This window comes from Phragmites australis, chromosome 5 (assembly GCF_958298935.1).
Source record: "Phragmites australis chromosome 5, lpPhrAust1.1, whole genome shotgun sequence".
In the NCBI taxonomy this organism is placed as follows: domain Eukaryota; kingdom Viridiplantae; phylum Streptophyta; class Magnoliopsida; order Poales; family Poaceae; genus Phragmites; species Phragmites australis.
In genome coordinates this window covers 7,431,894-7,497,516 of record NC_084925.1, presented here as the reverse complement: position 1 = coordinate 7,497,516, position 65,623 = coordinate 7,431,894, and the positions used below count along the sequence as shown (strand labels likewise).

Genomic DNA, 65,623 nt, shown 5'->3' with positions numbered 1-65,623 from the left:
GACCAAGGATTTTATCTAGAGTCTAGTCTCATTAGGAAACAAGGAAGGATTTGGATCAGTGCCAATTCAGCTTTATAGACTAAGATAATTGTAGCCTTTCATGCTTCAGCCTTTGGGGGGCCATTCTGGCACACAAGCCACATATCAAAGAATAAAAAAATTGTTCATTTGGACTGGTTTGAAATCCGCAGTGGAAAATTTTGTGAAGTAATGTAAAGTATGTCAACATGCCAGGCAAGAACATTGCAAGACTCCTAGTCTGCTACAGCCCTTGCTTGTTCTAGACAGCGCATGGAAGGATTTATCTATGTATTTTATTCAAGGGTTGCCACAATCTGAAGGATATTCTGTCATTCTTGTTGTGGTGGATAGATTTACAAAGTATGCCTACTTCTTGCCTTTACAACACCCTTACACAGCACAGCATGTTGTTCTAGACAACTCATGGAAGGATTTATCTATGTATTTTATTCAAGGGTTGCCACAATCTGAAGGATATTCTGTCATTCTTGTTGTGGTAGATAGATTTACAAAGTACGCCTATTTCTTGCCTTTACAACACCCTTACACAGCACAACAAGTTGCTAAGCATTTCCTGAATAATATCGTTAAACTACATGGGGTTCTTCACACTATTGTGCCGAACAAGATCTTTACAAGCCAATTTTGGCAAGAACTATTTAGACTGTTGGATACTAAGCTTCAATTAAGCATAGTGTACCTGTAACATACTAAGTTTAAGCATTTTAGAAAATAGCAAAAATCACTCTAAATTATTTTTTCTAATTATTTAAACAAATATAAAATCAAGAAAATATATATTTGATGTATATATACTTATATGTATATTTTTAAATATATTATTTTGGCTAAGTATTCCAGAGAGCACCAAATTAATTTCTTAATTAATCCCTATAATAAATTGAGCATATGCATTTTTGGCTTAATGGTTCTTATTGTTCTTTGAGTGGAGATTTGAATTTGAACCTCTCTCAAATTCAATTCTATTTCTTAGATTCAACCCAACGGAAATCTAAATTGGATTCAACTCTTCTGAATTCAAATCCCGAGGTTTCTAGTTCAAATTCAAATCCTAAATTCGAATACTCTTATTGGATTGATGCCAGATCCAAATTCAAATACTTCTATTTGAATTTAATCCCAAATACTTCAAATCCCGACTCTTCCAAATCATTGTCGATTTCATATTCGAATGCAATACTTTCCAGCTTGATCTTTTTGCAAAGTCATTTCAATACAGTCCAATTCAATTCAAATTCAATTGAACCATCCAATTTGATTTAATTCAAATTATTCAATTTGAATATTTACAAATCCATTTCATTAAAATCCTTACAATTGGTTTACTCTCTCTCTACCCTCTCTCTGATCTCCCTCTGCTCCCTCTCACACAGGCAACAAAAGATCAACTCCCTGCCATCATGCTTCCCCCACGTTCACACCCGCCATTACTCCCTTCTCTGATCTTTTCTCTGTGCAGCAGCACCGGCCACCTCCTCCCCCATGTTGGCCTCTAATCTTTCCACTGGGAGCTCCAAACCAAATTCTCCTCCTCCTCTACCTTACTTCACCTACAAGCCAACCAGCACACCACCGAGTAGCCATACTTACACACAGGCATCCACAAATGAGCACAAACACAGCAGCAGCTCCTCTGGAGCCCTCGTGCATGCTCATGTTCCGGGTCGCTATTCCCGCACGCGCAACCGCTCGGGAGTGCCATCGCGCCGCGCTTCTCCACCCTAGCACCGTTGTTGCCAAGCCTCCACCGTGCTGCGTTGTCTCCATGCACGTTGAACTGTCGTGCCACCCAGCTACGTGCAGCCACCACCCTTCCTCTGCGTCGTGCTTGCACCGTCACTCGATCGCGCCATCACACAGCACCTCCGCGCATTGTCCTCCCACGCCGTGTCCGTCCTCCGCTGGTCTGCTCCGCGTCGCAGTCCCCTCTCTTCCATCGCCCAACATCATGCCGTGTTGTGCATCCCTCTCGTGCCGCGGTGCTAGGCCTCAAGACATTGCATTGTGCCATCCCAAGCAAGCCACTTCGGCCTTCTCCGCTGGCTCGGCCTTGCCCGCTCGTGTGCATCGCCGAACTCCCTCCTCCCGGCGCCTTCCTCTCTCCCGGCCACCCCTCACTCTGGCGCCTCTCTCTCTCTCTCTCTCTCTCTCTCTCTCTCTCTCTCTCTCTCTCTCTCTCTCTCTCTCTCTCTCTCTCTCTCTGTGAGCAACACGGGCAAAGGCCGGCTAGCCTTATCCTCTCCCTCCCTCTCTAACACATGGGCCCTACAAGTCCATGGTCACCAGCCTATGGTGCACCATCCACCCGAGCCCACTCTCCGGTCCACACCCATGAGCCAAGTTCACCGAGCCCGGTCCACCGTGCACCGCTCAGAACTCCCTCTGGTCCACAAGCTTCATGGACCCAATCTACAGCATAGTACCCTTTTCTAATTTTCAGGATTTCATTTCTAGCATATCTTCCTAACACTATAACTCCTCCGTTTTAACTCCGATTTTAGCGGTTCTTTTGCTGATATTCCTCTAAAATCATAATCTATCTCTCCACCAAATATTTTGATTTTTGGAGTTTGTATATTTTCTTGTCTGATATTTAATTCGTGTCGCGGTGTTTAAAACTAGAATTAGGGTTCACCTTTTGTTAAATAGAGATGAGTTAGTTAATTTTGTATCCATGTTTAGGATATAATCATAGATTAGTTGCTTATGTTAACCTAGCTTAAGCATAGATTAATCCTTTTGTTAATTAGAATAACTACAGGTTGCTTTATTTAATGTCTAGATATAGATTATTAATTCATGCTTTAATCCGTAAGATTTAATCTGAGCATAATTAATGTAATAATTTAACCAATGTAGCTGCTAAATAAATAATTATCAGTCATTGGAATATGATAGAGTAATTTAACTTTGGTACTTAATTAATTGAATACCCTTTTAATAATTAATTAATTAATTAGATTTACATAATAGTTTAACCTAGTTAATTAATTACCTGCATGCTTTTACCATAGCTATAGTTTATAGCTTAATTAGAGCGACATTTAAGTAACACTAGGTAATAAAGGTTAATTATTAGATTAACTTAGTTTAGTGCTATAGATTAGAATATTAATCTTGAACACTTATAATTGTAATCACCTAGAGTTCTACTTACATATATATGTATACACGCTCACATACATATAGACGTAAGTATCACACATATGTATATGTCGATACACGTGCACTCACCTATACGTAGAAACCCTAACTGTCACCCTTCGACAGTTAAACTAATAAACACTCACCTAGTCGTTAATATCTTGATTATGCTTTCTCTTAAATTAATAAAGCAATAGGTTAAACAACTTAACCTAGCTTCACCAGATAACCTCACTAGACTCGGTGTGTTAGTTTCACATAGCTAAATATTATTGATCGTCTTCCCGCTAGGTTAGTTTTCATCATTTTTCCAGTCGTTCTTCTTTCGCTTTGGTGTTCCTTTGGTTTTGCTCTAGTATTCATTTGCTTAGTCACTTTGTGCTTTTCGTCGTTAATCTGCGTAAGCTCGAAGTTAAGGTTTCAAGCAAGGACGCGAGGAAGGAACTGAAGACGAGTCCCGATGATGAAGAAACTAGAAGGCTCGAGTAACAAGACCACTTGTGAATTGACCTTTGTGAAGATAAGTCATATCTCCTTGATCATACTAAACCAATGTTTCTAAATAATATAAATGATCAACTAAAACTGAAGTTATTATCGCATGTGCTATGTATTGCACTTTTACAAACCGCTTATAGTAGTTAAATCCTATCAAACACATGTCATGCTTTGAATATCATCATTCAGAATACATATCACCTTAGGATTACCTGTTGTTATCTATATTAATGACGGACGATGTCTTGATATCTAGCATATTTAGGATTGAATACGTCTCTTTGGGGACATCGCTTTGGAATGCATCTCTTTAGAGATGACGATTTACTTTTATCAATGTTAAACTTATATACGATGAATCATTGATGGATGCGAATTCTATGATGGTTGTGGAATCCTTGATATCATGTGGCATATGGTGGAAGATGTGTAAAAATAGGTGAAAAATGTTTTGGTAGGGTGGGTGGAGTAGTACTCTGGATGAAGATGCTCCTAGGGGCTTGAGTCACCTCTGTAATGTTCATTGCCAGAAGATACCTACCCTAGCCGTTTAAGGACCGAGTCAACTGCCTCGACATGCTTAACCACCCCTGTGTAACCATGCGTCTTGAATGAGCAGGACTTGATTTTTCTTTCACCAAATTGGGTTAGGCATAGTACTAGGAGGCTGAGAGCAACGAGAGGTCAAGTAACCATATGTCCCTCTATTTGAAGGTTTCTAGAATCGGCCTAGGTTTAAAAGAGGGAGCTGACCTTCAGTACATGGACTCTGGTACTTAGGGTGTCTTGTAGAAAAGCCCAGCAGAAAAGATGGTTGATGGGTCTTGGTATGATTCGCTCCTTCGCTTGCAACAATTGGAGGCTAAGCATATCACATGAGTAAAGTGGTACAACCTCTGCAGAGTGTAAATCTATTCTAATAGCTATATCCACGGTCATGGATATGCAAAGCATGACCCCATTTGATTAGGCTCAGGGTGCGTGTGCCTTGATAAGTGAGTGTGTGGACTAGGTGTCTGTATGATGAGGTTCCTGGCTCAATCCGCCATAAGCTGTGTGGTACTAGAGGTACACCAGATGTGATGATAGGGACTAATGAGTGAGGTGTAGCCCTCCCAAGACCGAAAAACCCTAGATATAGCTTGTTAACTGATTTTGAACTATTTAAAACTGTTTCAAAAGCTTTATTATAATGTTACCTTGTTTTAAATTGTTTCAAAAGCTTTGTTATCAGGTTACCTTGTTTTAAACTATTTTAAAAGCTTTGCTACCAGTTACCTTATTTTAAACTGTTTCAAAAGCTTTGTTACCAGGTTACCTTGTCTTTGTTTTAAAAGATTAACAGTGGAGAATATAACTAGATACCTGCATAAAACCTACTTTATGTTTAAAATTATACCGTAAAACCTTATTTTTGAAATATTCATTATGCATTTATCAATCCCTTGAAGTAGTATAGGACTTGTTGAGTACTTTCCATACTCAGACTTGTTGCTTTCAGATTGTTGCGATAAAGATCAAACTCAACCCAGATGAAGTTAAAGAGAAGAAGTCTAAGGCCACGTCCACACCTGAGTTGCTTGTGGCTTTGGGTTGCATCGTTCGTTTCGCTCCGCTATGTTGTAGCCTCTTCTGCTTGGCTGGTCAGTTGTGGATTCTTGTCCATCAGATTATCTTTGCGTTGTTCAAGTAATTATTTTATTTGAAGTATGTATTTGATATCACTTTGTTGAATTCTGTACGTATTGGCTACTTGATCTAGGGACTGATACAAGAGGCACAGGAGAACCCGAGGTCGGGTTCCTAACAGTACCACCCTCAAACGAATGGTCAAACTGAATGCATAAATCAATGTGTGGAGATGTTCTTGAGGTATGATGTCCATGACCGTCCCACAAAATGGATCAAATGGATTGCTCTGGTAGAGTTATGGTATAATACCAATTTCCACACATCTCTTGGTTGTTCAACCTTCAAAGCACTATATGGTGTTGATCCCAACTATGGTACAATCCCTCCTCTAGCAAGTTCAGAGAATTTAGATGCCAGTTCCTTGTTGTAGGAAAGACACATCTTTTCTGAATTGCTGAAAACTCACTTGCACCGTGCCCAGAACAAGATGAAACAACAAGCTGACAAGGGTCGTTCTGCTAGAACCTTTCAAGTGGGCAACAAAGTCTTACTAAAGCTCCAACCATATGCTCAGTCTTCGGTGGTCAATCAGCCATGCCCCCAAGTTATAATTCAAGTTCTTTGGTCCATTTGAAATATTATAGTGTGTTGGATCGACGGCCTATCGTCTTAATCTACCGGAGAGTTGTAAGATCCATCCAGTCTTTCATGTACCGCAATTGAAGCCCTTTGTTGAGGATTATTCTCCAACATTCACTGCGATATTGAATCCGTTTGATTTTTGTGCCACTGATCTACAACCTAAAGCTATATTAGACAAGCGACTGGTTAAAAAAAGGAAATGCTGCCACTACTCAAGTGCTGATCAAGTGGAGTTCCTTGCCCGAATCACTTGCGACTTGGGACGACTTTTATGTGGTCTGTAATTGCTATCCGCAGGCTTCATCTTGGGGACAACCTGCTACTCAAGGGAAGAGTATTGTCATAGTCGGAGAACCAGATGTCTGAAGGTGGCTCCGACACACACATTCAGTTATTGTATTCATCTGGCGAGTGCGGTTGTGCGGGCTGTGTGATATCTGTGATCACTCGACTTGTTGGTGTGCGTGTTCTAACTGTATGCCAGCGTGTCTAGGATCCATAGGTCGGTTGGCCTGAGTGTGGGCCTAGGTGGCCAGCGTTGGAGTCTGTTATAAACTCTTGTAACGAATGGCTGCTTGACAATGAAGAAAGAAATGATCTGATTCCCCAATTCTACCTCCTCTCTGCCTCTTCCTCGCCTCCGACAGTTCTAGCACCTCGCCAGAGTTACACTGAGGAAGGATGTGTCTATTATGATAGAGAATTAATGGTGCGAGGAGAGGAGGAGAAAACCCTAAAAAGCGATGTGGCGTGCACAAGGGCAAGGAGGATGGGGGCGGCAGGGCCGAGTGGCTGGGGAGGGTAAGGAGGACGAACAGATAAGTCAGTCTAGGTTTCTCTTGCTTCTTAGTTTTGCATGGGTTTTCGTCTAGTTTTTCTGGTTTTTTATTAGGTGGAATGGGAACGAGAGGTGGGAATAGGTGACGCATGAACCAATTTGTGCTTTATATAGTAGAGATATACTAGCTAAGTGCATGTGCGTTGTAATAAAAACACAAAGATTGGACGCATTAATATCAAGCACAAATTTAAGGTATGTAGACGTGGATATGTCATGAGAGCATCGCTGAACGAGTACATCCGGAACAATACCGTAATTTAATTTCAGATGGTATTCAAAAAAAAGAGAAGGAGATTGTCTGCTAATTTCGCCCCTAATTTATTTTTATGTTTATTAGTAAAAATTTTAGTCCCCCCAACCCCCCTTCCAAAAGATATTGGAATGATTTAAGCAATCCTTATTTCGAGTTTCTGTTGTTTGCTAAACCAACTACTTCCATCTAGTAGTAAAGTAGAGACAAAAACAATAGATTTGTTTAGGTCTCATATCCGTAGCCGGTAACGAGACGGGGAGGCTAAAGGACGAGGATGAATGGTAAACGTGGGTTAATTATTCAAATTTAGGGGCTTTTATTTTATAGGAGGTGAGTAAGATAAGAGGGGACGTAGCAACCAACTCGTGTTTTGTATAGTGTGTGTATATATACACACACACATATATATATATATATATATATATATCACCAAAAAATAGTAGAGTATATATTAAAAAAACAGTAGAGTATATATATAAATCTTAAAGTTTTTTCTGTGAAACATAATTTTTCAATTTCATAAGTATGTGATCCCAAAATTGGCACCAAATTCCCCTAAAAGATTGGTATCAAATAAGGGCATGTTTCTTTTTTATTATGACTCTAACAATCTAATTTTGATTCTCACATTCTAGAATCTAGATGGTTAGACTCTGAATTATATAATCTAAAACAAATAGTCTAGATTGTTATAATCTCCCTTCTCTCATATCTCCTTCCCTTCCGCTCCGGCCATTCTACCCTGGCGCGTTTGACACGTTGTCCCACCACTTTGAGCTCATGTTCAAGTGCCTAATGTGACGGTGCCCGGCGTGGAGGCTCCCGATGGGGCCCTCGACGCACTCGGCGTAGTAGCTCTCAACCGGGTAGCACTTGGATTGGTGAATCTGAAGCAGCAATGCCCACAGGGGCAATGCCCAGCGCAACGCAGTGACGACGCTTAGCGAGGGTGATGCGGTCGTCAATGGGGCGGCACACACAAAGACATGTGGTTGCTAGGGCAGTGCACAATGTGATCAGTCCAGCTCTGCCATAGAGGCGACAGCCTGCGCAACGACCGACGAGGCGACATCTAGTGCGGTGACTGACGATGTGGTCGACACGGCGGCCTATAGAGCAGAGAGATGCCGGGATGAGGGCACTTGCGACAGGGATGTCTAGCAGGGCAGTGTAGAGTAGCAGAGCCCGCGGTGGTGACACTCGTGGCAATTGCAGCGCCTGTCGGTGGCCACAACAGTGGCCAGATCCATCGTGTGAAGCCAAGGCGGAGGTGGACGGGACTCGAGGCCATGGCAACTAGGGCTGATGCCGATGTGGCCGGATCCGATGTAATCACACTCGACACGAAGCTCAGGAGAAAGAAGAGGAAATAGAGAGAAAGGAGAAATAAGCGAAACATTATGTTTGTAATGATAATAGTTGGTAAATATATATATGTCACAATCCAAAATCTATAATTTAGAAACAGTTTTTCCCTGAATTATTGATTATAACATAATCTATTTTCAGATTATGGGATCTGGATTGTAGAATCGGTCTGTTTATTTTTTATTATAATTTTAAAATCATAAGCATGAAATCATAATAAAAAAACAAATAGACTTAAGTCACTCGTTATTTCACCAAGTACTTTTCAAAAGAATTTTCCTGAGGAAACCAGGAACAACCAGAGATGTTTAGAAGAAAAAGAAAAGTTCCCTCGAATCTTTGACCTCAAATCAAACAGACTGCATGTCCAATCAATAGCGACCAATTTGGTGACAAAAGAAAGCTTCAACTCTCTCTCTCTCTCCTTTGAGAGTTGAGACCAATGGGTTGGTGTGACACATGAGGATGCCCCTCAGTCCGTGTATCCACTTGCATCTGCATGTGCGCGTTTGAACAGTAGGAAACCAACTAGGCTACTGGTTTTCATATACATTTCTTAATTATGAGTAACAAATTTGCATTGCCTGACTTTGACCGTGCCAAATTTGTAGTCTAATTCAGCAACCAAACAAGAGACAGCGCACCAGCTGAGGCGATCGAATCGATCGCGGTTCAGTTGTGTGCGTTTAGTTATATGTATATAATTTAGTCTGATTTGTAGAATACAGGTAATAGACATTTGGTTGTCTGCATGTTATTCTGAGTCTCGCTCTTGGATGAAAAATGACCTCTCAGTCTAGCTCCGCAGAAATATAAATTTTTGTACGTTTCTATAGAGCCATACTTGGATGCTGGTAGATGCCCAACTAATAATCTTATTCCCATGTTATTAGTGTATATTAAGTAATATTAAAGGTTAATAGTATATAATACTCCATCCGTTAATTAAATTATAAAAATATCTAATGTATAAAAATTATATAACTAACTTTACAATTTAAAATGATTTCACATTATAGATTTTGTAGCTATAAATAATATAATTTGTAAGAAAACTTAGTTAAAATTTAACTTTAAAGACCGAGCTTAAAAACTATGTCTATTATTTCTATACAAAGAGAGTAATTACTAGTATAAGCGTATAATTACACAGCATCCACGGCTGCCTTTGCTTCAATTACTTGCTAAATTTATAATTTAAAATAATTTTACATTATAGGTTTTATAGCTATAAATAATATATTTTGTAAATAAATCTTTAGTTAAAATTTAACTTTTTAGGTATTATTTCTAAACGGAAAGTGTACAGCATCCACAGCTGCGTTTGCTTCAATTACTTGCGCACCCGGAGGCCCCTATCCACCTTTGCCAAAGAAGTCAGACATCCGCAAAAGAGAGAGAGAGAGAGAGAGAGAGAGAGAGAGAGAGAGAGAGAGAGAGAGAGAGAGAGAGAGAGAGAGAGTTCCAACGCCATATGCTTGCTTCCTGCCCAGTACCGAACGGCTAAATTCTGCAAAAATATTATTCTCAATCATCAAAGTTACGTGACCCAATTTCAATGGTCGAAGGAGATTAATTAGAGACGAGAAGCCACTTTAGCCTTCCAAACTTTGATGATTGATGATTGTAAATGGTTTGATTAATTAGAGAACCTCTACGTGTCATCAACTCTTTGTTCCTGGCTGTCAATGTTTATGTTTTGACATGAAAATCGAGATTTGGCTCTTTTTTTACGGCGGCGTCCACGACAGGTGGAACAAAATATGTAATGCTTGGTCAATGACTAATTTGTTTCGTTTCAAATCTAGGTCCAACGTAGAACAAAAGAAAAACCATGCATTCGATGTACATCTTTCCCGGCTTCCTCGAGCAGTGAAACTTGGGGCTGATACCGATCGAGTCTGCAAATGAAGATCCGACGGCTGAACTCGATCCGGTCCTGACTAGGTAGATTGGTCAACTTCGATGACAATTGCTAGCTATCGTGGGCAACACGTTTGACAAGTAGGGCCTACCATCGCCTTTATTTCTTCATATTTTTCTATTTTTTATGATTAAGTATTGCAGTTCATATAATTGATAACATTTTTTTCTTAAGCCAACTCTATTTTGAATTCAAGAGGTGTTATTCGGGTTTAAAGGGATGCCTGAGGAGAAAGGACGGATTGACGGTGGTGGTGAGGAGATGGGCAAGATGAGTTTTATGTGAGAGCAACGTTCAACTTCGTCTTTGACCATTATATTTTATATTCATCAAACATCATTGAATATATAATCATTTGAAAGTGCTTTTTACAATAAATCTAACATTGCCATTTTTATGTGATAGAAAGAATACATATATGTATATTGATGGTTAAAGTCTCTATAGCGGCAAAAATCCAAAATTAGACAATATACACGACCGTATTTGTTGAAATAGACAACATGTTAGCGTATTTACAATTTTAGCATCCGTATTCGACACACCGTATACCGAATATAGCACTGTAGTTCATATTCGGCACATAGTGTGCCGAAAATGGTGTTGTAGCAACATGTGCCGAAAATGGACTGTAGCACCGTATTTCGGCACACCGTGTGCCAAAAATGAACTGTAGCACCGTATTTCGGCACACGATGTGCCGAAATACTGTGCTACGCGGCACACCACGCTCCGAAATGAACAGTACCGCGTGTGAACAGTAACAGCAGTGCATTTGAATTTTGCTTTTCCTCTTTTTCAAAACGGTAGTCTTCTGTTACTCCAAAAATATTAAAACTTTTTTTACATATTCCATAATCTATGTGCAACCTATTTTAATTGGATTCACCGAAAAATCCTTTGTATATTTAAAACTAAAATTCTTCAAAAAAGACTACTTTTATAACTTGTAATAATTTTAAGTGTCTCAAATAAATTCCCAAAAATCTATAAAAAATCACTAATATTCTTATTGTGTGTTGGAATAATTTCTAAAATTATTTTCAGCCCTAATTTATATGATGAAAAAATGAGTTACTTTGTAATGCTTCATTTACATGAAATGATAAAAATACATATAAATGAAGCATTACAAAAGAACTTACTTTTTCATCATATAAACTAGGGCTGAAAATAATTTTAGAAATTATTCCATCACATAATAAGAATATTAGTGAATTTTTCTAAATTTTTAGGAATTTATTTGAGACACTAAAAATTATTACAAGTTATAAAAGTAGTCTTTTTTGAAAAATTTTAGTTTTAAATATACAAAGGATTTTTCGGTGAATCCAATTAAAATGGGTTGCACATGGATTATGGAATATGTAAAAAAAGTTTTAATATTTTTGGAGTAATAGAAGACCACCGTTTTGAAAAAGAGGAAAAACGAAATTCAAACGCACTGCTGTTACTGTTCACGCGCGGTACTGTTCATTTTCGGAGTGTGGTGCGTAGAAATACGGTGCTACATTCTATTTTCGGCACACGGTATATCAAAAATGGTGCTACAGTATTATTTTCGACATACCGTGTGCCGAATATGAGCTACAGTGTCATATTCGGCACACGGTGTGCCGAATACGGATGCTAAAATTGTAAATACGCTAACATGTTGTCTATTTCGACAAATACGATCGCGTATATTATCTAATTTTGAATTTTTGCCCTCTATAGCACATATTCTAAAATGATATTTTTTTACACATCGTAATGATATTTATTTGAGAATGGAGGGAATATTATTTTTTACATCACACGCTATGTATGTTCTCGCTTCCTCCACGTGAAAAAATAAGTTAAAGCGATAACTGAGTTTACTAGGACAAGCCAGATAGAGTTAGAGGTGTGTTTGGTTTGGTAACGAAGTTGATAAATTTTGGCCACCATCCAAAATGCCCTCTCCTTTGGCCACCTAATTCATTTTGGTGGACAAACTTGCCAAAACAGGTGGCATGCCCAGGTTCGAAAATTCGTCGAAAACAACTCCATATTTGCGAAAATTGGTTAATTCAGCCCGCACTAAATACTGAATTTGACCGGTTTTCAAATTTGAATTAAAAAATAAAAAGCAGAAAAAAATTCTAAAAATACTAGAGATAATTCTAAGACCTTATGTGTTTTTTTTCAAAAATTATGTCTTTTGCATCATATATTATATGGAGGAAGTTTGAAAAAAAAATATTGAAATGGATCATATGAACATGATAATTTGGCCCATCACGTTAAGAAAAAACTTAACATGCAAACACATAATTTTTTGTGTATGGTGTATCTTAAGAGGATCTTTAAATTTTGTTTCACTTTATTTAGAGTTATATTAATTTCTCCATAATTTTTTACAAAGTTCACATGCATAAAGTGAACATGTTAAGAAACAATATTGTAATTAAACTTTTTCTATCTACTATTATTTTCTACATAAATCACAATATAAGTAAACTAATAAAAGTGATTTCACTATTTTTAAGGTGTCATGGATTATTTATAAATTAATTTAGTTGCAACACATTTACACAATCTTGAATGTTATAATAACTATTTCATGAGTTCATGTATTTATAAAAGAAATAAGATCATGTAAGAAGACTAAAAAATTGGTTTCATAATTTTTATATTAGCAAAGAATTAACTATGCATTTAAATAGGTTTAATAATACATTTTTCATAGTAAATATTTAACTTTTTTATGATGTAGATCATGTTACAGGAAAGCCAATGAAATTTGTTTCACTTGGTTTGAAGCTCGGATGAATTAGATATTGATTTTACAATGTAGAGCTATATTTTTGTTTTTCTTAAACTTTACTGAAATTCAATAAAATCGAACGGTTTTTGATGTAAATGGAGCAGTTTTCGTAGGAAACCAAGCGGTTTTTTAACACAAACAAAATGCAGGAAATACGGTCAGTTTTTAGTTGAATTCGATCAGTTACCAAATGGTCGATTTGATCAGATTTTGCCTCGGTCAAACTAGTGTGATCGGTTGAATTCGGTTGAATTCTCGCCGAATTTCGACCACATTACATGATATTCGTGAATTTTAGAAATTCATTTGGATCCGATTTTCGGATGTCAAATGAATTTATAAACTTAGACATGTCAAATTTTGGCTCAAACAACTAGGTGGCAATTTTAGATGGAAACCAAACAAGTCCTAGAAAATCTCCAAAACTGAAATTGGAAGGAAAAAATCTACACTTAACTACTGGTAGGCGATCGCAGCCCCACAATCGGAACGTCATGTCAACCGCGCTAATCCCATCCCATCAGCATTATGAACAAGCTAATAGTTTGATGGTTTAGATATTACAGTTTATACTCAAGTGTTTATAGATTAAAAAAACTCAGTTGGCATTCGGACCATTTTATTTTATTTACCATCTGTAGCAATACGCCACTACACGCATCACGGAGGGAAAAAAAAAAGGGATAAAAAAGAGCAGGTCCTCCGCAGGCTTCTTCAGCCGCGACGAGGCGAAGCATCCTGCATCCACCACGACGCTCGAATAGAATAGACTAGACTAGAGCAGAGCAGAAATGGATAGATAGATCGACGCAAATTGAACAGCGCACGCATACGCGGGCCGGTGATTCCTTTGGTCGCTGGGACGGATCGGATCGGAGCCGGAGAAGAGGGCTTTGGAATTTGGGATTCGTCAGGCCATCGCGTCGCATGCCGCCGGGCCGCCCATGACCCGCATGAAGCACCTGCTACGCAAGCTCCACCTCGCTGGTGCCGGCGGGGGCGGGGGCGGGGGCGCGGCGCCGGACCACCACCGCCCGCGGCACCGGCGCTCGGGGCACCCGCCGCCGACGGTCGTCGCGGCGGGGGCAACCGAGCCGCCGCAGCCGGCGCCTGCTCCTGCGGCGGTGGCGGAGCCGAGGGGGCTGGGGGCGGAGGCGGCGATGACGCGGCTGGAGGAGGACTACCACGTGCGGCTCGCGCTCGCGATCTCGGCGTCGGACCACGCGGGGCTCGTCGACGCGGACTCCGTCCAGATCCGCGCGGCCGAGCGCATCAGCCTCGGTGCCGCGGCTGCCACGGCGGCGGCCGGGGACCGGAGCCCCGTGGAGGCCCTCTCCGCGCGGTACTGGAACCACAGCGTCGTCAACTACGATGAGACGCTGTCGGACGGGTTCTACGACCTGTGTGGCGCGCAGCTGCATCCTGGCTTCCAGGTCAGGTTCCCCTCTCTGATCTACCTCAGGGCGGTTCCACCCGGAGGCGATGTTTCCTTCCTGGCAATTTTGGTGAATCGGGAGAGCGATCCTGCCCTAAAACGCCTGGAAGATAGGGCTGCGGCGATTACCGCGCAGAGCAGGGTACAACACGGTGGTGTTGCTTCCGCGGAGCTTGTGCAGAAGATTGCAGGTCTTGTGGTCGATGCGATGGGCGGTCCGGTGGGGGATGCTGATTTTATGGTCAGAGAATGGAGCGTGAAGAGCCGCCAGCTATCTCTTCAGCTAAACAGTGTTGTTCTTCCTCTTGGTTCGCTTCAGGTTGGGCTGTCGCGCCACAGGTCCCTGCTTTTTAAGGTTAGTGCCCCTGCAAAAGCTGTGTGTTTAATTGACCGTTAATCTATGATATTAGATTGCAAAAGAGTATAGGGCAGGATGTTATAGTTTGCATCCTGTCACCCCTGGATCATTAACATGTGATATTTCACATTTCTTGGGTGCTTGTAATACACACACTGCTAGTTCCCAATTTAGTGGATGGTTTCCTTTTATAGAATCCAACTGATTACTCACGTATATCCTTCCTGTCCCATTCACTACTCCTTCCAAGAACCGGAAAGAAGCTCAATTTGAATGTAAGAGCATCCATTTCATGAATTGAAAGAAAGAATTGAACCTTTACATGTGATTTTAAGAAACTTTTGATTGGGATTTAAGAACTTACTAGCGTACAATTTGAATGTTACCACTTTCATCGTGGATTCAAGCAAAAAAAAAAAAACTGTACATTCAGACTGCAGTTTATTTAAATATTGGAATTAGGACTTCCAATTGTTTATTCTTTTTTTTTGAGGGGGGGGGGGGTAGGGTTGTACAACTTTGAACTTCAACTGAATTTGATAATTTTTTACTTAAATCAAGGGGAATTCAAGGGAAGTTTCAAATTGTACGACCCAGGGTAGATAGCCGCAATCTGTGCCTGCTAGAGTTTACTGCAGCCACAAACACATGTAAGGTTTTATCATGAGGTGGTCGATTCAGCCGGTGAGCGTGGTCGGTGGTGGTGGAATGAGATGATAAGGCAGTGGCAGCTGTGCGAATTCGTAAACATTGTAAGCGTTGGGCTGTCGGCATTCGGGACTTGACATGAGCGTGAGAAGACGTACGGAAGAACACGAGAAAGAAGCGTGAGAATGGGAAAGAGGGAAGAACAGTTGGACACTCGTGTAGGGATCCTTCGCGTCATTCAATAGCTAGATCGTGGTGCTGGATCGTGTGTCGTGTGTAGAAAGTTAAGCATACCGTTTTGCATGTTTAGCATTTTCTCTAGAAACAACTCTAATAATATGATTTTGGATGGTTAACGGCTTAGCACTAACCTGTATCAGTTGAGATAATTTATTTAAGTGCTATACGGTTGTCAAATCTGGTAGTCAGCTTATTCTGTCAATCACGCAATATGCATCATTGAATTGTGCATTTGTGGCACCAGATACATAATTGAAGGTTTGCCTTAAAAGAGGTGCCTTTGATTGCTTAAAATTAGGGACTTCATTAGAGCTATTGAACAGACAAACTAACCAAATTGGTTTCAGGTGCTAGCTGACCGAGTTAATCTACCGTGTAAGCTTGTGAAGGGAATATATTATACTGGAACAGACGAAGGAGCTGTTAACTTGGTTAAAGTCGATTTTGACAGGTATCTGCATGTATCTTTACTCTGCTCTCTTTCAACTATCAATCTTAAGATATTTTTAAAGATACTACAACAATCAATCTTATGGACTGTAACTGTTGCAGCACTGAATATATAGTTGATCTGATGGGAGCTCCAGGCACCTTAATCCCTTCAGATATTTCCTGCAGTCAGTTTCAGGACTCCAACGATAGTCAACTGAACAGTAACGCCATTGAAGAGAGTGTCGCAGAATTATGCTTAGCTCTTGAGCAGATTAATGGTGGATATGGGAATAGAAATGACAGTGGAGAAAGCTCATCTGATTACTGTTCTGTTTTAGCGCTCACAACTTCACAGCTGGAAGATTTATCTCAGACAGAGAACTCATTTGAACAAAATGTTATCTCTGAAAAAGGCCAATCGAACGTGCTCAACATTGAAGGGTGTATTTCTGAGCATATGAAAGTCAATGATGTTTCCAACTATATTGTGTCTGAAGTAGTGGACCCACAGTTTGCACAAAATTTGCATGACTTACTTTTGGAGAGTAGTGCATTGCTACCCACTGATTTATTATCTGATCAAGATAGTTGTAACATTCATGGGAATATAGAAATAGGCATAAACACTTCTGAAGATAAAGAAAATGCAGAATGGTTGCTAGTTGCTCAAACAAGTCCAAATTTGCCAAATGATTTCGTAGATAAGGATTCTTCATCACAACTCGAAAGTGCCAGAGCACTAACATTATTGAGCTGTTACCACAATATTCCCTTGGCACCTTATGAAAATGTACAACACCCTGTGGAAAATACAAAAGAAATAATAAGAGATTTGGATTTGCATGACCATACAGCTAGTGCTATTTCCAATGAGGATCAAAGGGTTGCTGAAGATTCTTTGGTAAACATGTCAGGAGGTAGCAATGAAAATTTGAACAAGTTGAGCTGGTCTAGTACGAAAACAATCAGCTCTGTTATGGATGATGTTGCTGAATATGGAATACCATGGGAAGATCTTGATATTGGAGAACGTATTGGTCTAGGTATATGCCTGATTCCTAGCCCTTTACAAGTAAGGCAGTCTTGAAGGAGAAATACTCATTGAAACTTTTAAATGAAAATAAACTCACAGCAAAGTATATATGAGGCAAATAGAATGTAATTTGCTTTCTGCTAGTGTCAAGACAAGTATATTTTCTTATTTGATTGCAAAGCCAAGCTTTATAAATTATAATATTTTGATGTTTTCCAATCTGATTTCGACAAAATGGACTGTTCAAATTTTCCTTTTTTCTATTGTATTTTTTATTACAAATTGGCGCAACTGTTTCTTATGATTTCTACCATTATTTTATATTGTTGAAACTGAGTGATGGCAGCCTTTCTGCACATATTCTCGTGCAGCTTTAGTTTGCTAAATCTTTCTGATTTCACACGCATTGGTCCTTTTTTTTAAACTATTGTTTCTCTTGAGTTTGTACCTCCGATTTTGTAATTTGTGATATCCACTAATATATACAAATATATCTAGATGACACATGAAAATAGTATTGCTTTCTTTGCATTATTTTCTCTGCAACTTTTATTGATAATATTACATTAAACAACAAATTGTCAAAAGTTATCTTTGGGAACATGGAAAGCAAAAAAAGAAAAACTTATTATGGTCCGAGTAGTGAAACAATTAGGCAAACTTTACTATGAGGTTCCCCATATTAATTCCTCTCAAGTGCCTCTTCTTTTGGCATGTACTTCTGGCACTGTTGGATTAAGTTTTTTTTTTGTTATATTTTTGCAATTAATCGTACTGTTACTTTCATTGTACTATTTGTTTCTTCGCTATGGCTATCCGGTGCCATGAACTTGATATCTATATCTTCATAGGGTCATATGGGGAAGTCTATCGTGCAGATTGGAATGGCACTGTAAGTCAAATATTCTAATAGCAAATCTTTGCATGATATGTTGCTAGGGATTTAGCATATTGTGTGCAATATCGTTATGCATTTGACCAGTTCCTGTAGTTCTAAATCCTAATAACCTGTTTAAACAGAATCACCATTAATAGGATTATAGTATTGGGAATAACAACTTGTATTCAATAGTAGCTTCTGGGGGCAATATATAGAGTAATATATAGAGTATATGATAAAGACTCTAGTAATCTAACCTATACGTAATGGATAATGACTCTATTCCTAACACCCCCTCTAAAATGCAGGGCGTTTGTAATAGCGTTGCATTTGAAAGAGGTGACACTAAGTAATAAACTCAGACTAATATATAAAAAAATTGTCTCTTCAAAGTCGTTGTAGAGTGGAGCCTTGGTAATCCTGTTGAATCAAGCCGAAGAAGTACAAAGCGAAGCACAAAAGTAGAGTCGTGATGATGACAACAAAGAATGCCCATGATCAAGAATTGAGATAAAGCAATGACGTGTAGCAAGACAACAAAAGAAGTTGTCACTAAAGCTACGGAAAGACGTAGATGACACAGTTGCATTAATAGCGACGGGAAAAGGATTAGCTAAACAAAAACGAAATTTAGCTAACCAAAAATAAATTGACTAATTGACGAAGGAATATGTAGACTTTTGCGCAGCATATACGAACTCAAAGAGAAACCACGACTTGGACGTGGACACAACGGAATTGCAAAAGACTCTAATACGAGATTAAGACACTAGCAGGAGCAAGGATTCTAGCAGCAGTGAAAAAGGATGGAATTGTACTCAAAAGCAGCTAGCAGCAAAGGTAAAACACTTGAGCTACTGCTCTGTTATGATGGAAACAGAGCAGAGCAGCTACAACAGGCACCCAAACGCTGCAAGCTCCACTAAAGACCAACCACCTCAAGCCTCATCAAGCTCAAGAAGACTCCAAAGATCCTAGCACAAAATCCGAGAGATAGATCAAAGGAGGCAGCGACCATGGTGAGCTTCAAGGTGACTCAAATCCTGGAGGGCGCAATGAAGCCAGCATCGAAGACCCCCGACTCACTGAGCCTCCATGACAATGTTTGTGTAGACGATCGTTTGGCTCGTCTAAACGATGACTAGTCGCTAGTCGAACCTCAGCACCTAGTCTAGGGCCTAAATGCAACTCTAGACGCTTTGGTTAAAGACGGACTAGTCGATGAATCTAGATGGTGGCTATACGCAACTTGTCGGCTACGAGCTCGAATAGGCGCCTGTCTTGGCGATGCAGAGTTTGGCGCCTGGCGAGTCCGCACGGGACCAAATTTCAGCCCCGAAACTATTCCCCGCACCGCACAAAATCTAAAATCAATCCATCCATCCCTCATTCGTCTCTCGATTCTCCTTTCATCTGTGCCGGCGTCGCCAGTTGCAGTCACCCCGCACCTGCACCTGCGACATCACCCGCGCCCGCACCTGCGACATTGCCCGCGCCCGTGGCCTCGCCCTAGCCACCACCCTCTCTTGCGCCTACGCCTGCATCGTCGTTTGTGCTTGCGGTCTCGTCCGAGCCGTCGTACACGCCAACACCGTCATCCCTCCGCTCCGCAAATTCCCTGCCGTGGACAGGTACTAGCTCTAATCCCTGGATTTATATATGCTCACCGGATCTATGCTCTAGCTCTACTCCCCTCAGATGGCACGCTTCGAATCTATGTTTGCATTTTTGCTGCTACAGTACAAAATCGTCTAGACCTTCTAGTCAGCCTAGTCGCTAGTCACGGGGTGACCAACTGTCTATGTCTAGCGTATAGGTGAACATTGCTCCACGAAGGCAAATATTGGCTGGAAGATCGAAGCCTCGACGACATCTGACCGATGAGGATCCTAGGTTGTGCGGACAGGCATCCTGACAGCGGTGTGGCCCAACGAAGACAATGTCCTAGCAACACCAGACGAAGAAAACGTACCTACGGGGTAGAAGAAAACCGTCGGCGGAGATTGGCACCTAGAGCAGGGCAACGATGGCCTGAAGACATGACGACAAGATTCGGTGAAGCCTGCAACCGCACAGAAGAATCTGACGGGAGGCTGTCGCGCGGCGCGGGAGACCGGCGGGCGGCTGGCTACGCTCAGGAGGCAGGCACAAGGGCTCGCCGGGCGGAGCGGGCGCGGGGGGAGGCTGAGGCAGTGCGGGAGGCCGGCGGCCGGATCTCGCGGGTCTTGGGCGACGGCGGAGACTAAATCCGACGCGCGGGTGTGTGGAATTGGATTCAGCGGGTGGAACCGACGGCCAACAGATGGGGCCAGAGCGGCCTGGCATGGGAGGGGGTGCAAATCCGATCAAATCTGGCGCCCTAGGCGGTGGATCCATGGGTAGCGGGTCCTGGGCAGCTTGATTGGACGGTAGAAGGAGGTGGGGCCAACCAAATAGAGGGCCGACGAGATGGGTGGGTGGGAAGCCGACGAGTAGAGAGAGAGAGAGAGAGAGAGAACGCCGACGGGAAGAGAACTAGATATAAAAACAGGTAGATCTAGATGAGATGAGTTGCGGCGTCTCCGGGGGAGAAAAACCTAGCTATGATACTATGTTAAGAATAGCAACTTATATTCAATAGTAGTCATTGTGGGCAATATATAGAGTATATGAGGAGTACAGGATAAGAACTCTAGTAACCTAACTTATACGTAATGGATAATGACTCGATATTCCTAACATATAGCACACATGGAAAAGCTTTGATCAAGAACAAACAACCATTGTGTGTCAGGTTTTAGTCCTAGGAGAGGCGAGAACGAAAATTTGACAGCTCTGGTTTAACTTCGTATCTGTCTCTGCATATAGAAAAAAACTGAACTAGGACATGTGAGACACAAGTCAACAATTATGAGTCTATTCCGTGTATATCAAATTGAGCTGCCATCATGACTGGTAGTCCATATGCTTTGACATAACTAGGAAGCACCTTCGGACTAAACATTAGAAAGGTCTTGTCCAATCTCCAAGAGCACGTATTACAGTTCACCAGTTCTGTGGAGGAAAATATGCAGTCTACCTCTAGCTGCTGAATCTGTTCTTTGATAGTTTTCTGTTCTCATGATGTCTTGTCTTTGTATATTCCAGGAGGTTGCAGTGAAGAAATTTCTTGACCAGGATTTATCAGGTGTTTCACTAGAGCAATTTAAATGTGAAGTAAGTTCAATTTTAACATATTGCATCTCTCTTACAGCTTGAGTGTAGTGATTATTGATTTTTTTCCTTAACTAAGTATGTAATAGTTCCTTACCTTTTAGGTGAGAATCATGTCAAGACTAAGGCATCCCAATGTAGTTCTTTTCTTGGGATATGTAACACAACCACCAAATCTCTCTATATTAACTGAGTACCTTCCAAGGTTTGTACAGGTTCCTCTATTTTTTATTTATTTTTTGTAGTTAAAATACCTTTGCGGGCATCATATTATGAATACAAAGAGTAATTACAGCAAATACAATGGATTTTACTTTGTCAGGGGGAGCCTATATCGTCTGTTGCATCGGCCAAATAGTCAAATCGATGAAATCCGGAGGCTAAAAATGGCACTAGATGTGGTAAGCTTCGCTAATTTTTAGTTTCTTACATATTTTGTGGCTTGTTCTACGCAGTAGTTAATACTGTGTTCTTTCAGGCAAAAGGGATGAACTACCTGCACGCTGGCCATCCTACCATTGTTCATCGTGACCTTAAATCCCCAAACCTTTTAGTGGATAAAAATTGGGTTGTTAAGGTGACTTTCTTCCCTCAGTACCATATCATTCAATGTAACACACCTATTTTCTTTTTAGTGTGTTTCACCTTGGAGAGACATAATACTGCTCACCACCAATCATGCCAAGGCAGATACAATGTTTGCTTTGAAAGAGCGCACTTAGCTTATTTTTGCATTTGTGCTTTTACACGGAACCACTAGATTGCATGCCTTCTTTTATTGTTCAATAGACCTCTTGGTGACCATCGGTGCCAGTGATCAGCTTGTGTGATGCAGTCATTCAATCATTATGAAACACAGAACCACTGAATATATGAATTATGGTTTAGTTAGATTCATAAGGAGGAAAGTATCTGGCGTGAAGGGACTACTGTAGATTTCTCTGATTATATTTTGTTAGTCAAGTTTTAAATCTAAATTATGACTACTTGTGTGTTCTTAACTAAGAATAAAAAATGGGATGTTCTCTAAATGGCATAATACATTTTCAAAAGTTTACAAAATGTGGAGACCAGGATTCTAAATTTCTAATGATCAGGCAGTGGAAATCTTGGGTTTCGTGTACATTATATGAGGGGTATTACTGGTTAGCATTGCCTCAAATATGTAGGATAGTAGGGTTTATCAGCTTAGAACAAGAGATACATTGGCCAGTGTTGCTGTTTATTTACCTTATATTATTCTTAAGTCACAAATTACTGGTTCCATACTCCCCCATACTTGTTTAAAGTTGTTACAAGTGAGCTTAAGCACAAAATACTTAAAAAACTGTCGAGTAATTATCAGTACAAGATGTAAACCCCCATGATGGTTCTTTGGAAGAATCCATGTTCATTATGTCTTTGTTTCACATGTTTATCACTGAAACTTCATATTTGAGCAGACTAATAATATAACATACATATGTACCTTTTCCATGCAGGTGTCTGATTTTGGCATGTCAAGGTTGAAACATCATACTTTTCTTTCCTCTAAGTCAACTGCTGGAACAGTAATACACTTCATCCTTTATATTTTTCTCTGTTCACATTTGATTTTTACGATTTGAGATGCTATAAACCTAGAATATACTACAGCTAGAAACACAAATGCAACTCACTTCCTCGCAAAAAAAAAAAGCAACTCACTTAGGCAACTTAGAATAAAAGGTTGACGAAAACCCCCCACAACAGAGACATGGTAGTTGGCACTCTTAACATACTGAAAGAATTCTGACTTTAGTATCCTCTTGCTCTATTTCAAACTGAAACGTGACATATGTGTTATGTAAAATGCAGCATGCTTTGTAGAGCACTAGAGTATTCTCTGTAAGAGTAAGACCATTTAGGATGGCTTTGGGATAACTTTGGCTGGGAAAGGAAATACAGTGTGGGCGTACAATCCATAATACATCATTTGAGCCACTTGATATAGGGCATGCACAAATGCCTGGGCTAATACACACGACAACCGGATATGAGCATCATAGTTTTTTTTTCCAATAGCAAAGCTAGTCTTCAGAATGAAATTGCTTTCCAATTGCATAGGGACACAAACCTGCACAAGTGAAATATTTCCTGTATGTTAGGAAGCTGCATGATGCATTATTAAATCCTCAACATAATTTATTGCTTGCTCCCTTGTTTAAATCACTGCTTTGGTTCAATGGAGAAGCAAGCAAATTCTTGGACAATAGTTCTCTGATTTCGTTATTGATGGGTTATATTCCACAAACATATTGCTGTTCCCATAGTTTTGCTGTAAATAAACCATCATCCCATCTTTATGACTGTATTTCCTGTTGACCTGCAGCCGGAGTGGATGGCACCAGAGGTACTGCGTAATGAACCAGCTAACGAGAAGTGAGTTTGCTCCACAAGCATGTCGGTCTGTTCTATTGCTCCTGCCATCTTCTCCGAATTGAACATTTTCTGCTTGCGTCAGGTGTGATGTCTACAGTTTTGGAGTAATCCTGTGGGAACTAGCAACCATGCGGGTACCATGGAGTGGGTTGAATCCAATGCAAGTTGTAGGAGCAGTTGGGTTCCAGAACAGACGACTAGACATCCCCAAGGAAGTGGATCCGCAGGTGGCTAGCATAATATCTTCATGTTGGGAAAAGTAAGACTTCGAATTATTTTTTGGATAATATCCTACTTTGATAATTCTCTATTTCATCTGCTACTTGCCTACCGATGATGAATCCAACAATTTCTTTTTGGTGTAGCGATCCAAGCAAAAGGCCGTCGTTTTCCCAGCTCTTGTCACCTCTAAAGCAACTACAGCATTTGGTTGCTACAGAAAGCTGCTGACATACTGTTCCTGAAAAAAAAATCAGGACACGTTTATTCAAGTATTTATGCTCTACTACAGGGGCTAAAATTTTCATGTCGAAGCTCGTGGAGATGTATTCAGAATCTCTGCAGTGTAGATGTGTATGGACGAAGGTTCTGCGCATCACCTTGTGAAAATGTGAGAACTCTCTGAAGCTGCGCAAAGGCGCTGCCAGAGAAAGCGTAGTGTGTAGTCTCATGTGAAGAAAATGTGGCGCGACACGAAGTGCTCTGTGCCATGGTAAATAGTTGTTCAGTTCTGGATTTGGACTGGTGATTCTGAGAATCAGAATTCACCACAAAGATAGGATCTTGAAGATTTACCCCCTCGCTTTAGAAAAGATCAAGAAGAATGGAGGTCAAAAGGTTACGGTGTCTGCAAAAAGTTGCAGCCCGATGTTTACCACATGTAACATTGTATATCCTTTGCAATGTGCATTTTGATACTTTTGCCCCCGCCCCCCCCCCCCCCCCCCTCGTTTTTATCTTCTTTAGTTGAGATATTGGCACCTATGCTCCTTTTTCTCGCTACTAGCAATTTTACTTTCCCGTAGGGAGATTATTGGAGCAAACCCCCTCATCCAAGCAAGAGTTTTAATAAAGTATTTGCAGCACATGATTCTCACAGGAATTTGGGGATGTCTCACTTCCCAAGATTCCCGTATAACAGGCAGTTCTAACATTGATCGCTCGTGGTATCTGCGCTTGCAAGAAAAAGATATGTACAATGACCGTACAGCAAATCCATGAAAAATTCCTAACCACTCATGGCTTGTTTAATATGCGTTCGGATCTAGGATCAGTTTGAATTTAAACTAAATCAGAAAAATCCTGAAATAATGTTTCTCATCCAGACATCCCTGTTCAGCACAAAGGAATTCCTATTTACTCTGAATAACCACTTAAGCGCCCAATGAAACATGGGAAATAACAAATCCAATAAAAGGGTATAGGATGCACAGGAATGGTTCCAATGTTGTGCATAATCCAAAGATTGCAACTTCCCGTTAACAAGGCCAAAACTCTTTAACATAGCACAAAAAGCTAAACAGCTCTTTCCCCTCGGTTCCATTCAAAAGAGATGGGTTCACTTGAAGCATTTCGCATCCAGCAAGGCCTCACCCTCGAAGGGCTCCTGATCTTCAATCATTGCATTCACACGCTCCTTCTGGGCCTCGTCGGAGAGGTCAACCTTGGTCCACTCATAGAGCTCCATGTCGTAGACCTCATCCATGACAAACTTGGGGATCTCTGAGCCGCGGAAGAGCCAGAGCCCCTTGACCTTGAAAGGTGGCTCAGAGCCAATCACCAGCATCTTGCCGAAGGCATACTTGCGGCACAGGTCCATACGCTGCAGGAATCCACCAACCTTGTTCATGGTCACAAAGGACACAGTGTTCTCGTCATTGTACTTGTAGTCGCAGAACCACAGGGAGTAGCCCTCTGGGTCATACATATCCCAGAAACCTGCGCTATGCAAGGAGTTGAGCTCAGTTGATTTTTAGATAGCAATTCTTGAGTCCCAAAACATACAATTAATTATCAAGAACTGGAAACTGCTTAAAACATCATCAAATGATGCAAATTATGATACTAAACTAGGCGTGTGTAATTAACTAAAATCTACAATTTTTCTGTATGCTACTTGAAGTTCAGATTTCTACTTAGCAAAATCTTGTGTAATCATCATCATTCTTGAATCCGCAATCAGTCAACAACAATCAATGATATAACATTTTAACTGGATTCTAAAATCAAACATACCTTTAATAGCAACCTCACGGAAATTGGTTTTCGTGTTCGAATATAGCCTCTTCCACTCATCAAGGATCATCTTGCTTGGAGGAAGCAAATCAAGAGGATTCTTCGGCTTTGGCTTTGGTGCCTCCTCTTCCTCCTCTGGTTTCTCAACTGCCTTCGGCTTCAAGGCCTCTTTTGGGGCCTCCTTTTTGGCTTCCTTCAGCTTCTGCTCCTTGGCTGGCGCAGCCTTCTTTTGAAGAGGTGGGACAGATTCTGCCTGCTTCACATCGCCCATGACCTTCTTGAAGTTTGGCTGATTAACCATGGTCCAGAAGTACCTTTCAACATGAGGGAATTCTGAGGTAAAACTCTTGGTCAAGATCCGAGCAAAGCCCAAGTAGAGGTTGCATGTCATCACAATATCAGCAAGAGTCACTGAATGACCAACAAGGTATGTGTTTGATGCAAGGTGTGTGTTGAGGGAACCCAATGCTCTCTTCAAAGCGGCAATGGCTGCTTCCTCACTCTGTCGGGAAAATGAGAACATAAGACTATATCTACTGCTATCGAGAAAATACAAAAAAAATGTTAGCCACACTTACCACAGCAGCATAGGGATAAAATCCGAACCGTGGGTATAGCCATTTTCCAATGTTAGCATCAACCTCTGTCGCAGCAAAGTCCATCCATTGTTCAATGTGGGCCTGAAACAAACAAAATCTTCTAAGCACAGGTGAAATATAATGAATGATACCGAATGAATATAAAACATTACTCACATAATCAATCAGTGAAGATCCATAAAGTGGGTTGTCAGCCTTCAAGCGAGCAACTTCAAGTAGATGGCAGAATTAAGTAATTAATAAATAAATAAAATACAAAAGAAAGATTTAACAACAATCAGTTGCTACATTTGGCTTACCAAATCGTGCAATTGCATTGCTCTCAAAAATAGGCCCATCAGGAGTCTCCAGAACAGGAACCTGGAGAGAATTTCCCACATTAGATTCTGGACCATTGTATCAAGATTCTTAAGGTGTTTTTATCATACCTTCCCAATAGGGTTCATTGTGAGAAACTCAGGAGTCTTGTTGGAGACACCCATCTGAAAATCCTTCACCAACTCAACCTTGATACCACTGTATTCCGCAGCAATAAGTGTCTTGGATGCATTTTTGTTACCACTGTTAGCATGCAGTACCTACATAACACAAAAGGTAGGTTATATACTGATGAAAAACATATCATGAACTCCAAGAGAATATGAGAACTACAAAAGGGATAATACCAGTAAAACAGCCAATACAAGTTGTAGAAGCAAACAAGACAATCAGATAAGTTCGGAAAATGCAGTTAATTCAATGACATAAGTACCAACTCAGTAGTCCTTGCTCATCACAACTTCCAGTTGTTAGACAATTGTTGTAAATTGATTACAACATGCAATTATAAGCAGAAGTGCATAACTACATATGATTTCCAATCTCAATCAAGTTAATGCAAACAGTAGCCTAAATATGCCAACTTGATAACTTGATACCCATCACCTGAGAAAAAAGCCAAAAAGATGAATACGTCTTTTCTACTGAAAACCTTCTCATGCATTAAATGGCAGCAAATCAGTACACCAAAGCATGTGAAAATTCAAAAGAACATCAGCATGCAAATCACCATTAAAAGACATGTTATTATTAAAAGAATGGGATCCCTAAAAGAATCGGGATAGGAAAGACCATGTCTCGACTTGAATTTTGGCTACAGAATTTCCAAAATACAAATGGCAGGGAACTTTTTTTAAATAGTGTTCAATTCTTTGCACTTGTTAGGTAGGCAATGCACAAAATCTAGTCCATCAAAGAACTTTGCTGGTAGGCATTTGCCACCTACAACTTCATTCTTATGATACCATTTGAATAAGAACGTCATGGAAGATCACCAATTCCCCATGCCAACAAGTTCACGCATGATTGATACAAGACAAATTCACCAAATATCTCCACAGACAATCGACCTTTTACTAACTGCGGCAAGATCTAAACAATATCACATTCCTGACACGTCAAAATGAAGCAACCCCCCTTCCTTCGTGAAAGGAAAGCATGTAACCAAGCAGCTAAAGCAATAAGGTTCGCCAAATATCTCAACCATGTAAACAATTTAGCACCAAAACCTCATCTAAAGGCGGGACAGAAAAAATGTCTTCGATGTATAATGTACAGTAAGAATCAACAGATGCCCATAAACTTAATCAATTTACAGAAAGAATCCACATATGTCCATAAAAGTAATCAATTTACCAGAAAACTGGCCGCTACACAAGTCCAAATTACACGCTAACCATCTCGCTAATCAGAGCAACTCAAAGCCCATACCATATCAAATCTAAGCACCGGAAGCTACTTAAACGAGCAAAGCAACTAGTGCAAGGATTGGAACACTTACAAGCGCCATCTCGACGGGCCCCTAGCTTCGCTCGATCTCAGATCTGCACAACACCAAGAGAGAGAGAAAAAACAGTGAGATCGAACAAGAACGAAAGAGTGGACACACCACGAAAATTACACGAATCTTCTCGCTAAGACGGGGATCCTAACCGTTGGCGAGCAGCGCAGCGGAGGAGGAGAGCAGAGGCGGAGCAAAAACCCTAGCGGAGCCGCCAACTTATGGAGGGGACGATGGGATCTCGTGCCTAGGGTGCGCGTGGGCGATCTCAACCGTTGGATGACGAAACGGGAAACTAGTCGAACGGTCTACATTAATCCGAGCTTCATTAATACTTTTGGGTCTCAAGCCCAACTTCCACGCGAGGATGGGCCTATTAAGGCTTGTTTGGTAAGGCCCATTCGTATGGATTGAGTGAGTTTTTTTATTTTTATATTTTTTATTAAAAATTTAAATAAATAGATTTCCCTAGGAGAAATTACAAAACTAGACGCTTACAGCCCTCTCAGTGGGCTGCAGCCCTCTGAGAGGGCGGTTATGCCACCTAACCGCCCTAGGGTCTTTTTTTCCTTTAAAAATGTCAATTTTTGTGTAATTCAAGAACTAAAAAAAGAGCTTTAAGAAAATTTGTAATTTAAATTTGGAGTAAGTTATTTAATAGTCAGAGAATAAAAAATTAATAAGTAGCACTCGCAGTATATTACGTAGGTAAGGGGTGCGAACAACGATAAACATAGTATTAAACATAGGGTGAAAACATTACATAAGACTGTAACCGCGACGACATGACGAGAAAACAAAGGTAGCATATATGGTTCGCACTAAGACCTATTTATTAGTGCGCTGATCCAAATCATAATATGCCTTAGGGAGTGAAAGTATGTCAGGTTACATTAGATACTCTCTACTAAGTGCATCTAGGATACTTTCCCTTTCGGAGGGTATCGGGACCTACCGCCTTAGCACGGCGGGCTCTCTCCCGCTTCCTTTCCCTCTCAGCCTCCCGAGCCTGAGCCACGGTATGGTCGTTCGCCGCCTTCCTCATGCGCTCTTCTTCCTCCCGCTTGAGGCGAAGTTTCTCTTGTTGTTGCTCGTACTCCCGACGTGCGTACGCTTCCCTTCTCCACATCATGTTCATGTTGATCCACTGCTTCTGTGTGTCATTTTGCTCATTATCGAGCTATTGAATAAAATCACAGAGCGGTGGAGGGGACTGAACAAATAGAACAAGATGAGCGGTTAGTAAAACAGGGTGCAAAATCGGAAGAGATGAGGCTGATATCTGTTGTCATACCGGTCGATAACCATTTGTTGCATGTTGAGGCTTGTCATACTCGTAGTTGGCACACATGAAGAAGCGCATTCCATAGGTGTATGAGATTCTTGTGACTCGCGGAGCTTACAAAGGTCACCACAGAAGCACATTGGTGGTTCGAGACCTTCAGGTATGGTAGTCCCCCAATGTTTCTTTGGTGGGCTAAATGGAGCTGAGGAAGACATTGCACTTGAGAGATCTGAGAAATGAGTGGTGCATCAATGTAAGGAGGTTCGGCTATTTATGGTTGGGGGAGGCAGGAGCATTGGATTCGCTCTTGAAGAAAGGAGTGAGTGCAGGGGCGCAGCTGGTGGCAGGAGCATTGAATTCTATCTTGAAGAATGGGAAAGTTGTGTCATTGATGATGGTCAAAGATTCTATATTTATTGGTACCTATGTTGTCATTTATTATTTGAAAAAGCTAGGTAGTGTTGTCACTTCTTGTCTAAAGCCTGCGCAAGTAGGCATGTGTTGTCATATCATGGTTAAAGTTCAGTAGTATGGTCACTTCGTGATTAAAGTAACACTCCCAACAGAGTAAGCGAGGTATCACTCGTTGCATAAGTTATTTTGTAAGATATAATGAGGATGACAGAATGTAGCTTGTAGTCGTGTCGGATTAAAAAATGCAATTAGGATGCCATCATTTTGGAGTACAAAATGCAGTTACGACATGCTAAGTGGACTATAAAGAGTAAATGTGTCTGAATACGTAGGAGTACATCGCGAAGCGAATATGCATATGTAAGTTACATAAAAAATCTAAAATTCTACTGTTGCCTCCCTCGTTGCCGTCGCTCGTACGCCCCATCGTGGTCTCGATACCGCTGGTTAACCCTCATGTAACCCCTGGAGTAGGTGAGGGGGTCGGGTGGACCGACCTGTCTGGTAGGCCTAGTAGGGAGCACTGGTGTCGAGGCCTCGGCTTGCGTGGGCTGTGTCCGAAGGGGAGCATTGGGTACCTGGGACCGCTGGAGGACGTTGTAGTCAGGTGTGCCCTCGAAGAAGTCACAAACGAGGTCGTATGCGGCGTCCGGGCCAGCCTCATTCTCCTGACTAGGGTAAGAGGACTGTGAAGGCTCTCCTGGCGTCCATGTGTACTAGCTGGAGGGGCCTACGAACAAATAATTATGTTAGATACGAACAATGTGGTATTGGAAGTAGTAGTAAAAATTGTATAATTGTACCTACGTGGTATGCCGGTGCAGCAGAAGAAGGCCAGGCTGTTGTGCCGTAGTATGGCTCGAACGTTGCGAGTGGAGTCGGGCGTGGGGCCACTGAAGACGGATCGGCCTCGTCACCGAAGTAACCTGTCCACAATATTAACTTAATTTGCTGAAAGTATTAAAAACTGGGATGAAGGGGGCCGCCAGTACCTGAGGGTGGACGCACAGGGCTCCATCTACGAGGCTTGTGTAGGTGCACCTAATGAAAGTTTAATAATCAATGCAGTAGTAAGTAACGAATATTGTTGAATGTCGTTCGAAATTAAAATTCGTACCAATTTGCTCTGAGCCTCCATGACGTGGTAAAAGGGGTCGTGTGGGTGCCGACACGGATGAACGACGGTGCACATCTGACCGCCGAGACGACTCGGCGTAGACACCACTAGACCTGGGAGGCGCCCCTGCTACATCTGTGGTGGATCGGCAGGAGGTAAGCTTTAAGGCACGCGTGGTCTTGTCGAAAACCCGCTTGATGAAGCTCGCAACATCCGACGCGCTGAGGTGCTGCCCTTGCCGGAGGCGGTCCATGGCACTAGCTGCATCCTTATGTACATCATAAATGATATCTGCCTGCGGATTCGAATAGGAAAAAATAATTACAATATACGGTTTTGTTTGTTGAGTATGGACTACTGACTTCAAAGAAAAACTTACCGTTAATGCAGCGTCCTCGTCCCAATGCACCGGGTATGCCTCCGTTGTCGACGCGATGTGGGGCCGGACCCCCTCAGGGGTGTAGATGACCCGTGCGCGTGTACGTGGAACGTACCACCGTAGGTACTTGTTGAAGTTCCACTCATTGTGGGGACGGGCCTCCTCCACGACATCCTGTAGCGCTTGGGCCCATGTTGCCACGTAAGGGGCCAAGCGATCTGCCCAGAGGTTGCCAGCCCGCTGGCTTTTGCGTGTGTACCTGCATTTGAACCATGGTAAATGTAAGTCACAGTAAAATGAAGGTTACGAGAACTTTAATTCTGCATATGTACCTATGGACGTGCACGGGGACGGTACAAATGTGGACGAGAGAGAATGCCTGGTGACAGCCAAACTGCCGCATGACGCGGTGCGGTGAGTATTCTTCGACGTAGATGTGCTCCCCCCTCCGACCCTTATCCCGACACAGGACACTGAACCTGTGCTCCGCAGTCCCCTCTTGATTTGCGCGATGCATGTGGGCCTTCTTATTGGCCTTCTCCATGTACTTACATAGCATCCGTCCATAAAACATACGATTGTCCTCTATTACAATCTTAGCAGCTGCATACCGATCAATAAAATACTTACAAGTCCTATGCAAAATGCCTTCTATAATTCCAACTAGTGGTAGGGACCTCATTCCTCGCATCACCCAGTTATAAACCTCTGCAAGATTTGTAATTATTACTCCATACCTTGCACCACCACTGTCGTATAATAGAGCCCATTTTTCATTTGGCTCATTACGTATCCACTGTGAGAAGCTCCTAATAGCTGAACCTAATCTCCTTACTATCTGTGGAGTATCTGTTGGAAGAGGTCCGAGAGCTATTGGTTCATCACCGTTAGGTGCAGCCTCCGCAGTTTGTTTTAGAGTCAGTTCATCAAGTCTTGCCCATAGCGCATTGAACTTCCGTTGCTGGTTTTGACTGCACAACTTTTTGAAAAGCTTCATCAACTCTTTGTTTTTAAACTATCTATAGAAGTTAGCACCCATATGACGCATGCACCACCTGCTTTTGAGGTCGGGCCACTGTGCTGCTACACCTCATCGAACACTACCATGTTGCATATCCAGCAAAGCCTGCAACAATCCTGCATGTCTATCATGAATGAGACACACATCTGGTTGGTCAAGAACAATAGCATGTTTGACCCGCTCTAAGAACCAATACCAGCTGTCCCCGTTCTCACTCTCCACGAAAGCAAACCCTAGTGGCAGGACTTGGTTGTTACCGTCGACCCCAATTGCAGATAATATCTGCCCTTTGTACTTTCCAGTCAGGAATGTTCCATCTAGGCATATGATGGGTAGACAATATCGAAATGCTTTGATATTTGCGGCGAATGCAAAGAAAGAACGCTGCAACACTCTTTTCCTGCTGTACTCCACATCAGTAGAGGGGTAATGCTTGATATCATAGTAGCGGCCTGGGTTCCTTCCACAAATTGTGGCTAATTGACGAGGTAGATTGTGATATGAATCTTCATATGTTCCGAACCTCATCTCAATAGCCTTTTGTTTCGCCCTCCATGCCTTCGCATAGTTTATTGTGTACTGGAATCTTTACTCAATAGCACGGATTATTGATCGTGGCTCATACCTTATGTTGTCCACAATCTCCTCGTACATAACATTTGCAACGAAGGCAGATGACAGGTTACGGTGGGCGAACTCTATTTCCTCAATATGACAATTATGTTCCTTAACTATTGAGCACTGCTAGTAGTCTACTCATTTCCCTCTGAATGCGTGCACCCGCCAAGGATACTGCGGCACCAAACACTTCACATCGTATTCCCTTTTACTGGATTTAACAACTTTGAATTGCCTCCGAAGAGACAACGACCAGAATTTCACTACATGAATAACTGCCTCCTTTGTAGGTTACATAGCACCCTGTGACACCTCGTTCTCATAGTATTGCCACGGTGTCCGGTCAGCCTCGCTAACCACCTCCACTCTGTAGGAACTGGAGCATTACCCTCCTCGTCAGATGAATCCCCATCGGCAAGACCTTCCTCCAACTCCATCTCTTCAATGATGCTAGGGATGTGCTCCCCTTCATTAGCTACACTCATCGGTTGCAGCTCTAGAATATCACCAACATCCTCCCTGAACCCAACATTAGCCGCCTCTGATTCATCTTCCACTGCCTCACTTGGTCCTGCTACTGCTTCCGCAGAGTTCACCTCAGTTTGATCTTTCAGGTACGCCTCAGCTAACAAAACCAGCGACAGGTCACGTTCACAACATATATCTATATACTGCCTCCAAATTGATGTAGCTTTGATGGGAACAATCTCACCAAAGTATCCATGACTAGCACGGCTGATGACAGCTTTCAACTTCAGCTCATGTTGCTGCAGATCCAGTTGAAAAAACCGCATGAGCCATTTGCACACACCCACAATGGTCATCTTATTAGCTTTACTAAGACCTTTCATGACATGACGAAATCCAAACATTTCTACACCGTTAGGACTATACCTAATCTCACCCTCACCATAATATATCTGAAAAATTAATTTATCTGCCATCGCTGGAAACACCGCAAACATAACCAATGTTAAGACCAACAAACTATATTTCTAATTATCAGATAAAATAATTTACCGACACCGATTCATACATAACAATAGGTTTTCAATAATAGTCCTAACCAAACTAACCTATAAATATCACTCTATACAATCTATATTTACTACCTATTGTACCGTGTGCAAACTAAACGCTATCATTTTCTAAATGCTACATCCTAAATTCACAAATTATCATATATTGCTACCTCATATGTCGCACATTACAACCCTACAATTATTATTCAATAAAATCTACATTTCCAAACCTTATATAGTAAAAATAATATTCTATATTTCACTGCTATTATACAATTTTCTAAGTAAATTTGACAATTTTCTAAATCCTAGGTCATACATATCTAAAACATATGCCATATACTACTACTGCACTAATTAACAATAATAAAAAGAAAAAAAGGACTTACCCAAAAATAATCTTTAAATCCGCGGCTCAAATACAGCAGGGCTTCGCCGGGCTCTCTTCCTCCACTCTCCTCTCCTCTCTTTTCCCCCCTCTCCACAATTTTTTCTTTTTTTTTTGAATAAAATGGGATTTTTGGCTAATTTTAGCCCCTTTTATAGCAGAGGCCGGGGGGAGGCCGAACGGCGTGGGCGGGAAGCCCCTTACCACCCTCTGAGAGGGAGGTAAGGACCCCTACCCGCCCCCTCAGGGGCGGTAAGGCTCTAGTTACGGGTGGCAGGCTGTACCCGCCCTCTAAGGGGGCAGAGACGGTTAGGCTACCTAGTTTTGCAATTTCTTCTACAAAGAATCTATTTATTTAAATTTTTAATAAAAAAAATAAAAAAAAAAACTCTGGATTGAGTTGATCTAGTAGTGTGATTTTGGGTTCACCGGGCCCCAAATGCGAGTAAATATTTTTATTTGGGCTGGACTTGTTAACGGGTCTAGTATCTACTATATAAAATAAAGTTAATTTTCACGATACATCTTCTCCTATTCTTCTTCTATTTAGACTTGAAAACGGAGTGAATATTTTTCGCTCTGTAACTAAAAAAACGGATACGAATAGTCTTATTTAAATACAAATATGGATAATTTTTATCCGGATACGGATAAGGAAATGAAAACAATACTTGAACCGGATAAGGATATGAAAACGGATATCCGATCAGATTAAAAATAGATAATATCAATTTTCAGTATTTCATCCAATCCATAAAGGGCAAGCTCATAACCATCACCAATAGGACAATAACCCGCCATGGTTCTAACTACTTAGAATTTTTCTTATGCATGAAATTACACTACATTGTTATTTTTGTTGTTTTATATGTATAATTTATTTCCCTTATGTGTGAAGTTATACTGCATTGTTATTTTTGTTGTTTTTATACGTATAGTTTATTTCTCTTATGTGCGAAGTTATACTGTATTATTATTTTTGTTATTTTTATACACACAAGTTAAAGGGTCTTTATCATTTGACAGATATCCAGATCTATATTTATATTCAATTCATATTCATGCTGTATTTATTTTTGATACTATTCATATTTATTTCTATATTTAGGATTTCTATAATCTTTTCTATTTCAATAAAAATATGAAACTAACATTATCCGTTCATATCCGATCATTTTTCACTCTTACTCCTACCCAACAAAAATCTCTAAAATTTGATTAATTATTTATTTTTTATCACCCATTTTTGTACTTCGGACTTTCCGTCTCGTTATCAATTATGAATATAGAACCTGTTTTACTCATGAAAATAAACAAATAAATTATAAGGAAAATTAGCAAATAATTTTCTCTTTTTTTCAGATTTCATCTAAAATTAAATTACGATATTACTCCTGATGTATCTGTTAGATGATATTTTTATAACACATTCACGTCTCTATATTTTAAATTTGCATTTAATATTACTATATGTAATATTTATATTTACGTTACAGCCGTATGAAATATAACGCTTACGGGAACAACGCGAAATTCCGTTCGTTAATATGTCGCCGTTTCCCCGCCGCGCCAGGCTCTTCACGCCGCACCGCGGCGGGCGGGCGGCCGGCGGCGAGGCGCGTGTCTATACGGACACCGGCGGACGGAGGCAAGGCGCCCCCGCTGATCCAAAGCTGCGTAACCTGTTCGTGGGTGGTTAGTGTGATCGAGGCAAGCGGGGATTCTGTGCCGTTCACCACGTGTTCGACGGAATGCGCCCAGGAAGTTTTGAGGTTTCGCAGATTTCAGTATGGTACGAATAAGATTCGGGAGGTCTTCTTACTCGTTAATTTGGTGTGTGCTTAATTTGGTTTCGCCTCCTAGTATGGTGGATAGAAAAACACCGGTGGTATTTTCTGCAAGTTCATATCGTCCGCCTGCTTTGCGTTGGAAATCAACTGTTCCAATGAAGCGTAATGTTGGAGCATGAACATTGTAGTATTGCACATCTTTGTACATCATAAAGGTTTATATATTGTTTTTTATGAAATTAAGCAACCCAATTAAGTTGCGTCTTATTCGTTTGTGAAGATTTGGCAGAGGGTGACCAGATAGCAACGGTTCAGAGCTGAACAGAAGATAACTTTATATGATTATAACTTGCTAGTGCAAAATCTAGAAATGGTGAGTCATCTGCCTGTTTACCAACAAAGCCACTGCTGGCTTATCAACCTTATCTCTGACATCTTGAACCGGTGGCATGTGGTATGCACCAAACATTCTATGTGTATTATTGCCGAATTGCCAAAGTACGTGTCGTTCTTTTTCTCCTATGTGTATTATTGCCTAATTGCTAAAGTAGGGTTAATTCTAACAGTGATTCTAGAGTATGTTCGACAGTGAATACGTGAATGACATTTCAAAATACAGAGGGTTGATGAGTTGGTGTTCGGTGAAACACATGATGAATTGTGTGTGTTACGAACTCTAAGACGTGACGAGTTATACAATTTCGGGCTTCCCGGAGGATAATAACCCTATGTCCTGTGTGTTGTGTTTATGGAGGACCTGAGTGAGTTACAAAGGTTATTCTAGCTGGTTGCCAGGCTTCTCTCCTCTCTATAAACGGGGTCCTTATCCCTTTATATAGGAGAGAGGAGGAGGACTTACACGTGAGGGGTCTAAACAGAGAACTCATGCTCATCCTAATATCTAACCCAAGCCATCATTACAGAGGGCAAAGCGTGCCCACTTGCCCTGAGGGTTTGATACATCCCCTCGTTGTGCGCCGTAGATCTTTGACTATCATGCTGTCTCGTCCGGGTGCTTTGCCAGCCGCTTTTATATGGAGTTATCAACTTGTCTGATCGGCTTGCTGACACCGTCTCATCCGTTGTGCGGCACCGTGCTGGTCTATTGACACCGTCCCATTCGTTGTGCTGTGCCATGCTGGTCTACACTGTCCCACCCCATAGCATTTAATGCCACTGGACGGGACACTACTCTTTTGCACTGTCCATGACTTTATTCGTAGGGGAAGGCGCCTAGGAAAGGAAAAAAACATTTGAGTAGATATCAGTAAATGTGATTGGACGGTTTGTGTCAGGTCCAACCCTGCGACCAATGGGGCTAGTCACGGGTTTAGGCGAGGTCCCAATGAGGCTGGTCACGTAAGCCTCGTACTGGTCGCGGGATTTCCTACCCTGACTGTGCGACCGACCAGTTTTTAGAAATACGCATCCATGGTTCCTATATTCCAGGGGGGGGGGGGCTTTTGCTAGAGTACCCCTATACTCCATACACCGACAGTAGCCTACAAGCTTTCTTGTGACCGCGATTCGTCCTGGTCATACCACTTGGGCCCATGTCTAATGTAATCTGTCTGGGGAGGGTCATTTTGATGTCATCAGTCTTTCGAGTTTAAGTCCGAGTTTTCGTGTCATAGGGGGAGCTTTTAAGCGTCCTGAGAGAGAGAGACATTGATTGCTGCCGGCCCCGAAGGACTCTTTGGTCCCTTTAGTGTGCCCCTCGGATTTCGAGCGGCTTGACCGCTATGTCTGTTGGGGTGCCACTGGGATCTCTTTTGTTTTAAAAAAAAGGGAGTGTTTGACGATCTTTCAGTCCGCCCTCATGTCTTCCTTCCTGTCTCGCGTTTTGCTCAGTAGTGTTGGCAATCTCCAGGGTCATGGCGTGCTTCTTTCCTTCCTCACCAGAGAGCTTGACGACTTTGGAAGGCTTGGTGAGGGTCGAGTCGCCTCTAGCGCCGGTCTCGCTCACCGTGGTGCCTCCAGAGTCAATCAACGTCGCGGGTATGCTTGCAAGGTCGAAGCTAGTGCTTGACAAGTTGGAGCCAGTGACCATCATACTTCTGCTCTTTCATCGTGGACCGTCTTCTGCTAGTTTGTTTCGATCTCCAGCCCAGGCGGATCCCTTGACCGAGGTCATCGAAGTCTCCAATGATAAGGGGGAGATAGATTGGGACCTTATGGAGGAAGAGGTCGACAAAGAGGATAAATTGGAGATGAAGCGGAAGGAGGGTCTGCTAGGTGCGTTGGTGCTGGTAAATAGCTCTAGCAGGGTCTTTACGTCAGCGACCTTCCCTGGTCCATACACCGGCCGTCACCCAATTCCCGGAGTGGTAAGCTACCGCTCCCGGGATGAGTACAAGAGGTTTCTTGACTCTTTCAAGGGTAAATAGGGATCCCGCACTTTTGAGTTTCTGAAGGTGATGGATCCTCCCTTATTACGTGAGTCCGAAGGATCCTTTCCGTCAACTTTGTATTGACTTTTATGAATAAGAAAAAAGTGTGGGGGGTTGGACGCCTTTTCTTGTTGTATTCCTCATGCTAGTCGGGCTCTTGGTGCGTAGAACAAGCCACGACTCGGCAAGTCCGTTGGGGGTGGGTCACACTCGACCCCTGCTAGGACTTATGGCTTTGCAGCCTTTGTCTCCGGTTGCCTGGTTGTTCGGCATCTTGGTTGCCAACCCCAATAGTGGTCGTCGAGTGTGGTCGTGTGCTGTGGTTAGAGAACCCATATGTCGGGAGTCCGTGGCTGGTCATGAGGTCTTGTAAAACATAGTTTGGTTTTTTTTCTTGAAATTTAAGAACTTATAAGCTGTATTCCATGCTTGTCCAGAAGGTCCTACAAAATAGACAGACAGGCCCGTCTTCGAGCGACCTCACACATAGAACTTGCGCAATAGGGCGATGTTCCAGGAATTGGCTTGACCGCACCAGGCCGGGTAATGGTGAACACTTTGTAGGGTCCCTCCCATTTGGGGGAGAGCTTATTTTGGCCTGCCTTATTCTGGATTTGCTTAAGGACGAGGTCGTCTATGACCAGTGTTCACTTCTGCACCTTTTGGTCGTAGTAGCGTCTGAGGCTCTACTGATGACAAGCAGCTCGAATTAGAGTGCTATCGCGGAACTCTTCGATCAGGTTTATGTCATCCTTTCGCTGTGCCACCTGGTCGTTGTCCGAGTAGTTGCTGACTCAGGGTGACTGAAGGGTGATTTCAGAGGGGAGCATTGCTTCGGTGCCAAAGACTAGGAAGAAAGGGGTTTTGACCGTGACCCGCCTAGGGGTCGTTTGTAGCGACCAGAGTACTATAGGGAGTTCGTCCACCTAGCATCCCGAATAGCTTTTAAGTTGGTCAAAGACCCGAGTTTTGATTCCTTGTAGTATCATTCCATTCGCCCTTTCGACCTGTCTGTTGCTTTGTGGGTGAGTCACAGAGGCATAGAAAACCTTGGTCCCGATCTCTTCGCAGTAGTCTCGAAAGCAATACTGGCGAATTGAGTTCCGTTGTCCGTGATTATGCGGTTTGTACTGCCAAACCGCACTATCATCCCTCGTATGAACTTAATCGCTGTTGTGGCGGTGATCTTCTTGACAGGCTCAGCCTCAATCCACTTAGTGAATTTGTCGATCACCACGAACAGGAATCCAAAACCGCTTGGGGCCTTTGGGAACGGTCCCACAATATCGAGCCTTCGGATAGCGAAAGGACAAGAGAGTGGTATGGTTTGCAGTGCCTGGGCTGGTAGGTTGGTATTTCGGCTATGGTACTGACACGACTCGCACCATTTCACCAGCTCGTAGGCATCCTGGAGGGTAGTGGACCAATAGAATCCTTGCTGAAATGCTTTTTCAACCAGGGTGTGGTATGAAGCGTGGCTACCACATATGCCGCCATGGATATTAGAGAGCATTGTGCTCCCCTTTTCCTGAGTGATGCATTTTAGTAAAAGGCTGTTGCTCCCTCAACGGTAGAGGCGTCCCTCTACCAGGGAGTATCTACGGGCTTGTTGCGAGACCTTTCTGCTGACGCATCATCGTCAGGGATTGCTCGATTTTGAAGGTAGTCCAAGATCTGATCCATCCAGATTGTACCTGAATCGAGTAGGGCGACCACATGATGGTCACCCGAGGTCGATGGCACCAAAAGAGGTATTGCCTCAAAAGGTGTTGCCTCGGGTGCTCCATTTCCGAGCAGAGCATCCCCTTCACTCTGGCCCGAGGCCACGATGGATGGTCATGAGAGTCTTTCTTCAAAGATTCTGACCGGGACATGTTCTCGAGAAGAAGCTAGACGGGCCAGCTCATCAGCTAGGAAGTTGTCCTTGCGAGAGACGTGTTTGACCTCAAAACCGATGAAGCGTCGCTCTAGTCTTTTCACTTCGGCGAGGTATGACACTATTGTCGGGTCAGAGCATTGAAACTCCTTTTGCACCTGGTTCACGACTAGCAGTGAGTCCCCTATCGCCAGTAGTCGTTTAATACAAAGTGTGGAGGCTGCTCGCATTCCGGACAAGAGGCCCTCATACTCAGCAGTGTTATTATTGGCTAGAAAATATAATTGAACTACGCACCTGAGGATGTCGCCGTAGGCGAGGTCAGAACTAATCCAACCCCGGCTCCCTTTAGTGTGAACGATCCATCGAAGTGCATGGTCCAGTGCTCGTCTGCCTCTGGTTGCTGTACCTACTTAGGCTCGAAGGACGACCACTCAGCCACAAAGTCAGCCAGCGCTTGGGAATTGATAGACATTCAGGGGATGAATTGGAGATCAAATCCCTCGAGCTCTACTGCCCACTTTACTGTTCTTTCCGTCGCATCTCTATTATGGAGAATTTCTCTAATTGGGAATGAGGAAATCACCTTAACTCTGTGAGCCTGAAAGTAATGCCTGAGCTTGTGAGACGCCATTAGGATGGCATATAGCAGTTTCTGAGCCTCTGGGTATCGGGCCTTTGCGTCATGCAGGACCTCACCGACGTAATATACTGGTTGTTGGAGGCCTTCCCACTCGACGACCAGTACTGCACTAGCGACCTGTGGCGTTGAGGAAATATAGAGCAAAAGCTCCTCATCAGGTCGAGGCGCAGTTAGTACGGGAGGGGAGTAGAGGTAACTTTTGTGCTCTTCAAATGTTGCCTCTGCCTCTGGCGTCCACTAGAAGTGGTCATTCTTCTTTAGGAGCTTGAAGAGTGGCAGTCCATTCTCCCTAGCCTCGAGATGAACCTGCTCAAAGCAGCAATGCATCCTGTTAGCATCTGAACCTCTTTTAACCTGGTCAGGGATCTCATTTGATCAATGGCCCTGATCTTCTCACGGTTCACTTCTATTCCTCGATGAAATACGAGAAATCCGAGCAACTTCCCTGATGGTACCCCGAATGTACACTTCTCCGGTTTAGCTTCTAGCGGTACTTCCGGAGGTTGTCAAAAGTCTCTTGAAGGTCTGTGACCAGGTCTGCCCCGGTCCTACTTTTGATGACCACATCATCTACGTATGCCTCGACGTTTCTTCCGAGTTGTGGTTGGAGAACGAGTTGAATACATCACTGGTACGTGGCACCGACGCTTTTTAAACTAAAAGGCATTTTTACATAGCAAAAGACCCCAAAGGGGGTAACAAAAGACGTCGTTTCTTCAACTTCCCTAAACATGCTAATTTGATGGTACTTTGACCAAGCATCTAAGAAACATAACAGGTCGCTGTCGGTAGTCGAGTCAACTAGCTGGTCGATGCATGGAAGAGGAAAAAGGTCTTTCGAGCATGCCTTGTTGAGGTTGGTGAAGTCGACGTATATTCTCCACCTACCATTGTGCTTCCGGACCATGACTGGATTAGCCAGCCACTCTGGGTACTGCACCTCCTGGATGAAACCTCCTTACAAGAGCTTGTCGATCTTCTGACAAAGTACTTTCTTTCGATCGGCTGCGAACCGACGCGTCTTTTGCTTCACTGGTCGCGTGTCTAGTCGTATAGACAACTTGTGCTCAATCACATCCCTAGGGACTCTGGGCATATTGGACGGACTCCATGAGAATACATCCGCGTTTACCTGGAGGAAGGCGATGAGCGCGAGTTCCTATTTGGTGTCCAGCGCGGCCCCAATCTGGACTGCCTTGGACGGGTCGGTGTCATCTAGTCTTATCGCATTGAGTCAATCATCTGGGCTCATGACTACGTGAACCTTTAGTGGTCGCGCACTGGGTTCGATAGTTATGGGTTGCGGCCCGAGAGTTAGCTCGACCATGTCGAGGCTCCTCTTGTCGTAGTGTAGGGCCGTTTTTGCGTTGCCCACAATGATGTTGGCCCCTGCTAGTCCAGGGAGTTTTATCACTTGGTACGTGTAGTGGGCTATGGCCATGAATTGGGCCATCGCTGGTCACCCGAGGATCATGTTGTACGCGGTCCCGAAGTCAAACACATTGAACAGGACCCTTTCGGTCCTGAAGTTATCCGACGAGCCGAAAGTGACGGGCAAATCGATTTGCCCTAGCATAGCAGTTTAGCCGAGGAGCCCGGGGTGATTCCGAAGAAAGGTGGAGATGGCTTCAACGAGCTCCTTGGAATTTGTAGGGCGTCGAGCGCGTCGGTGAAGAGGAGGTTGATCGAGCTCCCGTCGTCGACTAGTACGTGACCCTTGCCGGATGTTTTACATCGTGGGCTCGACTACGATGGGGTAGCAACCAGGGCGTCTGACGCACGCGGGGCGGTCGGCCTGGCTGAATATGAGCAGGACCTCCTACCACCTTAGTCGTGGGCTCGAGTTTGATGCGGTCGCCCATACCTCTCGGACCACTAACTTATATTCCCTGTTAGAGGAATATGTCTCAACACCTTCGAAAATATGGTGGACCATGTGATCGGCTTGCTGGTAGCCTAGTGCCGACTGGTCAAGAGCGGCCCCGTCCTCATCGCCATTGTCGTGCTTGTGCTTGCGCTCCCCGAGCTCTTGGTTGATGATGCCTCGCACGACTTTGCACTTGGTCAGGTCATGGGCGTCTGTTCGATGGATAGGACAGTAGCCCTGACCCTTTTTCCCTTCTTTCTTTTCAAAGCGACAGCGCATGGGGCCGGTCTGCTTGACCGCCAGGGCCTTGGGGGGTCCGGCCTTGCGCTTGCTTTTCTTGTCCTTCCGATCGACCCCTTTGGAAGAGGTGGACTGGTTGGAGGCAGGACGTGGCCTGCACGCACTTGTCCTCGAGCTCGAAGAGCTCAGTGGTGCTTTGGATTACTTGGGTGGCCAGCTTCTCGACCATTTTGTGGTCTTTGACCCCCCATTTGAATGCTATGATCACAGATTCTCCCGTGATCCTTGGGATGATGTTCCGGTGCTCAGTGAAACGCCAGATGAAGTCTCACAATGACTCTTCTTGTCACTATCGAACTTGATACAGGCCGTCCTTGACCCCTGGTCGGGCATAGGTCCCATGGAAGTTGGCGACGAACTGAATGCACAGGTCTTCCTGGGAGCGGACCAACCCGCGGGGTAGGCTTATTAGCCAAGACCGGGCTGAACCAGTCAAGGTGGTAGGGAAGTAGTTGGCTATGACCTTCCCATGGCCTCCCGCGGCCTGCACCATGGTGGTGTAAATCTGCAGGAACTCTTCTGGGTTGGTCGAGCCATTGTACTTCTCAGCTAGGACTGGTCGGAACTTGTTTGGTAAGCGTACCTCTCGTAACCGGGTGGATAGGGTGTTACACCCTGTCCCGTAGCGAGGGGTCACTTGTTGTTGGGCGACGACCCACGTTCGGGGGGATATACGACAGTCTTGGGGTCCTGGCGACGGGGTGGAGCCGTCTGATGCCTCCATGCCGGGGTAAGGTGTGCGGTAGGGCTGCTTACCCCTTTCCTGCTCCCGTCGAGCCCTATCCTCCTGCTCTCTAGTGGCCACCTGGCTCTGGATCACACCACAGAGATCACGTTGGCGCAGGGAGTCGCGAAAGTCGGAGGGTTGGATGTCCCGACAAGGCGGTGGTCCTCGAGTACTCCCAGTGATTGAGGGAGCGCAAGATTTATTCCACTGCGGGCCTTGTCTTGACCCTGGGCAACCATGACCCTCATCAACCCTTGCGGTGGGCGCGGGGCAAGTTGACGCGATCTGGCGTCGAGCGGTCTTGGCCAGGAGGGCAAGATCACGCAGCCATGGAGCCACTGGCGAGCCCTCCGGTACATGTACCGGTGGGTGGCTGAGGAGCACTCGTAGGGTCTACAGGTTTTGCGCCGGTGTCATGGTCTCATAGTTGAGACGTTGGGCCTGGAGCGACGATAAGTCACGGGGAGGGGAGCCCCCGGCGTCTAGACAACATGTTGGTCTAGGCGGCGATGCCACCGTAGACTGCGCTCTGTGCAAGGGTTCATCAGGACGACGTTGGGGATGCGGGGGTTGTCCCGAGGTGTCTGCCTGTCTAGCACCGGGTTGGTTTCACTCTAGGCGTATAGCTAGGGGTTCACCACTGGCGTTTCAGGATAGAAGGGCCTCCGACGTCCCCTGTTGCATGTTCCACCATGTATACCTCGTGTTGGGTCTCGAAAGCTCTCGCATTTTGGCTCATTGTCCCATGCCTGGAGCACACCGGGTTCATCCGGATGGTACCCCATGACGAATACCTCGCGGCAGCCAGGGTCCTCGGAACGGGACTCCGCGGTTGCCGTGGATTCGACCATGGGTTGCCTGATTGATTTTATTTTAACTTGTTGAAATGACAAAATGCACCCCCTACCTAGCACACAAAATGTCGAGGGTTAATTCTTGACAGTGATTCTAGAGTATGTTGGACAGTGGGTGAGCGAACGGCGTTTCGGGAATACAGGGGGTTGATGAGCTGGCGTTCGGTGAAGCATAGGGTGAATTGTGTGTGTCACGAACTCTGAGACGCGAGGAGTTATGCAGGTTCGTGCCTCCCGGGAACAATAACCCTATGTCCTGTGTATTATGTTTATGGAGGGTCTGGGTGGGTTATAGAGGGTGTTCTAACTGGTTGCGAGGCTTTTCTCTCCTCTCTACAAACGGGGTCCTCATCCCTTTATATACGAGGGAGGAGGAGGACTTACACGTGAGGGCTCCAAACAGAGGACTTCTGCTCATACTAATATCTAACTCATGCCATCATTATAGAGGACAAAGTGTGTCCACTTACCCTGAGGGTTTGATACATCTCCTCGTCGTGCACCCTAGATCTTTGGCTGTCACGCCGTCTCGTTCGGGTGCTCTGCCCGCCGCTTGTATGTGGAGTTATCAACTTGCCTGACCAGCCTGCTGACACTGTCCCATCCGTTGTGCGGCGCCGTGCCGGTCTGCTGACATCGTCCCATTCATTGTGCGGCGCCGTGCTGGTCTGCACTGCCCCACCCCATAGCATTTAATGCTACAGGACGGGACACTACCCTTCTGCACCGTCCATGACTTTGTTCATAGAGGAAGACGTCTAAGGAAGGAAAAACACATGAGTAGGTATCGATAAACGTGATTGGACAGTTTGTGTCAGGTCCTGCCCTGCGAACAGTAGGACTGGTCACAGGTTCAGACGAGGTCCCAATGAGACTGGTCGCGTAAGCCTCGTACTGGTCACGAGACTCCTTACCCTGGTCGTGCGACCGACTAGTTTTTAGGAAATACGCATCTCTGGTTCTTATATTTCTTAGGAGACATTTTTGCCAAGGTACCCCTATACTTTATACATCGGCTGGGCGCTTTATTTGAGTAAAGATAGGTGGTCATTTCGCTAATTCTGGAGAGATAGATGTCGGTTCTAGTTTCTTTGGTTGAAAGAAGCACTCAAGTTCACCTGTATAACTTGGATCTGGTGTAAGTAATGCTCCCTGCAAACACAACATGTTATTTTGGGCATCGAAACATCTTCAAAATTCAACCTGGAGTCGTGGACAACTGATATATATTGTAACATTTTTGTAAAACATAAATAAGTAATATTATGGAAGCACTTTTCGGGACAAGTCTACAGTCTACACATTTTCACATGTTCAATCTCAATACGCGAAAGTTTAAAAAATGTTGACTGCTTGCATCCCAAAACGCCACAATCTATGATTTTTTTTTGGGGGGGGGGGGGGGTATCAAAATTATTCATATGTTCTGTGATCACTAGATTATGAATCTGATGCAGTTGTCCGCGCACATTCAAAATCTTTTGATTAATTTCATTGCTTGCTTAATGTGCTAAAAACAAAGTAGTTTGTTTCTTAAGATAAGATATCATTCTCTATGTGTGCTCAGTAAAGTCTGCAACTACCATATCTTGTAACCAATGCCACCCCTGTCTGGGCCTTTTTGCTAGCATGCATGTTTCTTTTCCGAATAGAGAATATCGCAAAAAAAATCAGTAATTTATAGTCAAAGATGGGCTGCTTTTCTTAGGTCTGAGTAATAATTGGTTTAAAGCTACATATTCGCGAGTAGTATGAAACACTTTGAGTATGAGCTCACCAGAAAAAAAAACAGATTGTCTAGCTTTTTTGTTGGGGGGGGGGGGTGGTAGGGTCCAGATCCGCTTTTAACAAAAATACCAAAAAGGAACAGCTTATATAGCCTGGTACCGGGCTACCGTCAAAAGGAGTTATTCAGATTTAATTCCTATTATTATTATATTTATATGTTAGGAAATCAGAATTCTGACTGTTCTCCTCATCCTATCCATTAGCTGGTCTTTTGACTTGTCATCGTCATGCTTCTTTTCATCAAACTGCGCCTCAAAATGTTTCAGACTTCTTGGGTAAATTCAAATCTTGGTTCTTGTTGTTCTAAACATTTTCATTTCTTCAAATCTTTCGGAATGGTTTGAAAAAATTTAGTGATAGGGAAAAGCTATATGTAGTGTATCCAACTATTGCGCCGTTTCTTCTTTCTCATATAAATGAAAATGTGTGATGCTAAAGAAACATGGTATGACATGAAGAATGTTCTGCAGACAGGTGTGAACGGCATCACTGACTGCAGACCATTAGTTTATTTCCATACGTCTTATTCCTGAATTTTTTAAGTCACATATTAAAATTTCAAAGTTGTAGAAGTAAAAGTTTCAATACTGAGCCATGACAATTGTATTTTGAGAAACTTACATAGAATGATAGAACCGAAACAGAGACAAATGTTTGTTATCTTAAACCTTCCACTCCCATACCAGTCTTGATGTCGTGTATTTGCTTTTGTGTATCACGAAGTACTGGCAGTGATGCTGGAGGTAAGACGACTGATTCATGCTTGTTTTGGCAATCCATCACCAATGTTTCCCTTACCGTTATTAGTTTCTAACATCACCTGATCCGCCATTCATGCCAAACATAATCTCAAAATCTTGTGGCATGGCATTTAGCCCCAAAATAAGTGGCTGTGGCTCAACCCTTCATCCTACCCCTAGGTTACCTTATCCACTAGCTCACAGTTAGTGTATTCTCTGTTTTCTTCTTCTGTCGTTTTGTTGTTTCTCTAATAGCATCCAGTTGTTGTGGGCGTGTGCTAGTTGCAACCACTGGCTGCTTATTTTGTGATCACATCCTCATCTTATGATATTGTCCAAGTAAAACCTCTTTTTTATGAAACCTTTATACAATCATATCTCCGAAGATAGTGTTTTCATTGTAGGTTTTTTTCTTTCTGATTTGCATTTTTGACCTGTCAGTAGTTTTTGTGGACGTATTACTATATAAATAGTCATCAGTGTCGACTTCTGTGTGCACAAATAAATTATAAATTCAATAATACACCATTCAAAATCCGATTTTAAATTTGTATTCACATATATGTAGGCATTCACCACATGAAAATATATACACATGGATCACAAATAGTTAATCCACATCCACACATAATTATGAGTTCATCAACATCCACACATAAACATTATTACAGTTCACATTATAGGTTAAACATATTGCAAATGCACTCATTCCTGATTTTACGGTGCACATCAAATCATATAGTCTTAATAGTTGATATCTATTATATCAACTTCATATATCTCATCTAAATGACGTAGTGCATAAATGAGCGCACTATCTCGAGTAAGAAAAGGCGGATCCATCACAGTTCCGTAAATAATGAAACCTCCTCCACCGACCTTCACATAACCTTGATACCCGTCTTCATGAACTCTCTTGACTTTCGGACCGATCATTGTGAAACCCAGCCACTCCATGACATAACATAATAGTGAACCCAAGCTAATATCCAAATGCATCATGTTGTTCCCGTAAAAATCCTACAGAAAAAGAGCTTGAATATGAAGAGAAAATCTTATAATATATGAAACAATACTATAGACTAAAATTTGTGGCATCAACAGTGTCAAGTGCATATAACCATGATAGACTAATAGTCATTGAAGCCATATCCTCCACATTCTGTTCAAGCGCTTTCAATTTGAAATAGATGTAGTCAGGTAAAATGTACCCAACTTGATCCTCAATCTCTTGCAAAACCGCTGCCACCGTGTTTTTTCGAGCCACATGGATCTCAGGTAATTGGATGCTAGAGAAAATAAAATATTGATAGATTGTTCATTTGCCGACATCCGAAAACTAATTGATATCTTTCTTGTAACACCATTACCTATAGTGGTAGTAACAACAGGTTGTGTACAATCCTCTATGTGAGCAATAATTCAATTTAACCAAACTAGAGGAGGAATCACCTACATCAATACATGCAAATCTTTAACAACTACATATTTTTCAATTATCAGTTGTCCAACCAAAATAGATGCGATGTATATAATTTTCATCATCCCTGAGGGCGCTGGGGAAGGCGGTGCATTGAGTTCATAGAGGAATATGCCGAGAGGACGCCGAGGGGGGCACCATGTGGCGAGATGTAGACGCTACTTCGAATGCATCCACAATACCTGTTAGATCCACGTGACATCTACAAAAAGTAAGGCATATGTAAACCAACAAATTTTACTTCTTTGGAGGCTGGCCCTAGGGCACGGGCTGCCGACGGCCCTCAACCATGGCCCTAACCGAGGAGGGGCGGAGCGGGCCCGTAGCGTGGGGTAGGGGGCGTTTTGGACTCGATGGCAACACAGGTCGCGGGAATCCCGACTCGACGGCGGGCTGTGCAGCATAGCCATGATGTGGTGGTGTGGCTATGGCTGCGCGTGCGTCGACCAAGAGGAGAGCGGCGACACACAGGGAGGGAGAAAGGAGCGACAACGCTCACCGACGTCGGGGACGGCGGGGAGGCGACATCGGCGATGGGGACGAAGACGGGGACAGGGATGGCCGGGCTTCAGGGACGAGGATGGCGGGGCTCTGAGGATGGGGACAGGGATAGGGACAGTGACGGGGATGAGGACGATGGTGTTGGGGAGACAGCGGGGCTCCGCCGAGGACATCGACGTCGAGGAGGCAGTGGAATCTGCAGGTGCGCAAGGGATTGAGAGGCTGCAGCTAAGTCCTCATTTATATAGGGATACTCAATATCAGGGCATGCTCATAGTTACCAGTCAGCACTGAAGAATCAGTGCTAGTTTGTCTCAAGAACCGTCACTGATACTGAGTATCAGTGCTGGTTCAACCCTTCTCAATCGATGATCGAGCTCAGGAAGGTATGAACTGGTACTGATATTTCATCAGTGCTGGTTCTATCCTAGCTAGTTCTATCCTAGCCGGCATTGATGACCTGACTCGGATGACTGTTTCTGTTGTAGTGGCGTGTGCTACTTGCAACTACTTGTTGCTTATTTTGTGATCACATCCTCATCTTATGATATTATCCAAGCAAAACCTTTTTTAGTATGAAACCTTTATACAATCATATCTCTGAAGATAGTGTTTTTCATTATAGTTTTTTTCTTTCTGATTTGCATTTTTTTACCTGTCCATAGTTTTTTAAGAAACTATTCGTGCTAGTGTTATTCTAGAACTTCCTCTTGATTATAAACTTGATATTGTGTATTGATCATCTTTTGTAACTCCTCTTTGACAACTGAAGACTCCAGAGGTATTTTTCTCAAATATCTTGGCCTATCTTTTTCCTAATTAGGAGAAACGTGTAAGAATGGAAAAGGAAGTGATAATTTGGATTTTCTATTAGTTTCTTCAATCTGAGTGTCATTGACCAGCTCAATTCACTATGCACTAACTATGCAAGCAAATTTCTGCATTTGTTAGAAGGGATTACATAAAAAATGATTATCGTACTTCAGCCTGCGCTTGATGTTCTTCATTCATAAATATTTAGCTTAAATTGGTCTCAACCATACATAGCTTCTTGGATTTCGTATTTCTCATTTCTAGCTTTAAGTTTAAATTAAGTCTCTGATATCATATATTCACAGAGGGTTCGGTGCTTCCGCGGGTGAGCTTTTTCGGCGAGGATTTGTGCTCTGCAGCCTTAGAGGGAGGTTGGCGGGCGGTAGGCTGAGCGGATGGAGGAGGCGGGCGTGGGATCACCGCCAGCAGTAGGCTAGGCGACGGATAGCCGGTGGGCCGGTGCCAGGGCGGGGAGCTCCAAAACGGAGTGGTTAGCATGATGGGGGTGACGGACGAGACAAAGGCAAGCTAACAGTGAGTTTAAATTAAGTCTCTGATATCATATATTCAGAGAGGGTTCGGTGCTTCCGCGGGTGAGCTTTTCCAGTGAGGATTTGTGCTCTGCAGCCTTAGAGGGAGGTTGGCGGGCGGTAGGCCGAGCGGGTGGAGGAGGCGGGCGTGGGATCACCGCCAGCTGTAGGCTAGGCAACGGATAGCCGGTGGGCTAGTGCCAGGGCGGGGAGCTCCAAAACGGAGTGGTTAGCACGATGGGGGTGATTTCGTATTTCTCATTTCTAGTTTTGAGTTTAAATTAAGTCTCTGATATCATATATTCAGAGAGGGTTCGGTGCTTCCGCGGTTGAGCTTTTCTGGCGAGGATTTGTGCTCTGCAGCCTTAGAGGGAGGTTGGCGGGTAGTAGGCCGAGCGGGTGGAGGAGGCGGGCGTGGGATCACCGCCAGCTGTAGGCTAGGCGACGGATAGCCGGTGGGCCGGTGCCAGGGCAGGGAACTCCAAAACGGAAGCGAGCACGCTGGAGGTTGAAGAAATTGTTGACTTGGTTGGAGGTTGAAGAAAGGATGTGAGCCATTGGATGCCTATCCAACGGTTCACAACCGTCGCTCGAGAAAAGAGGAGAAAACAAGCGGTTGAAAATTAACAACTCCCTTATTTGTCGCTGGAAGATCGAGTTGATCTAGCATGTTTGGCAATATATATCCTCTGGTTTAATTGTTGAATTGTGTAGGACTGTGACAGCAACCCTTCAAAGCTAAATGTTTACTGTTCGACATCCGAGCATGCTTATGCTATTTGCTACTTCTGTACTGGTCTACTTATGTTTGTACCGTAATGTTTTTAGTCTTCAACGACCAAGTGTATATGTGGGCATGGTTATATTATACATATACGCATCTCACATGTTTGTACGTACACATGAGGGTACACACGCACATGGGTCCACGTAGGCATGGAGCACAGTGTCTTTTTGCACAAAGCCATGATCCCGTTGGATTTCCAGAGCCTTCTGAAAGCTACATTTTTGTTGGGCAGAAGTCTATCATTGAGCTGGGCACCTTACATCTTGTGACAGTGATTGAATTACTCTTACACACTCACTCTCTCTCTAGGAGTGATTCAAAAACTCTATACGTATGCACCTTAACCATCATACAACCAGAATCTGGAATTTCCTATTGGAGCGAACATTATCCTCCTGTACGCATGGTAGTTTGAGAGTGCGGTCTGAAATTTTCATCTACTTATGTGTGAACATGTAGCGTGGCCTATCTCAAGTGACATATTAGCAAAAAGCTGTTATCTGGCATTTCTGATGGACATCTCAAGTGAGACAAAAAAACAATTTATGGACTCCAGTGTTTTTTTTTTTGAAGCAGAGACTCCAGTGAGATTTCATGGATAAGTAGTCATTTTCTAGCTGATTTATCCTATAGCGGTCAGTTCCATTAAGTTGAGAGAATCTAGCCTGCATGTCTTGTACAATAACATGCAAAACTACTACAGTAAGTGTGCGTGGTCTAAGCATGTCTGAAGTTTACACAATTAATTGAAATCGCAATCGGGGTTTCATAGAATAAGAATCAAGTAAGCTGAGATATTTTGTCTTAGGATCGTTCTCATCCACTATGTCCTTCGAGTGAAGTTGCTCATGCATGCATGCCCAAGTTGCTCATCATCAATGAATGAAGAAGCAAGGACAGTACTATCTCTGCATTAGAAAATCATTTTGGTCACCTTTTGAGCTGACATCATGCTAATAGTCCATTACTATGGTTATTAATAGATAATGTACTACCTTATCAATCTTAAAGTTCTGCACTAATCCATAGCTGCATCCTTCTTGCAGTAGACTAGCTCATTCACGCATTCTCCGAGGAGACTATGGACGGCGCTGGATCCAATGTCCCAATGACAACCTCTGGGATCTGGCTGAAATTCTGATGATTCAGAACTCCAGAACCATGCCTGACAAATCTTGCGCACAGCAAGGTTGATAGGTCTGTGGGAGAGATGTGCTCATCAACAAGTTGAACCTTATGCCCCTCCCCCAAAAATCTGCATGCAGTCCAGCTGAAATTTGGCGCCAACCCTGGATTCCTCTACACCTACTTCTTCCAGAGCTCTCCACGCGCCTGAGAAATGCCTACTCCACTCTGCCTCTTGCTTGAAGATCTCTGATTTTCTGCATTGCATTGCATTGCAAGTCGATCGATCGATGGGGCGGCCTTGTCAGAGATTCTGCCTCCTTTTGTATGCATACCATGTATTGCTGTGACGATCTGTACCATTCATCTGACCGCGAAAGGATGGTGCACGCACATACAGAGGCGCGCAGTGGGCGCGTCCTCGCTGCATGCAGCCTGCCTGCCCCTTTTGCTCAAATCTGCGCCATTAGTTGCTTGTTTGGGAGCGCTCCCCCGCTGCGGTTTGTCCCCAATGGGAATCACGAGAGTGTGGAGGAACAAGTTGCCCAGATTTTGGAGGCATGCCCATGGAAGGGTGTGGGCTTGTCATGTGGGAAGAGGTGTCGCTCTCAGGCTTAAGCTCTTTCTGCTTCTCTCCTCTCCTGCCCCAGTCGTAGCAATAAGAGAGGGCTGGATCATGTGTGAGGGGACTAATAGAGGCAGCTGTGGCTAGCTTCTTGCATGTTATGGGGGGTGTTGCCATGTCGTTATAGCTAATAAGCTTGTCCTCTGTGAGTGATGAAGAGGCAAGCTGCTGGATGAATGGCCAGAAGGATGTCGATCGGCTAGCAAATGTATAGTACTGTCATGTTTTTTATTCATGGAGAAGTTTTTGCCATTGATATATGTGCACATGATCCATAGAAAGTAGGCAAATATTTTGCCTAAATGGCTTACATTTGATCTGCCAACCGCTTGTAATTGATCTAACCAGCACAGCACCTGGTTGCTGTTGTTTCAGGTGCAGAAGATACTTCTTTATCTTAGTGAAGTTTGTCAATATCCCATCACACATCTCCTTGCTAGGCGTCTTAAGGTACTCGCTCTAAACCACTCTCTTTTAACAGGCAAATAGCTGATACAATTAATATTGATTGCTTTAGCCGTAGTATTAATTATTAGTTGCGAGACTATGGTTAAAGGCAAAAACTAGTATTCTGTTTGCTACTGTCACTAAATCCAAAAGCCATGCTTGCATGGGACCCGATGAGCAGGAAGTGTCTCATGGCATGCTCACGTCTTTAATGTCTCTTTGTCTCCACTGAGAGAGAGTTCGCGTGTGTGAGAGAGAGGTGGGTGAGACCTATCCATGATACAGCTGCTGCTGAAATCACCCAGATCCTCCACAGACATCCCTCTGAAAGACTCTCCAGCTTTTGTTGAACGATCTGTCGTTTATACTACAGTGCTAGGAAACGTGCATGTTCTGCTTGTACCTGATTGCAAGAAAAAAGCTAGGAGAATATCGATGGCATGTGAGAGTTAGTTATCTAGCCCTTGATGTGACCATGTCATGCATGGTAACTGTGACCTACTAGATGTACAATGATTCCTGATACACTAGCTTTCTTAGCTATATATGACGTGCAATTGATTATAAAGTGTTTCCGTTCATAAAAAATATATTATAACATCTCTCTCTCTCTCTATATATATATACACACCAGATTGAACGGTGTGGTAATAGTGTAGGTTATGCAGCTAGCGTCTAGAAGATATGAAGACCTGGATATATGCATATATATAACTCATGATACTACTTAGTATAGGAGTAGTTCATACAAGAATGCATCTATGAATGTATATTTCCCAAAACGAATGTTACAAAAAAAAAATCCCAAAACGAATGTTACACTAACTAAAGCCATATAAGTACATTTCGACACATACTTCCACGTACCCCCTGTACATGCAAACTAAAAATGTAAGTTTTGTAACTATTTAGTTGTTTGTAGCCTAGCCAAGCATTGCAAAAGTCAATTTTTCTTGCAAAATAGGTACTTTTCAAGCAGAAAAATCTGTAAAATGTAGATTTTTTTTGAAAGGACGGCACGAGAGTTGCTAAGATTTTATTAGAAGAAGGAGAAAAACAAGGAAATAAAAAGATTACAAAGATGGAGTTCCCTCTCCACCCAAACGTTCGGGTAGGACATTACAAGTCAGAGAAGAAATGTTTCTGCTACATCGTTTTGAATCCCTGACGTACTGTCCTACCCGGAAGGAGGCCAACAAACCTTCATGCCTTCACCTGAATAAGAAAGCTCTTCTTCTATGTTCTATATCTTCTCTTATTTGGAACATGACTTGTTCCGCTTGGATTCCTTTGCTTGGAATACACTCCTGTTTCTCTCTTTCAAAGAATTCCACTAAAAAAACTCCAATCTAGGAGAAACTAGATGAAATTATAATAAGGAGAAATAATCACCCAAATTCTAGGCTCATGTCCTCAAAATGTAGAAATTACACTAGGTAGTAGTATCTACAGATTTACCTAGCCTAGTACCGTTAGTTGGTAGTTAGTAGCAAGGTAGTAGTACACTCAAAAACACTGAAATAGTATTGTTTAAATTCTCTAGTACTCTAGTGTGTATGCTTTGCCCAGTGAAATATATTTTTCATTGTGTTGTGGTAGAGTTCTTCGCCCGTTGCATTGGTAAGATCAGAAGATATTTGCATGCAGACTGCAGGGGCTCAAATCACGTCTTTGGCCTCTCTCTCTCTCTCTCTCTCTCTCTCTCTCTCTCTCTCTCTCTCTCTCTCTCTCTCTCTCTCTCTCTCTCTCTCTCTCTCTGCGGTTTCTGCAAAATCTTGGCAAGGTTACCATCTTCTCGTTTCTTAAAAAGAGGCTTCAATTACAATGTTTGCATATATAGGATTACCGACTGGCATGGAGTGTATTGCATCCAGCTAATGAACATGAGTATAAAGTTTGTTTAAGTGCCTAAACCATGGGTTACAAAAAAAAAGGGGACAGGGCAATTTTCTTCTTCTTTTGACGGGTAAAATGAGAGGGGCCGGGGTTCAGTTTTAGCCGGCCAAGATTTGAATCCCTGCTTACATGTGGCCCCAAGATCCAGTAATCATCTTGATGTTGGATGTTATACATCTTTTCAGTATTACTATATTTTTGTCTTTTATATATGACCGAGAAATATTGCTACTAAAAATTAGCATGAAAACCACACAAATCCAAACACCTGTGCTAACTTGCTACTCCTCTTGTAAGCCGTTGGATTATATTTGGAACGTAGGATTGTATAGCATAACACTCATGGCGCAGCATGGTTTTGATCATTGTGTATCCAATGCAACAGCGTTCTCAATTCCATGCAAACCATTTTGTAGAATAACAAATGTGTAACATTTGCACTAGCTATATAGGTGGGTCACAAGCTGGAGTTGCATGAGATCTTGGTTGTGCTATATGGGAATGAATGTTTTGAACGAACAGTAGTGTGCAATTAATGTGTTTGTTCCTCTCCTTCCCTTTGTTCCTCATCCCTTTCCTGTGCTGGTGTGTGACTGCCTGTGGCCACCTCTCTTTCTCACTCTATGAAAGGGATCACACATGCCACATCTCTCTCTAATTCCCCTTAGGCCCTAGCTGAGAGAGACTGATAGCAGCTCTCGGCTCCTCTTGCCTCTCTTTTATAAAAAAGGACATGCCCTCTCCACGCTGTCCATGATCACTCTGGGCCCTTGTAAATTGCCCCTCCAACTGCAGATCTCCTCTCCATCTCCCTGCCCTTATATGCATCCTGATCTCTCTTTCATCTTCCCACAGTGTTTGCTGCTACCTTTCTAGCTAGCCAGATCTCTTTCTCTAGCTCCTCTCTCGTTCTATCTCTTCTCTCATGTCTACCATCTACATGAGTCAACTGTCTACTCTCCCTCTAATGGAGGGAGGTCAGGATCAGGGACTCTTTCCTGCCTTCCATATAGCAAAGGACCCTCCTATCTTGTTCCCTTTTATGATCAACAACCCTGTAGATCAGCACCAAGGGCAAAGCTATGGAGACCAGCACTTGAAGCAGCAAGTTTTGGCTGAATCTAGTCAACAGGTGAGGGGATCACAACTTTATATGTGTAGTAACTAGTATCTAAGGCAAGCTATATATATAGCTCCAAAATTCATAGCATATATGCTCTTGTAATCTGACTCTTTGCCTTTGTTTTGTCTTCCTTCTCTCTCGTAGTTCAACGATCACATGATGATGAGCGGATCAGATGCCTTCCCTACGCCGTCACCGTTCCGGCCGACCATTCAAAGCATCGGCAGTGATATGATCCAGCGATCCGCGTATGATCCATACGATATCGAGAACAAGCGTGCTGACGGATCGACCAGCAGTTGGCCAGCAAAGATGAAGATCGTGCGGAAGGCGATGAGCGAGTATCCCGAGGGCGGGGCGGCGAGAAAGCCAAGGAGAAGAGCACAAGCACACCACGATGAGAGCCAGCAACAGCAACAGCAGGCTATAGGTGTCATTAGAGTGTGCTCCGACTGCAACACCACCAAGACCCCCTTGTGGAGGAGTGGTCCTTGTGGCCCCAAGGTGAATTACCAATCTCATGATCTGTGTTTGTGCTTTTGCATCATAGTACAAGTTGTTACGCTAGCAGACTAGCTACCTAGTACCATAGTACAGTAGTACACATATATTTAAGAGTGTGTTTCCTGTTGTTTATGTGTGTGTGTTTTGCATGGTGCAGTCTCTTTGCAACGCATGCGGCATAAGGCAAAGGAAGGCACGGCGGGCGATGGCCGCGGCCGCGGCCGCAGCAGCTGCTGCCGGCAACGGCGGGGCAGCAGCAGGCGCGGCATACATCGACGCGCAGGGGAAACCGGCCAAGAAGGAGAAGAAGGCGGACGTCGACCGGTCGCTGCCGTTCAAGAAGCGTTGCAAGATGGTGGTCGTCGATCGTGCTGCCGCAGCCGTCAAGGCGACGCCCGCAGTCGCCGCTCCGACGAAGGATCAGGATCATGTTGCCGATGACAACGTCGTGGCGGCGACGAGTCTGCAGAGAAAGGGCACCCCTCCTCCGGCGATGTCGTTCCACACGTTCCCCGCCGACGAGATCACCGACGCCGCCATGCTGCTCATGACTCTGTCTTGTGGGCTCGTCAGCAGCTAGTTACTGAGATCAGATCACTAGTCGCGATTGATGAGTGCAACTTGATTTTAAACTAATAATAAGTACGTATCATATTGCGTGTCTTTTCTCGTTTAATTTTGCGTCGATGAAGAGGATCACCTGAAGGAAGAGAGATAGATTGATCACATGTCCAAGGAAATAATAAGCAAAAAACTCTCGCGAGCTAGTAATTAGCACCAGAATTTGCTATAAGAGTGAGTTTTTTACCCTTTTCCCCTGTCGCGGCTAAGTAATCAAGTCACTATATGTTATGCTACTTTGTTCCTTAATTTGTATTAGTTATGTTTTGGATTGGAGCTAATAATATCGAGGAGATCGAGCAAGAAGAGAATCACTACTACTTTGTTCCTTAATTTGTATTAGTTATGTTTTGTTCGTTGGTTGTCTGTCGTTCATGGCATTTTTCTCCCTGTGTACATATGTGTATGTCAGCTACTTGGCTCAGCTGTGATCTAGCTACTTCCGGTCAGGTTTCCCATATACTGTCATTTTTTGAGACAAACATTCTCTTTATCATGGCAGCTATGTGGGAGTGGGACAAACTGATTTCCTTGATGTTTGAAATGATTGTCCAGTGCAACTTACTACAGTACACTACTGCTAACTAAATTCATATTAAGTTTCATTCAATATATTAAAGACCTTTTCCATAATTTCAACAATGCCAAAGAAACGGCAAAGTTGATTTCAAAACTTTTTATGTAAGTATGTATTTTGCAACATGGACCAGTATGAGTGACATTGTTTCCCGCTTAAGTTTTGTTGCATCGCCTCACTGGATCAGGGCGAGGAGCTCTGCCAATCAGTTAAGTGGGTGAAAGAAAATACGAAGTCTCACCCCTCAGGCCAAGTAGGGAAACGATTACATGGTAGGATTCGAAAAAATGTGTGATATATAGGATCAGGTTCCTATATAGGTTATGGACTTATGGTTGCATCACAACTTCTCCTCGTGATCTTATTATGAAGCTATCTAATTACCTGAAGCCGGTTAGCTGATCAAACTGCTTCATTTTCTTCTCCCTTAACCTCTTACAATTCCACCCCTGTTACTGTCAGACGTGTGTTGTCCTGGCGTGCCATATTTTCCGATTTTTTTTAGGGATCTTTCAAAACTTCCTAGTGTTCTATTTTTCTTTTTTGCGATTACAGGAATAACCAAACATGCAAATATCACCATACTCACACCCCCACGAGTGCGCCTAACGGCTATAAATAAAACCGCTGAAAGGGGTTGTGTGTAGTTTCCCTTGACTTGCTACATACACAAAGAGTGTGCTTATATGACTTATTATTCTACTGTCCATGGCTCGAGCTAGATCTTCCACGTTGCAAATCTTGTTAGAATATATAGACTTGGCTCATTATATTTGTATTCTAAATAAATATCAAAGACCCAACAAAGTGAAAGGAGGTTGTAGCTCTTTAGTTCCATTGTTAATAGAGGTGGAGGAAGACCAATTTAAAAGGAATTCTCTCTTTTACTCCTTAGCTCATGAAGACTAGAAGAACACGCGCGTGTGCTCACCGGGCCAGGGTGAAGGGCGTGGTGCACGCCACCTGCGTGAATAATCCGTAGAAATTGGGTCCAGTTGCTTATGTAGGTGCGCTTTCTTTTGTAATTTTATTCTTTTGCTACATGAAAAAATGATAAATATAGTATATACGAAAATCGTGTCGATTAAGAGTCACATTATGACACATAATTGAGTCCGATTGTGACATGTCTCAACTACGCGATCTTCCCTATATATACCTACATGCCGTCACCACAAATGATATAATGCATTAGGGTTTTGCCCCCCTCTCTCTTTGTTGCACCACCACAGGTAGACTACTCTATCCTGCTGGGCCAGTATGCACCGATGATTAGGAGAGCAAATCTTTGAAACCAGTTGTCATTGAGATTATACACTAGGAGAGGACGAATAAGATTTTTGGGAAGCGCTCTATTGCACTGCTTGTGATATGCTTCCTCGTTGTCATCGACTGCTCGTGATCTGCTTCCTGTTCATCGTTGCTTTCTCCATTATCATCACGAGGCCTTCTGCGTCTCTTGTTGCCGATCGATACGCTCGCTATACGATCAATCTTCTTTTAATCATGTTTGTCATGATGAGTTATACTCAGCTGTTCCTGTCGTTGAGTATATTATAAACGTGTAGATCTATTATATACACGTATAGTTTATACTCTTATTGCATAATAATGATAGTATATCAGTTCTTGTTCATAATTTATCTAAGAATTAAATTAAATCTAAAAGTGTGTATTTATTCAACATCACTTCCAATATGATAGCTTGCATTTGCAGCTGTGTTTTTCCTACCCTATCCTGGACTGGACTGGACTAGACTGATGACCACTCATGGGTGCTGCTACTACTATTACGAGCAAAAGTTACCCGGTCAGAATTTGAGACGTACAAAGCTGGCCCAATGCAGCTGTATCGACTGCTGAGACAATGTGGCAGGAGGGCTCAGGAGCGATCTGGTGTTTTCTGCAGCCATGCATGCACTGCTTGTCTTTGTAACGCAGTGGTTAATCGGACCCGGATGGCAACATCCCTAGAGAGAATTACCCACAAAGATACGTGAAATAGACTATTATATTGATTGTCTACGTACGTTGATTGGAGAAAGAATTCACAACTCTCCCTACTGGTTTTGAGCATTCGACGTGAATGAAAAAGTACTACTTTAACCACGGATTCATATTGTATGACAAGGGATGCAATCGTAGGTGTGTATACGTGTGTCATCTATAAAATAAATATTTGTATTGTGATATAAGGATAACCTAACAAATTGTACCATCACAAAGATATAGGCATTATCAACTTTCCATGTAGCAAGTCTAAATGTGCGATTTTTTCCCATCCTACAAGAGTTGAGCTGTGATATTTATGCAAAACTGATACATTCTAAACCGTCAGTAAACATTCAGAAAATATTGTTGCTCGAAATTTAGACTTAGTTTGCTTGAATTCATTCTAGAATGGATGCTTTTTTCTACTACTGTTCAGAGTAGTAAGCTGCGCGCGCGAAGTTGCGCACTGGCAAAGTGTACTAGCTAGGTATACTTCTACAGACTAGTGATGAATGCAACATTATTTTTTAGGTAAAATAAAATAAAACCCTGCGCCCATGAACCAAGGAACAAAGGGTAAGGTGCGGCGTGGCGTAGGGAAAAAGAAGCAAATTATATATATATTGTTGGTTATACGAAATACCTTATTTCTTGTGATCATATGTGTCTCATTTCTTTTCTTTAGTTCAGTCGTTATATTAAAAGATGTGTATCTAAATCAGAGTCTCACAAAAATCTTTTATAAAAAAATTCCATAAAATTTGCTTCTGACAAAAAGAGCTATACCATATTATCACTTTGGCAGCAGGCTCCGTTGAAGGGCGTTCCCTTTTTTGCAACGGAATGAAGGCTGGTATTCGCTGGGCATTCTTTTTTCGTTTTCTTTTTGAAGGGAAAAGAAGTCGGTGAAAAGGCTCAGCGGTTGGATTGACGATGAACGGTTCATATATTGATCGAGCACCATCAAAGTATATATATAAGACGGCATAATTCTTATAATTTTGTTGCCGTTCAATCGACCACGAACTATTCATATGTACCGAGCACCATGAAAGCATTCATAAGACCTCGATTTTCGTAACTTTTCTATATTCATTGCATCTTATAACAAACATTAGGGTCTGGTTTGGAACACAACATTTTTCCTACTACCGATTTCCGCAAAACTCATGTGTTCCAAATTAGGTGATTTTGTCGGTTGTTTTTCTTGGAATTTGGAAGTAATGCATATCCTTCTACATATGTGGATGGTCATATATACGGAAGTCGTTAGAACAACTTCAATAGTATATCTATATTTTACTATTTATATTTTTATATAGATTGTCATCTGTAAAGAATTTTTCTTCATATTATTCTACCACTCTAACAACGCATCCATATTTTATCCTTCATATTTTCTCTACCATTCTTAATAGTATTCTATAACTAAATTGGGTCCGGCAATGGTAGCGCTTCCGTGAACAATCAAGTGGGCAGGAGTTGCAGTGGTACCCAACGACACGATCTGCAACCACATCTTCAACAAGTACAGGATTGACAACTGAGCCAAATCTTTGGACTCCAGCTGCAACTGAGGATTTGGCATGAAATTTCATCATGATCTAATTTCTAATCCCCAGATATATCTAAGGTGTCCGCTTAATTCTAAAAAAAAGAAGGTAATGTTTGCTTCTCAACTGGGTGAATTTCTTTCCATGAAAACCATCATGTAGACGAAAGGGTTAATTTCTTGTATGTTTTATTTCAAAACCAAATTTTCCTTGAGCAATGAGTAGAGAAGACACATAAGGGTTATCATAAGTAATACATTTGAAGGTGCAAACTTGAAACTCGGCATGAAACAATGGAATGCATTGCCTGCTAAGTTATATTTGAAATACTTCAATTCTAAAAAAAGATGCTAATATATCTTGGGTGGACAATGACCGTACATTACAGGAAATCAAGCTAATCTACCAAATACACTTGTAATTAACACATCACGAAGCAAAGCACGCACACCAATTTAGCTGATTTACGACAACACACAACAGCGATCGAATTGCATTATCAGAAGCTAAAAAGGGGTGGCTTCCAGTGAACTGATCTACCGAACGTCTTCAGAGAAACAACCCCTACAACGACACGAGTTGATCACACACATCCCCCAATTCACCACCCCGGATCGCGCCGCCTTCGACATGTGCGTCGCCCACCCTCGCTGTAGCCGCCACCGATGTGGACCCACCTCCGGCGGCGTGCCCACGAGCTTGTGGGTGACTGGCTCCACCAGTGTGCCACCAAGGAGGGCTTGGGCTCGCCTCGGCGGGGTCTTGCCTTCGCTTCTCTTACCACTTCCCTGGTGAGATGCTGGTGCTGAAGGAGGAGGAAGCGGTACTGGAGCGGGGGTTGGAGGGCACGGTGGTCGTGGTGGAGGTGTTTGGTCCTTGTCGGAGGATGAACTCCTGTCGCAGGGATCCCGAGAGACCCCTTTTTAAAGATTCGGCCGGGGGGATGATCCTGAACGAGCTCGTCGGGGAAATAAATGAAAACGGAAATAAATGCTACGGCTGGTGGTAGTGGAGGATGATCGACCTAGTGCAAAAGAGATAGATGCACCGGGGTTTAGACAGGTTCGGGCCGCACGGGGGCGTAACACCGTACTCCTGTGTGAGTGCAATATCTTTCCTTGAAGGGAATTCTTCAAGGATGTGTCTGGTTACAAGGGTGTGTTGTCTACAGAGAGCTTGAGGCTCCCGTGTTCTAGCTCTGCTCGAGCTGGTTTGTGATGTTCTTCGTTTCTTGATCTGGGCTTGGCTTAGTTGAACTGGACTTGGTTCTGCTTGGGATCAGTTGTCGACTTCGGTTGAACTTTTGTCTTCTGCTTGACTTCGCGTGTCTTCATGTGTTCTCCATCCTTTCCTTTTATAGGCGCGCCGACCTCGACTTATCCTGAATGCGAAAGAGGGGGCGCGAGTGCCAAGGCGCCACGGAGAAAGACGTCATCATTCCGTCTTGGCGAAGTGACAGGGGCCGTGGAAAAATGCGGCGCGCATCCGACCACCCGCCACTGTGGACATCCTCTGGTGCCATTTAAGAGGGCCCACCGGGCAGCCATAGAGGCGCCCGGTGCGCCCACCCTGTCTTGTTCTTCTGTCAGGGCAGGGTGGCAGGAGGAGCGCTTCGATCCTGGCAACGTTATCCCGGGGCACCCGGATGATACGGGACGGGACCCGTGCATTTAATGGACCCACGTCCCCCTGCCAAAGCATTGGCAGGGTCTGACACTAGGGCGTGGGCATCTGAGAATGTCAGGATGTCAGGCCGCGCGTGCCTATTAAATGCGGTATTAGACCTTTGACTGGCTGACACCCCGCCGATGGGACCCTTCGGGTCGTCGGGCGATCTTGCGCGAACCTTCGGGGAACCAAGTCCTCGGGGGCTACCACGTGCAGCCTCGAGCACTCTCTCTCGAGCACTTCGGTGAGACCTTCGGGGAACCGAGTCCTCGGGGGCTGCCACGTGCAGCCCCGAGCACTCTCTCCCGAGCACTTCGGTGAGACCTTCGGGGAATCGAGTCCTCGGGGGCTGCCACGTGCAGCCCCGAGCACTCTCTCCCGAGCACTTGGCTGTCTGGATCATCGGGGGACTACGGTACTCGGGGGTAAGTGGGAACCCTTCCGAGTACTTTCTTTCCGGTACTTAGACTCTGCGGGTCATCGGGGGACTAGGGTGCTCGGAAACCAGAGGCTGCGGCTCCGAGCACCTTCTCCCGGAACTTAAGCTCTTCTCATCCTGCAGGGGGGACCTCGTGGGATGGTGACACGTGGCGGATGGCCGGCCCGGTCTCGGGACTCAGGGACCCCTGGTTCCTGATACACCGATAGTCCTCGAGAAGGAAGGGAGGAGAATGATCGGTAGTAGGCGGAGGCGATGGTGTCAGGGGCTGTGGAGGTGAGGTTGGAGATGAAATGCCAGAACGATGCGGCAACGGAGGAGTAGTAGGACAGGAGGAGGAGTTGATGTTGGGTTCTCTGGCAGGAGGGATCAATCATGGGATAGATAGACAGCTGGGTGCTGTGAGGGGGGGGGGAGAAGAAGGCATGAGGGACTCGACCGGCGGCAATGGCGGTGGTCGGATTGGTGAGGCTATGGAAGACTAGCTTGTTTGCTCAGCTGCTGGTGGCTGAGGCGGTGAGGATGGGTGTCGGAGGAGGAGCAGGAGGAGGAGCAGAGGAGCCACGGAGGCCAAATGGTGGTGGGAGCGTTAGGGGGCGAGCAGACGGTTGAAGGATAGCGTGCGGGAGAGAGGCGGAAAAACGAGTGGATGCATGTCCATACAACTTCCGAAGGGTATGACGACCGTACGGGCGGCACGCGCGGCCGCCGTGCAGATCGAGGAAAATACGCCTGGCAGCCGCTGATGCCGCACGATCGGCGGGAGATTCGCCTGGCGTTTGCGTCGACCGAGGCGACGCTTCACCGAGCGAACCGTTGGGCGGCAATTTTTGAATTTTGAGATATAAAAGGGGGAAGGGATCGGTCCGTTCCCCTCTTTACACCTTCTTGCACTTCTGCTCTTGCTTTCTTTGTGCTCTGAAGCCCTTAGGAAATTCTCAGGCGACCGGAGCACTCTTCCTTCTGATGTTTTGCCTTGAAGTCCCGGGTAGTACTCAGTCGGACCATTCCCGACCTTCCCATCCCCGAGAACGAAGTTGTCCTGATTGCTGTTTGTTGGCGCAGTCAGCCCTCGAGCTCTCGCGAGTCCGCGTTGTCTGAGTTAAAAAACAAAGACACGAACTTCCTTGCCCGGGAGATAGATCGATCTAGCACGGAACACGCCGTGCCCGGTGAACACCTTTTCACTTTGCGACCACTCAGTTAGTAGACGAGAGACGTGTGCGGGCGAAAATGTGACCAAGAGTCCTCGTGGCCCGGTGGTGCCCGAGCTTAAGACGGACCGGACCGAGCACTGACAGCCCGCCCCCGAGGCCTGAG

General features: G+C 43.6%; 3 protein-coding genes across 3 annotated transcripts; 2 read left to right on the top strand and 1 right to left on the bottom strand.

Annotated features, from left to right (window-relative positions):
- Window positions 1–13,785: 13,785 nt before the first annotated feature.
- Window positions 13,786–24,682, top strand: LOC133918642 (probable serine/threonine-protein kinase SIS8). Its single transcript, XM_062362606.1, has 12 exons — window positions 13,786–14,922; window positions 16,161–16,264; window positions 16,366–17,288; window positions 18,130–18,170; window positions 21,285–21,353; window positions 21,455–21,555; window positions 21,673–21,751; window positions 21,829–21,927; window positions 22,832–22,900; window positions 23,701–23,750; window positions 23,833–24,009; window positions 24,116–24,682. The coding sequence occupies exons 1-12, from the start codon at window positions 14,077–14,079 to the stop codon at window positions 24,198–24,200; spliced, it is 2,643 nt and encodes an 880-aa protein (XP_062218590.1). The 5' UTR covers window positions 13,786–14,076; the 3' UTR covers window positions 24,201–24,682.
- A 402-nt stretch (window positions 24,683–25,084) lies between these two features.
- LOC133918641 (elongation factor 1-gamma 2-like) lies at window positions 25,085–28,671 on the bottom strand. The gene is made up of 8 exons (XM_062362604.1): window positions 28,556–28,671; window positions 28,404–28,446; window positions 27,013–27,162; window positions 26,884–26,944; window positions 26,741–26,793; window positions 26,564–26,665; window positions 25,986–26,487; window positions 25,085–25,688 (listed from the first exon to the last, which is right to left on the bottom strand). The coding sequence occupies exons 2-8, from the start codon at window positions 28,410–28,412 to the stop codon at window positions 25,309–25,311; spliced, it is 1,257 nt and encodes a 418-aa protein (XP_062218588.1). The 5' UTR covers window positions 28,413–28,446; window positions 28,556–28,671; the 3' UTR covers window positions 25,085–25,308.
- Window positions 28,672–56,378: 27,707 nt separating this feature from the next.
- LOC133918640 (protein CYTOKININ-RESPONSIVE GATA TRANSCRIPTION FACTOR 1-like) lies at window positions 56,379–58,473 on the top strand. The gene is made up of 3 exons (XM_062362603.1): window positions 56,379–56,958; window positions 57,094–57,453; window positions 57,611–58,473. Exons 1-3 carry the CDS (start codon window positions 56,752–56,754, stop codon window positions 58,031–58,033), a joined length of 990 nt encoding a protein of 329 aa, XP_062218587.1. The 5' UTR covers window positions 56,379–56,751; the 3' UTR covers window positions 58,034–58,473.
- Window positions 58,474–65,623: the final 7,150 nt, after the last annotated feature.

Coding starts and splice junctions, on each gene's coding strand:
- LOC133918640 (XM_062362603.1), top strand. CDS start 56,752: ATGTCTACCATCTACATGAGTCAACTGTCTACTCTCCCTCTAATGGAG. Junction 56,959..57,093: donor TGGCTGAATCTAGTCAACAG/GTGAGGGGATCA, acceptor TCTCTCTCGTAG/TTCAACGATCACATGATGAT. Junction 57,454..57,610: donor GTGGTCCTTGTGGCCCCAAG/GTGAATTACCAA, acceptor TGCATGGTGCAG/TCTCTTTGCAACGCATGCGG.
- LOC133918641 (XM_062362604.1), bottom strand. Junction 26,945..27,012: donor CAATGAACCCTATTGGGAAG/GTATGATAAAAA, acceptor AATTCTCTCCAG/GTTCCTGTTCTGGAGACTCC. Junction 25,689..25,985: donor CCGTGAGGTTGCTATTAAAG/GTATGTTTGATT, acceptor TGCATAGCGCAG/GTTTCTGGGATATGTATGAC.
- LOC133918642 (XM_062362606.1), top strand. CDS start 14,077: ATGACCCGCATGAAGCACCTGCTACGCAAGCTCCACCTCGCTGGTGCC. Junction 18,171..21,284: donor GTGCAGATTGGAATGGCACT/GTAAGTCAAATA, acceptor TGTATATTCCAG/GAGGTTGCAGTGAAGAAATT. Junction 21,556..21,672: donor TTAACTGAGTACCTTCCAAG/GTTTGTACAGGT, acceptor TTACTTTGTCAG/GGGGAGCCTATATCGTCTGT.